The 60948-nt window shown below is 46.8% G+C and overlaps 1 protein-coding gene across 1 annotated transcript; it reads right to left on the reverse strand.

Moving 5' to 3' along the window:
- Window positions 1-13662: 13662 nt before the first annotated feature.
- Window positions 13663-50556, reverse strand: LPAR5 (lysophosphatidic acid receptor 5). Its single transcript, XM_040361196.1, has 2 exons — window positions 50282-50556; window positions 13663-15215 (listed from the first exon to the last, which is right to left on the reverse strand). The coding sequence occupies exons 1-2, from the start codon at window positions 50294-50296 to the stop codon at window positions 14073-14075; spliced, it is 1158 nt and encodes a 385-aa protein (XP_040217130.1). The 5' UTR covers window positions 50297-50556; the 3' UTR covers window positions 13663-14072.
- Window positions 50557-60948: the final 10392 nt, after the last annotated feature.

Below are 60948 nucleotides of genomic sequence, written 5' to 3' on the forward strand. Positions count from 1 at the left end.
TAGAGAGAAAAGATCCGACATTATAGAGAGAAAAGATCCGACATTATAGAGAGAAAAGATTCCACATTATAGAGAGAAAAGATTCGACATTATAGAGAGAAAAGATCCGACATTATAGAGAGAAAAGATCCGACATTATAGAGAGAAAAGATTCCACATTATAGAGAGAAAAGATCCGACATTATAGAGAGAAAAGATCCGACATAGAGAGAAAAGATTCGACATTATAGAGAGAAAAGATTCCACATTATAGAGAGGAAAGATCCGACATTATAGAGAGAAAAGATCCGACATAGAGAGAAAAGATTCGACATCATAGAGAGAAAAGATCCAACATCATAGAGAGAAAAGATTCCACATTATAGAGAGAAAAGATCCGACATTATAGAGAGAAAAGATCCGACATTATAGAGAGAAAAGATCCGACATTATAGAGAGGAAAGATTCCACATTATAGAGAGAAAAGATCCGACATTATAGAGAGAAAAGATTCCACATTATAGAGAGAAAAGATTCCACATTATAGAGAGAAAAGATCCGACATTATAGAGAGAAAAGATCCGACATTATAGAGAGAAAAGATTCCACATTATAGAGAGAAAAGATCCGACATTATAGAGAGAAAAGATCCGACATTATAGAGAGAAAAGATCCGACATTATAGAGAGAAAAGATTCCACATTATAGAGAGAAAAGATTCCACATTATAGAGAGAAAAGATCCGACATTATAGAGAGAAAAGATTCCACATTATAGAGAGAAAAGATCCGACATTATAGAGAGAAAAGATTCCACATTATAGAGAGAAAAGATCCGACATTATAGAGAGAAAAGATCCGACATTATAGAGAGAAAAGATCCGACATTATAGAGAGAAAAGATCCGACATTATAGAGAGAAAAGATCCGACATTATAGAGAGAAAAGATCCGACATTATAGAGAGAAAAGATCCGACATTATAGAGAGAAAAGATCCGACATTATAGAGAGAAAAGATCCGACATTATAGAGAGAAAAGATCCGACATTATAGAGAGAAAAGATCCGACATTATAGAGAGAAAAGATTCCACATTATAGAGAGAAAAGATCCCACATTATAGAGAGAAAAGATCCGACATTATAGAGAGAAAAGATCCGACATTATAGAGAGAAAAGATCCGACATTATAGAGAGAAAAGATTCCACATTATAGAGAGAAAAGATCCGACATTATAGAGAGAAAAGATCCGACATTATAGAGAGAAAAGATTCCACATTATAGAGAGAAAAGATCCGACATTATAGAGAGAAAAGATTCCACATTATAGAGAGAAAAGATCCGACATTATAGAGAGAAAAGATTCCACATTATAGAGAGAAAAGATCCGACATTATAGAGAGAAAAGATCCGACATTATAGAGAGAAAAGATTCCACATTATAGAGAGAAAAGATTCCACATTATAGAGAAAAGATCCGACATTATAGAGAGAAAAGATCCCACATTATAGAGAGAAAAGATCCGACATTATAGAGAGAAAAGATCCGACATTATAGAGAGAAAAGATCCGACATTATAGAGAGAAAAGATCCGACATTATAGAGAGAAAAGATCCGACATTATAGAGAGAAAAGATCCGACATTATAGAGAGAAAAGATCCGACATTATAGAGAGAAAAGATCCGACATTATAGAGAGAAAATATCCGACATTATAGAGAGAAAAGATCCGACATTATAGAGAGAAAAGATCCGACATTATAGAGAGAAAAGATCCGACATTATAGAGAGAAAAGATTCCACATTATAGAGAGAAAAGATCCGACATTATAGAGAGAAAAGATTCGACATTATAGAGAGAAAAGATCCGACATTATAGAGAGAAAAGATCCGACATTATAGAGAGAAAAGATCCGACATTATAGAGAGAAAAGATCCGACATTATAGAGAGAAAAGATTCCACATTATAGAGAGAAAAGATCCGACATTATAGAGAGAAAAGATTCGACATTATAGAGAGAAAAGATTCCACATTATAGAGAGAAAAGATCCGACATTATAGAGAGAAAAGATTCCACATTATAGAGAGAAAAGATTCCACATTATAGAGAGAAAAGATTCCACATTATAGAGAAAAGAGTCCACATTATAGAGAGAAAAGATCCGACATTATAGAGAGAAAAGATTCGACATTATAGAGAGAAAAGATTCCACATTATAGAGAGAAAAGATCCGACATTATAGAGAGAAAAGATCCGACATTATAGAGAGAAAAGATCCGACATTATAGAGAGAAAAGATCCGACATTATAGAGAGAAAAGATTCCACATTATAGAGAGAAAAGATCCGACATTATAGAGAGAAAAGATCCGACATTATAGAGAGAAAAGATCCGACATTATAGAGAGAAAAGATTCCACATTATAGAGAGAAAAGATCCGACATTATAGAGAAAAGAGTCCACATTATAGAGCAGGGGTCTCCAAACTTTTTACTTCGAGGGCCACATTCTATATTTTACACATATTCGCGGGCCGGAAAAATAATTTATAAATAAATCCACAGTAGAACAAGAATAGAATAGAATTTGACTTACTGCTGACAGCAGGACTGAATGGTGCTCCTATATTCTTTGCTGGCACCTAAACGCTGGAGCATCATGCAGCAGGGCTAAACTTCCAGCGTGCATGAGGCTTTACACCCATGTCCCCATACATCTGTGTCCCCATCAGTCTCCCCATTCATCTGTGTCCCCATCATCTGTGTCCCCATCAGTCTCCCCATCTGTGTCCCCATCAGTCTCCCCATCTGTGTCCCCATCCATCTCCCCATTCATCTGTATCCCCATTCATCTGTGTCCCCATCCATCTCCCTATTCATCAGTCTCCCCATTCATCTGTGTCCCCATCATCTGTGTCCCCATCATCTGTGTCCCCATCCATCTGTGTCCCCATCAGTCTCCCCATCTGTATCCCCACCCATCTGTGTCCCCATCCATCTGTGTCCCCATCCATCTGTGTCCCCATCAGTCTCCCCATCTGTGTCCCCATCCATCTGTGTCCCCATCAGTCTCCCCATCCATCTCCCCATTCATCTGTGTCCCCATCCATCTGTGTCCCCATCAGTCTCCCCATCTGTGTCCCCATCCATCTGTGTCCCCATCAGTCTCCCCATCCATCTCCCCATTCATCTGTGTCCCCATCCATCTGTGTCCCCATCAGTCTCCCCATTCGTCTGTGTCCCCATTCATCTGTGTCCCCATTCATCTGTGTCCCCATCATCTGTGTCCCCATCTATCTGTGTCCCCATCCATCTGTGTCCCCATCTGTGTCCCCATCCATCTGTGTCCCCATCAGTCTCCCCATCTGTGTCCCCATCCATCTCCCCATTCATCTGTGTCCCCATTCATCTGTGTCCCCATCATCTGTGTCCCCATCCATCTGTGTCCCCATCAGTCTCCCCATCTGTGTCCCCATCCATCTCCCCATTCATCTGTGTCCCCATTCATCTGTGTCCCCATCAGTCTGTTTCCCCATCCATCAGTCTCCCCATTCATCTCTGTCCCCATTCATCTGTGTCCCCATCCATCTGTGTCCCCATCAGTCTCCCCATTCATCTGTGTCCCCATTCATCTGTGTCCCCATTCATCTGTGTCCCCATCATCTGTGTCCCCATCAGTCTCCCCATCTGTGTCCCCATCCATCCCCCCATTCATCTGTGTCCCCATTCATCTGTGTCCCCATTCATCTGTGTCCCCATCATCTGTGTCCCCATCCATCTGTGTCCCCATCAGTCTGTTTCCCCATCCATCTGTGTCCCCATCAGTCTCCCCATTCATCTTTGTCCCCATCATCTGTGTCCCCATCACTCATCAGGCTATATCCCCACAAATTGGTGTCCCCATTAGAGCCCCCCCATCATTCATCCGAGTCTCCCTGCACATTTGTGTCCCCATCACAGCCCACCCCCACCTGCATATTTGTGTCCCCTTCAGAGCCATCACCTCCCCTTCCGCATATTTGTGTCACCATTAGAGCCATCAGACCCCCTCCTCACGTGTTTGTGTCCCCATAAGAGCCACCAGCACCCCCACATTTGTGTCCCCATCAGACCCCACAGATATTTGTGTCCCCATCAGAGTCATCACCCCCCCCCACATTTATGTCCCCATCACAGTCATCAGCCCCCCCCCCACATTTGTGTCCCTATCAGAGTCTCATCAGCCCCCCAAAATGTGTGTCCCCATCAGTCTACAACCCCCCCCCCCACCAGGGTGTCCCCATCAGAGTCATCAGCCCCCACATATTTGTGTCCCCATAAGAGTTATCAACCCCCCCCCCCCCCCCCCCACATTTGTGTCCCCATAAGTGTCAGCCCCCCCACATTTGTGTCCCCATAAGTGTCAGCCCCCCCACATTTGTGTCCCCATCAGAGCCATTTAACCCACCGTCACACAAGTGTATCAGCCCCCCTCCTTGCATGTGTCCAGCGCGTCTCCATCACTGGCTTTGCAGACCTGCTGCACCTCCCGACTCCCGCCCCACTTGTATTACACACTCGTTACTGGTTAACAGCGAGGCGGGAGGCGGGAGCAGGGAGGCGGCTACGGGTCTGCACTACACCTCATTGGCTGCTGGGATGCCGTGGTCCCAGCAGCCAACAACACAGTGAGACGCCGGAAGGGATTGCGGGACCTGCGCTGCTTATTGCCTGGGGCGAATATGCAGCGCAGGTTCCACAGCTAACAGGTGGATAGGATTCAAGCTGCGGGCCGGAAGAAATGGCCTGGCGGGCCGGATGTGGCCCGCGGGCCGTAGTTTGGAGACCCCTGTTATAGAGAGAAAAGATCCAACATCATAGAGAGAAAAGATTCCACATTATAGAGAGAAAAGATCCGACATTATAGAGAGAAAAGATCCGACATTATAGAGAGAAAAGATCCGACATTATAGAGAGAAAAGATCCGACATAGAGAGGAAAGATCCGACATTATAGAGAGAAAAGATTCCACATTATAGAGAGAAAAGATCCGACATTATAGAGAGAAAAGATCCGACATTATAGAGAGAAAAGATCCGACATTATAGAGAGAAAAGATTCCACATTATAGAGAGAAAAGATTCCACATTATAGAGAGAAAAGATCCGACATTATAGAGAGAAAACATTCGACATTATAGAGAGAAAAGATTCCACATTATAGAGAGAAAAGATCCGACATTATAGAGAGAAAAGATCCGACATTATAGAGAGAAAAGATCCGACATCATAGAGAGAAAAGATCCGACATTATAGAGAGAAAAGATCCGACATTATAGAGAGAAAAGATCCGACATTATAGAGAGAAAAGATTCCACATTATAGAGAGAAAAGATCCGACATTATAGAGAGAAAAGATCCGACATTATAGAGAGAAAAGATCCGACATTATAGAGAGAAAAGATCCGACATTATAGAGAGAAAAGATCCGACATTATAGAGAGAAAAGATCCGACATTATAGAGAGAAAAGATTCCACATTATAGAGAGAAAAGATCCGACATTATAGAGAGAAAAGATCCGACATTATAGAGAGAAAAGATCCGACATTATAGAGAGAAAAGATCCGACATTATAGAGAGAAAAGATCCCACATTATAGAGAGAAAAGATCCGACATTATAGAGAGAAAAGATTCCACATTATAGAGAGAAAAGATCCGACATTATAGAGAGAAAAGATCCGACATTATAGAGAGAAAAGATCCGACATTATAGAGAGAAAAGTTTCTACATTATAGAGAGAAAAGATCCGACATTATAGAGAGAAAAGATTCCACATTATAGAGAGAAAAGATCCGACATTATAGAGAGAAAAGATTCCACATTATAGAGAGAAAAGATCCGACTTTATAGAGAGAAAAGATCCGACTTTATAGAGAGAAAAGATCCGACTTTATAGAGAGAAAAGATCCGACATTATAGAGAGAAAAGATCCGACATTATAGAGAGAAAAGATCCGACATTATAGAGAGAAAAGATCCGACATTATAGAGAGAAAAGATCCGACATTATAGAGAGAAAAGATCCGACATTATAGAGAGAAAAGATCCGACAAAGAGAGAAAAGATTCCACATTATAGAGAGAAAAGATCCGACATTATAGAGAGAAAAGATCCGACATTATAGAGAGAAAAGATCCGACATTATAGAGAGAAAAGATCCGACATTATAGAGAGAAAAGATCCGACATTATAGAGAGAAAAGATCCGACATTATAGAGAGAAAAGATCCGATATTATAGAGAGAAAAGATCCGATATTATAGAGAGAAAAGATCCGACATTATAGAGAGAAAAGATCCAACATTATAGAGAGAAAAGATCCGACTTTATAGAGAGAAAAGATCCGACTTTATAGAGAGAAAAGATCCGACTTTATAGAGAGAAAAGATCCGACATTATAGAGAGAAAAGATCCGACATTATAGAGAGAAAAGATCCGACATTATAGAGAGAAAAGATCCGACATTATAGAGAGAAAAGATCCGACATTATAGAGAGAAAAGATCCGACATTATAGAGAGAAAAGATCCGACATTATAGAGAGAAAAGATCCGACATTATAGAGAGAAAAGATCCGACTTTATAGAGAGAAAAGATCCGACTTTATAGAGAGAAAAGATCCGACATTATAGAGAGAAAAGATCCGACATTATAGAGAGAAAAGATCCGACATTATAGAGAGAAAAGATCCGACATTATAGAGAGAAAAGATCCGACTTTATAGAGAGAAAAGATCCGACATTATAGAGAGAAAAGATCCGACATTATAGAGAGAAAAGATCCGACATTATAGAGAGAAAAGATCCGACATTATAGAGAGAAAAGATCCGACAAAGAGAGAAAAGATTCCACATTATAGAGAGAAAAGATCCGACATTATAGAGAGAAAAGATCCAACATTATAGAGAGAAAAGATCCGACATTATAGAGAGAAAAGATCCGACATTATAGAGAGAAAAGATTCCACATTATAGAGAGAAAAGATCCGACATTATAGAGAGAAAAGATCCGACATTATAGAGAGAAAAGATCCGACATTATAGAGAGAAAAGATCCGACATTATAGAGAGAAAAGATCCGACATTATAGAGAGAAAAGTTTCTACATTATAGAGAGAAAAGATCCGACATTATAGAGAGAAAAGATTCCACATTATAGAGAGAAAAGATCCGACATTATAGAGAGAAAAGATCCGACATTATAGAGAGAAAAGATTCCACATTATAGAGAGAAAAGATCCGACATTATAGAGAGAAAAGATCCGACTTTATAGAGAGAAAAGATCAGACATTATAGAGAGAAAAGATTCCACATTATAGAGAGAAAAGATCCCACATTATAGAGAGAAAAGATTCCACATTATAGAGAGAAAAGATTCCACATTATAGAGAGAAAAGATCCGACATCATAGAGAGAAAAGATCCGACATTATAGAGAGAAAAGATCCGACATTATAGAGAGAAAAGATCCGACATTATAGAGAGAAAAGATCCGACATTATAGAGAGAAAAGATCCGACATTATAGAGAGAAAAGATCCGACATTATAGAGAGAAAAGATCCGACATTATAGAGAGAAAAGATCCGACATTATAGAGAGAAAAGATCCGACATTATAGAGAGAAAAGATTCCACATTATAGAGAGAAAAGATCCGACATTATAGAGAGAAAAGATCCGACATTATAGAGAGAAAAGATCCGACATTATAGAGAGAAAAGATCCGACATTATAGAGAGAAAAGATTCGACAAAGAGAGAAAAGATCCGACATTATAGAGAGAAAAGATCCGACATTATAGAGAGAAAAGATTCCACATTATAGAGAGAAAAGATCCGACATTATAGAGAGAAAAGATCCGACATTATAGAGAGAAAAGATTCCACATTATAGAGAGAAAAGATCCGACATTATAGAGAGAAAAGATTCCACATTATAGAGAGAAAAGATTCCACATTATAGAGAGAAAAGATCCGACATTATAGAGAGAAAAGATCCGACATTATAGAGAGAAAAGATTCCACATTATAGAGAGAAAAGATCCGACATTATAGAGAGAAAAGATTCCACATTATAGAGAGAAAAGATCCGACATTATAGAGAGAAAAGATTCAACATTATAGAGAGAAAAGATTCCACATTATAGAGAGAAAAGATTCGACATTATAGAGAGAAAAGATCCGACATTATAGAGAGAAAAGATCCAACATCATAGAGAGAAAAGATTCCACATTATAGAGAGAAAAGATCCGACATTATAGAGAGAAAAGATTCCACATTATAGAGAGAAAAGATTCCACATTATAGAGAGAAAAGATCCGACATTATAGAGAGAAAAGATCCGACATTATAGAGAGAAAAGATCCGACATTATAGAGAGAAAAGATCCGACATTATAGAGAGAAAAGATTCCACATTATAGAGAGAAAAGATTCCACATTATAGAGAGAAAAGATTCCACATTATAGAGAGAAAAGATCCGACATTATAGAGAGAAAAGATCCCACATTATAGAGAGAAAAGATCCGACATTATAGAGAGAAAAGATCCGACATTATAGAGAGAAAAGATCCCACATTATAGAGAGAAAAGATTCCACATTATAGAGAAAAGATTCCACATTATAGAGAGAAAAGATCCGACATTATAGAGAGAAAAGATTCCACATTATAGAGAGAAAAGATTCCACATTATAGAGAGAAAAGATCCGACATTATAGAGAGAAAAGATCCCACATTATAGAGAGAAAAGATCCGACATTATAGAGAGAAAAGATCCGACATCATAGAGAGAAAAGATCCGACATTATAGAGAGAAAAGATTGGACATTATAGAGAGAAAAGATTCCACATTATAGAGAGAAAAGATCCGACATTATAGAGAGAAAAGATCCGACATTATAGAGAGAAAAGATTACACATTATAGAGAGAAAAGATCCGACATTATAGAGAGAAAAGATTCCACATTATAGAGAGAAAAGATCCGACATTATAGAGAGAAAAGATTCCACATTATAGAGAGAAAAGATCCGACATTATAGAGAGAAAAGATTCCACATTATAGAGAGAAAAGATTCCACATTATAGAGAGAAAAGATCCGACATTATAGAGAGAAAAGATCCGACATTATAGAGAGAAAAGATTCCACATTATAGAGAGAAAAGATCCGACATTATAGAGAGAAAAGATCCGACATCATAGAGAGAAAAGATCCGACATTATAGAGAGAAAAGATTCCACATTATAGAGAGAAAAGATTCCACATTATAGAGAGAAAAGATTCCACATCATAGAGAGAAAAGATCCGACATTATAGAGAGAAAACATCCGACATTATAGAGAGAAAAGATCCGACATTATAGAGAGAAAAGATCCGACATTATAGAGAGAAAAGATCCGACATTATAGAGAGAAAAGATTCCACATCATAGAGAGAAAAGATCCGACATTATAGAGAGAAAAGATTCCACATTATAGAGAGAAAAGATCCGACATTATAGAGAGAAAAGATCCGACATTATAGAGAGAAAAGATCCGACATTATAGAGAGAAAAGATCCGACATTATAGAGAGAAAAGATCCGACATTATAGAGAGAAAAGATCCGACATTATAGAGAGAAAAGATTCGACATTATAGAGAGAAAAGATCCGACATTATAGAGAGAAAAGATCCGACATTATAGAGAGAAAAGATTCCACATCATAGAGAGAAAAGATCCGACATTATAGAGAGAAAAGATCCGACATTATAGAGAGAAAAGATCCGACATTATAGAGAGAAAAGATCCGACATTATAGAGAGAAAAGATCCGACATTATAGAGAGAAAAGATCCGACATTATAGAGAGAAAAGATCCGACATTATAGAGAGAAAAGATCCGACATTATAGAGAGAAAAGATCCGACATTATAGAGAGAAAAGATTCCACATTATAGAGAGAAAAGATTCCACATTATAGAGAGAAAAGATCCGACATTATAGAGAGAAAAGATCCAACATCATAGAGAGAAAAGATTCCACATTATAGAGAGAAAAGATCCGACATTATAGAGAGAAAAGATCCGACATTATAGAGAGAAAAGATCCGACATTATAGAGAGAAAAGATCCGACATTATAGAGAGAAAAGATCCGACATTATAGAGAGAAAAGATCCGACATTATAGAGAGAAAAGATTCGACATTATAGAGAGAAAAGATTCCACATTATAGAGAGAAAAGATCCGACATTATAGAGAGAAAAGATTCCACATTATAGAGAGAAAAGATCCGACATTATAGAGAGAAAAGATCCGACATTATAGAGAGAAAAGATTCCACATTATAGAGAGAAAAGATCCGACATTATAGAGAGAAAAGATCCGACATTATAGAGAGAAAAGATCCGACATTATAGAGAGAAAAGATTCCACATTATAGAGAGAAAAGATCCGACATTATAGAGAGAAAAGATCCGACATTATAGAGAGAAAAGATCCGACATTATAGAGAGAAAAGATTCCTCATTATAGAGAGAAAAGATCCGACATTATAGAGAGAAAAGATCCGACATTATAGAGAGAAAAGATCCGACATTATAGAGAGGAAAGATCCGACATTATAGAGAGAAAAGATCCGACATTATAGGGAGAAAAGATCCGACATTATAGAGAGAAAAGATCCGACATTATAGAGAGAAAAGATCCGACATTATAGAGAGAAAAGATCCGACATTATAGAGAGAAAAGATCCGACATTATAGAGAGAAAAGATCCGACATTATAGAGAGAAAAGTTTCTACATTATAGAGAGAAAAGATCCGACATTATAGAGAGAAAAGATTCCACATTCTAGAGAGAAAAGATTCCACATTATAGAGAGAAAAGATTCCACATTATAGAGAGAAAATATCCGACATTATAGAGAGAAAAGATCCGACATTATAGAGAGAAAAGATCCAACATTATAGAGAGAAAAGATCCGACATTATAGAGAGAAAAGATCCGACAGAGAGAAAAGATCCGACATTATAGAGAGAAAAGATCCGACATTATAGAGAGAAAAGATTCCACATTATAGAGAGAAAAGATCCGACATTATAGAGAGAAAAGATTCCACATTATAGAGAGAAAAGATCCGACATTATAGAGAGAAAAGATTCCACATTATAGAGAGAAAAGATCCGACATTATAGAGAGAAAAGATCCGACATTATAGAGAGGAAAGATTTCACATTATAGAGAGAAAAGATCCGACATTATAGAGAGAAAAGATTCGACATTATAGAGAGAAAAGATCCGACATTATAGAGAGAAAAGATCCGACATTATAGAGAGAAAAGATTCGACATTATAGAGAGAAAAGATCCAACATCATAGAGAGAAAAGATTCCACATTATAGAGAGAAAAGATCCGACATTATAGAGAGAAAAGATTCGACATTATAGAGAGAAAAGATCCGACATTATAGAGAGAAAAGATTCGACATTATAGAGAGAAAAGATCCAACATCATAGAGAGAAAAGATTCCACATTATAGAGAGAAAAGATCCGACATTATAGAGAGAAAAGATTCGACATTATAGAGAGAAAAGATCCAACATCATAGAGAGAAAAGATTCCACATTATAGAGAGAAAAGATCCGACATTATAGAGAGAAAAGATCCGACATTATAGAGAGAAAAGATTCCACATTATAGAGAGAAAAGATCCGACATTATAGAGAGAAAAGATCCGACATTATAGAGAGAAAAGATTCCACATTATAGAGAGAAAAGATCCGACATTATAGAGAGAAAAGATCCGACATTATAGAGAGAAAAGATCCGACATTATAGAGAGAAAAGATCTGACGAAGCAGTTGCCGCGGGCAATCGGACATTTCTGGTCCAATGCTCCGCCCACAGGCTATAGAAGAATTCTAATGTTGGTTGACTAGTAATAATAATTAATCAATATAATTATTACTCGTCATACAACATTAGAATTCTTCTATAGCTTGTGGGCGGAGCATTCGATCAGAAATGTACCATTGCGGCGTCATACAGTTTAGCTGCTTCATGGAATCTTCTTAGAACATTCGACAGAATTAAGGTGGAATGTGTCAATTGAAGGCTTATGGACAGTGGCGGTGAGTCCATAGTGGGCAGTGCCGCCCCCTCTTTCCTCCCGCACCCATCAATCAACAATACATAGCTTCATGCATTGCATGAAGCTATGTATTGTTGCCGCTGCCGCCCACTATTCAGATGTCCGGCCCCCTGTTGAGCGCCGGCCATCTGAATAACAGCGGTGGGGGTGTTTTGGAAGTGCTTGATTAGAGCCATCGGCCTGTGGGCTCTAATCGGCTTCCAAATGGTTAAACATCGGTCACACAGGCTGGGCGTTCCCTGTTTAAACAATGCTGTGTTAGGGAATCGCTTCCCTAACACTGACCCGCCCCTCAGCCAATCAGGTGAACCGGGTCTGGTTACCGGTCACGTGATTGGCTGAAGCGACATAGAGGACGGAAGAAGACATCGAGGGAGCACGGAGGAGGACGGCGCTGACCCGAGGAAGGCAAGTGCTGGGCAAGTGGTAAGTGCTGGGCTGGGGGGAAACTGGCTGCATTTGGGGGCACAAACTGGCGGAAACTGGGGACACAAACTGGTGGCAATTGGGGGAACAAACTGGCGGCATTTGGGGGCACAAACTGATTGCATTTAGGGGCACAAACTGGTGGCAATTGGGGGCACAAACTGGCTGCATTTGGGGGCACAAACTGGCGGAAACTGGGGGCACAAACTGGCGGAAACTGGGGGCACAAACTGGCGGCAATTGGGGGCACAAACTGGCTGCATTTGGGGGCACAAACTGGCGGAAACTGGGGGCACAAACTGGCGGAAACTGGGGGCACAAACTGGCGGCAATTGGGGGCACAAACTGGCGGCAATTGGGGGGACAAACTGGCGGAAACTGGGGGCACAAACTGGCTGCATTTGGGGGCACAAATGGGCAGAAACTGGGGGCACAAACTGGCGGCAATTTGGGGCACAAACTGGCTGCATTTGGGGGCACAAACTGGCTGCATTTGGGGGCACGAACTGGCGGCAATTGGGGGAACGAACTGGCGGCAATTGGGGCACATACTGGCGGAAACTGGGGGCACAAACTGGCGGCAATTGGGGGCACAAACTGGCAGAAACTGGGGGCACAAACTGGCGGAAACTGGGGGCAGAAACTGGCAGAAACTGGGGGCACAAACTGGCTGCATTTGAGGGGTCAAACTGGCTGCGTTTAATGGGCACAGTGGCTGCAATTAATGTTTTTTCAGTTTGTTTGCCCCCCCCCAAAAAAAAAATTGAGCACCAGCCGCCACTGCTTATGGTGTCTGTTGAATGTTCTAAGAAGATTCGACGAAGCAGCTAAACTGCACAATGCCGCGATCGTACATTTCTAGTCGAATGCTCCGCCCACAAGCTATAGTAGAATTCTAATGTTGGTTGACTAGTAATAATAATTAATAAATATATCGCTGTGGCGAAAAAGTTAGGCTGCTTCATGGAATCTTCTTAGAACATCCGACAGACACCATGAAGCCTTCAATTGACAGATTCGACCTTCATTCATTCGGATTTTTCGGACAAATGCATTTTTTAACAAAACAAAATAAATAAAAACGAATTTCGGGAGTAACTAAATACATTTATTTTTCAAGCAAAACGGAAATATTTCAGTGTGCGCATGTCTAGTTTTTCTTATGGGTTGTGTCTCTGTTGGGGAGATCCACCACCTCAGTTTCTTCTAGGAACCATTGGCACCGGGAGTAAAATTGAGGGGGAAGTAAAAGTTTGGGGGTGTCGTTGGAATAGGAAGAGGGGGGGGGGGGGTAAAGTTCAAATGGGGACTCCGCTATGTAAGATTGCTTCTTAGATGACAGGAAGCAAAGAAAACTCTTCCCAAAGAGACACGGCCTACAACTTCTAAACCCTTCCCTCCCATCTCTAAAACATATGGTCCAGAAGTCCTTGTGCTACACGTTGTTCATACTTGGCTGAGGCCTTCAAGTGCGTTGAGTTCCATTCAATACTGACTCAAATCTCGGATTCCTCGATCATTCTTTTCTTCTCACTGCCGTTGGTCACACCAAACTTAACCTGAGCCATTCGCTTCTCGTTATTCTCGTAGTCTTTGCTGGAAAGAGGAGTAATCCCAAGACTTTTCACCTTATGGTCGGAGGCCACAGTGTCACCCGTAATCCTGCCGGAGGAGCTCTTCTCCTTGGAGGACTTACTGCTGCGCGCAATTTGACTTAATGTGTTTCGGAATCCCTCGGTGCTAAAGTAATAAACCAATGGGTCAAGTGCGCAGTTGGTGCTGGCTAGTAGGACGGTGATTGAGATAATTTTCTTTAAAGTCGTTTTTGAGTCCCACCAGTCGGGTACAAGTTCGGCCCGGAGAAGGCCATAGGCAACCAGAGTTGAGTTGTAAGGAACAAAACAAAAGAGGAAGATACTGAGGTTGAGGATGAGGAGCCGGATGGTTTTGCGATGCCGCTTTGCCCCTCCTTCCGCTGCCCGGCACAACTCGAAGAACACGTGGCTGGAACCGTACACTACGGCAGTAAGGGGTAAAAGAAAACCAATCACCTCCGCCACTAACAGCAGTGGGAATAAAAAGCCCCCCCAACTACTTAAACCCTCAAAACAGCGCTGAACCCTTTCAGATCCATTCCAGCAATCCTTTGAGTCGTGTACCATGGCAGCCGGCACCGAACCACCGATGATCACCAGCCAGACACATAAACAAGTCCGAAGGGCAACCTTGGGCCGCCGCAGGTGGCGGAACCGCAAAGGGTGCACAATGGCCAAGTAACGGTCCACGTTTATGCAAAAGAGGAAGAGGCAGCTGCCGTACATGTTGATGTGGAAAATGGATCCAGAGAGGCGACAGAGGACGGAGCCAAAGGGCCAATGGTTGTTGGCATAGTAGTAGATTCTCAGGGGCAGCGAGAGGGTGAAGATCAGGTCGCTGAGTGCCAGGTTACAAAGGAAGGTTCCCACCACTGAGAGAGGTCGTAGCCAACGCAGGAACACAACGAGGGACACACCGTTCAATATGACTCCGAGGGGCATCAACACGCTGTATCCAACAAGGAGTAGGGTGCGGGAAGATGGCGGGGTGTGCTGGTCGCAGAGCTCCAAAAAAGAAGATGCATTTGTAGTCTGTGCAGAAACCTGAAATACATCAATTTATAGTTCGTCAAATTGGAAGAAGAAGAAAAAACGTCCATCAAGTTCAACTAAAAGACAAGAATTAATTGCATCTTTAGAACCCTTAACCACCATTTGGCTGGTCAAAGACCAGGCCACTTTTTGCGATTCGGCACTGCGTCGCTTTAACTGACGATTGCGCGGTCGTGCGACGTGGCTCCCAAACAAAATTGGCGTACTTTTTTCCCCACAAATAGAGCTTTCTTTTGGTGGTATTTGATCACCTCTGCGGTTTTTATTTTTTGCGCTATAAACAAAAATAGAGCGACAATTTTGAAAAAATAAAATGCAATATTTTTTACTTTTTGCTGTAATAAATATCCCCCAAAAATATATAAAAAAAATGTTTATTTTCCTCAGTTTAGGCCGATACGTATTCTTCTACATATTTTTGGTAAAAAAAAAAATCGCAATAAGCGTTTATTGTTTGGTTTGCGCAAAAGTTATAGCGTCTACAAAATAGGGGGTAGTTTTATGGCATTTTTATCAATAATTTTTATCGTGACTGCGACATTATGGCGGACACATCGGACACTTTTGACACATTTATGTATTCATTATCATTTATACAGCGATCAGCACTATAAAAACGCACTGATTACTGTAAAAATTACACTGGCAGTGAAGGGGTTAACCCAAGGGTCTCCAAATTTTCTAAACAAAGGGCCAGCTTACTGTCCTTCAGACTTTAGGAGGGCCGGACTAGGGCCATTGGGAGTAAACAACACCATATCTTTGGTGTCAGTGGGAGGACTAGTGCCCCATTGTTGGTGTCAATAGAAGGAATTGTACCCTTTGGATAGTGTCAGTTGGATGAATAGTGCCCCATTGGTGGCTTCAGCAACAAGAATGATTCCCCATTGTTGGTGTCAGTGGAAGGAATAGTGCCCCAAGGGCCAGACGAAGGCAAGCAAAGGGCTGCATCTGGCCCCAGGGCCGCAGTTTGGAGACCCCTGGGTTAACCTGTAGGGGGCGCTGAAGGGGTTAAGTGTGTCCTAGGGAGTGCTTCTAACTGTTAGGGGGCGTGGCTATGAGCGGCACGTCACTGATCGCTGCTCCTGATGAGAGGGAACAGACGATCAGTGACATCTCCCCGTTCTTCAACTCCGTGACACGATCGCGGGGACACCTTATGGGAGTCATGCTTGTAACTGTCAGCCTTGCAATGCCTCATGGGACTTGTAGTTTCACACCAGTTTGAGACCCGTGCTCTATATGCCACCCCTCCTATCCAGGTGTACACAGCACAGGAGCCGCAAGCGCCCCCTGGAGCAATTGTGACCCCCTGTAGTTACGCCCCCTGTGTTTTGGCTATGAGACAGGAAGTGAAGCTGTCAAAAAAAATCAAAAACTGACGGGGTTATTACCCTCCAATGCGGTATCCAAAATAAAAAAAAAGTTTCGCATTTTAATTTTACTTTAACACAAAGTTTACCCAAAAGAAAGCAAAAAAATAAAACAATAAAGCAAAAAATAAAACAAAAAACAACTTTATAAAATGACCAAATTTGAAGAACAGAACAGAAATTCCCTTAAGACACTCCCTAGCCCCGCCTCTCCCCGCCGTGTCATTACTTCTATTAATAGCTGCTTATATTTTGTACATTTTCGGAACGCACCGCGCCTTGTTGTGAAAACCTACAGAGCCGCGTCTCCTCATTCCTGTGGAAGTCTATTCTACGTTTTCACAGCCCATTACCGTAAAGAAGCCTTTCCGTATCAGGATGTAAACCATTTCCCACCCGGGCCAATCCTGACACTTCGCTACAATGTGCGCTACATTGAAAAAAAAGACATGAAAAAATCATCAATTTTTCGAAAATTACTCAAACATTTTATATATATATATGTTTTTTTTTTTAGCAGAGACCATAGGGAATAAAATGGCGGTCATTGCAACTTTTTATGTCACACGGTATTTACACAGCAATTTTTAAAATCGCATTTATTTTGGAAAAATCACAAATTAAAAAAAAAACAGTAAAGTTAGCCCGATTTGTTTTGTAGAATGTGAAAGATGATGTTACACCGAGTAGATAGATACCTAACATGTCGCGCTTTTAAAAATTGCGCACAATCGTGGAATGGCGGCAATTATTGGTACTTAAAAATCTCCATAGGCGACGCTTTAAACAATTTTTACAGGTTACATATTTAGAGTTACAGAGGAGGTCTTGGGCGAGAATTGTTGCTCTTTCTCTAACGCACGTGGCGATACCTCACATGTGTGGTTTGAACAGCGTTTAATATGTGGGCGGGACTTACGTATGCGTTCGCTTCTGTGCACGAGCACACAGGGAATAAAAGTGATCAAAAAAATAAAAAATGTAAAAAGAAAGCGTAAAAATAAAAACATTTAAGTAAAATAAAGAATAAAAAAAAAATTTAAGTAAAAATCGATTTTTTTTTTAACTGCTTACATTTACATTGGCAGAATGGCACGGCTGGGCACATCCTCTGCTAGTGCCCAGGCGTGCGCATTGCACACATAACCTCATCAGCGCCCCCTAGTGGTTAACTCCCAAACTGCCATTGTCATTTTCACAGTAATCAGTGCATTTTTATAGCATTTTTTGCTGTGAAAATGACAATGATCCCAAAAATGTGTCAAAATTGTTCGATGTGTCCGCCATAATGTCGCAGTCACGAAAAAAATCGCTGATCGCCGCCATTAGTAGTAAAAATGCCATAAAACTATCCCCTATTTTGTAAACGCTATAAATTGTGCGCAAACCAATCGATAAACGCTTATTACGATTTTCTTTACCAAAAATATGTAGAAGAATACGTATCGGCCTAAACTGAGGAAAAAAATGGTTTTTTTTTTATATATTTTTGGGGGATATTTATTATAGCAAAAAGTAAAAAATATTGCATCTCTGAAAATTGTCGCTCTTTTTTTGTTTATAGCGCAAGAAATAAAAACCGCAGAGGTGATCAAATACCACCAAAAGAAAGCTCTATTTGTGGGAAAAAAGGACGCCGATTTAGTTTAGGAGTCACGTCGCACGACCGCGCAATTGTCAGTTAAAGCGACGCAGTGCCGAATCGCAAAAACTGCCCGGGTCCTTTACCTGCATAATGGTCCGGGTCTTGAGTGGTTAATTTACTCTAATCAGCCTTCGTTAACTCCTTATTCTCCTTCTCCTTTATTATTTTCCTGCTGATTTTTTATTTTTGTTCACTTCTATTTTATAGACTATTAATGATTATAACTTTTTTTTTTTGCTTTGTTAATTTATATTTTTTACACTTTTAACATATTTACGCGTTTCACATAAAAAAAAGCGCAAAATAAAAAAAAAATGATTTAATTTGCAAATAACTTTTCAATGCTTTGTACCATTGTTGTTTCAGGTGAGATGTTGTGTCTTATTGACCCCTCCCCCCCCCCCCCCCCCAGATCTCACTGTAAAGAGGACCTGTCATGTCATATTCCTATTATAAGGGATCTTTACAATCCTAGTAATAGGAATAAAAGTGACCCCATTGTTTTGTCAAACTAACAAAAAGAAAGTATAATTAACAATAAATATATATTTTTTAAAGCGCCCCCGTGCGCTCGCACGCAGAAGCAAACGCATACGTAAGTGACGCCCACATATGAAAACGGTGTTCATTCCACACATGTGAGGTATCGTCACGAACGTTAGAGCGAGAGCGATAATTCTAGCTCTAGACCTCCTCTGTAACTCAAAACATGTAACCAGTAAAAAAAATTAAAGTGCGTTGTCTATGGGGATTTTTAAGTACCGAAGTGTGGCGCCATTCCACGAGCGTGTGCAATTTTGAAGTGTGACATGTTAGGTATCTAATTACTCGGCGTAACTTCATCTTTCACATCTTATACAAAAACATTGGGCTAACTTTGCAAAACGTTTCCCGTTCGAAAAATTGCTGCGCAAATACAGTGCGAAAAAAAAAGTTTCAACAATCGCCATTGTATTCTCTGGGGTCTCTGCTAAAAAAAGAAACATATATAATGTTTGGGGGTTCTGTGTAATTTTCTAGAAAAAAAAAATTGCAGATTTTTACATGTAGGAGAGAAGTGTCAGATTTGGCCCGGGTGGCGAGGGGTTAATGAAGTCCTCCAAAGTTACTAAAAGGTCACCTATAAGAGGCGGTGACGTGATAATAAACATCTCCGGTGCAGGAAGGTCAGTTCATTAATCTACTGAAGAGCGAAGCAAACAGCTCCGGATCTGAGAGGTTTCCTCCTCCATGCCGGGTGTTGAATACTCAACATAAACACTTAATTTCTCATCGGTTGTTTAGATGTCACATTGCGTGCCGAAGTTCGGAAAATACTCATTTATAAAGGACGGTCAGTAAAATAAAATTTCTGGGACTATTTTAGGGCATAAAAACTCTAAATTCAGTGTAAATATTTACAGCAGTAAAAGGAAAATATGGAAGCAGGACCTCGAAATAGAACAAGTAGTGGAGTCAGGTACGGAGCCGCCGATCATTACCATTTTCCTCTGGGGGTGGGGGGGGTGAGAGTTCAGCCGAGGGGACTTAAGGATGTGTGCATTGGCGAATTGTGCATGTGTGGCAAAAAATGCGCTATTAGTGCGTGGGGCTTATCACACAGAACGCAGGGGTCAGAAATGCTTAAGACGGAGAGCGCACGGTTCAAGAGTGCAAGTTGCCTGGCATGCATGTCGTATGGTGTGCAGAGGACAGGAGTGCGTGTCGTACGGTGTACAGAGGACAGGAGTGCGTGTCGTACGGCGTACAGAGGACAGGAGTGCGTGTTGTACGGTGTGCAGAGGACAGGAGTGCGTGTTGTACGGTGTGCAGAGGACAGGAGTGCGTGTTGTACGGTGTGCAGAGAACAGGAGTGCGTGTCGTACGGTGTACAGAGGACAGGAGTGCGTGTCGTACGGCGTACAGAGGACAGGAGTGCATGTTGTATGGTGTACAGAGGACAGGAGTGCGTGTTGTACGGTGTGCAGAGGACAGGAGTGCGTGTTGTATGGTGTGCAGAGGACAGGAGTGCGTTTTGTACGGTGTGCAGAGGACAGGAGTGCGTGTCGTACGGTGTGCAGAGGACAGGAGTGCGTGTTGTATGGTGTGCAGAGGACAGGAGTGCGTGTCGTACGGTGTGCAGAGGACAGGAGTGCATGTTGTATGGTGTGCAGAGGACAGGAGTGCGTGTCGTACGGTGTGCAGAGGACAGGAGTGCATGTTGTATGGTGTGCAGAGGACAGGAGTGCGTGTCGTATGGTGTGCAGAGGACAGGAGTGCGTGTTGTATGGTGTGCAGAGGACAGGAGTGCGTGTCGTACGGTGTGCAGAGGACAGGAGTGCGTGTCGTACGGTGTGCAGAGGACAGGAGTGCGTGTCGTACGGTGTGCAGAGGACAGGAGTGCATGTTGTATGGTGTGCAGAGGACAGGAGTGCGTGCCGTATGGTGTGCAGAGGACAGGAGTGCGTGTCGTACGGTGTGCAGAGGACAGGAGTGCGTGTTGTACGGTGTGCAGAGGACAGGAGTGCATGTCGTACGGTGTGCAGAGGACAGGAGTGCGTGTTGTATGGTGTGCAGAGGACAGGAGTGCGTGTCGTATGGTGTACAGAGGACAGGAGTGCGTGTTGTACGGTGTGCAGAGGACAGGAGTGCATGTTGTATGGTGTGCAGAGGACAGGAGTGCATGCTGTACGGTGTGCAGAGGACAGGAGTGCGTGTCGTACAGTGTGCAGAGGACAGGAGTGTGTGTCGTACGGCGTACAGAGGACAGGAGTGCGTGTCGTACGGCGTACAGAGGACAGGAGTGCGTGTTGTACGGTGTGCAGAGGACAGGAGTGCATGTTGTACGGTGTGCAGAGGACAGGAGTGCATGTTGTACGGTGTGCAGAGGACAGGAGTGCATGTTGTACGGTGTGCAGAGGACAGGAGTGCGTGTCGTACGGTGTGCAGAAGACAGGAGTGCGTGTCGTACGGCGTACAGAGGACAGGAGTGCGTGTCATACGGTGTGCAGAGGACAGGAGTGCGTGTCGTACGGTGTGCAGAGGACAGCACATAAAAGCTGAATTACCATTTACACTGAAACCTCTGAGTGTCCTCACTCCTCGGGTGACAGAGCGGGGGTGGGGGAGCAGATGAGACCACAATGTAAGAATTGAGTACAGAATGAATACAGCAGGAAGTCCATACTTAGCCCGCCGCCATTTTTCAGAAGCATTGTGTACATAACGTGGCGTCACCGAGACGGGGGTGAGGAGAGTACCTTCACTGGGACGGGGGTGAGGAGAGTACCTTCACCGGGACGGGGGTGAGGAGAGTACCTTCACCGGGACGGGGGTGAGGAGAGTACCTTCACCGGGACGGGGGTGAGGAGAGTACCTTCACTGGGACGGGGGTGAGGAGAGTACCTTCACAGGGACGGGGGTGAGGAGAGTACCTTCACCGGGACTGGGGCGAGGAGAGTACCTTCACCGGGACGGGGGCGAGGAGAGTACCTTCACTGGGAGGGGGTGAGGAGAGTACCTTCATCAGGAAGGGGGCGAGGAGAGTACCTTCACTGGGACGGGGGGTGAGGAGAGTACCTTCACTGGGACGGGGGTGAGGAGAGTACCTTCACCGGGACAGGGGTGAGAAGAGTACCTTCACCGGGACGGGGGCGAGTACCATCACTGGGAGGGGGGTGAGGAGAGTACCTTCACCGGGAAGGGGGCGAGGAGAGTACCTTCACCGGGACAGGGGCGAGGAGAGTACCTTCACCGGGACAGGGGTGAGGAGAGTACCTTCACCGGGAAGGGGGCGAGGAGAGTACCTTCACTGGGACGGGGGTGAGGAGAGTACCTTCACCGGGACGGGGGTGAGGAGAGTACCTTCACCGGGACGGGGGTGAGGAGAGTACCTTCACTGGGACGGGGGTGAGGAGAGTACCTTCACCGGGAAGGGGGCGAGGAGAGTACCTTCACTGGGACGGGGGTGAGGAGAGTACCTTCACTGGGACGGGGGCGAGGAGAGTACCTTCACCGGGATGGGGGCGAGGAGAGTACCTTCACCGGGACGGGGGTGATGAGAGTACCTTCACCGGGACGGGGGCGAGTACCTTCACTGGGAGGGGGGTGAGGAGAGTACCTTCACCGGGAAGGGGGCGAGGAGAGTACCTTCACTGGGATGGGGGTGAGGAGAGTACCTTCACCGGGAAGGGGGCGAGGAGAGTACCTTCACCGGGACGGGGGTGAGGAGAGTACCTTCACTGGGACGGGGGTGAGGAGAGTACCTTCACTGGGACGGGGTGAGGAGAGTACCTTCACCGGGATGGGGGCGAGGAGAGTACCTTCACTGGGACGGGGGTGAGGAGAGTACCTTCACTGGAACGGGGGCGAGGAGAGTACCTTCACCGGGACGGGGGCGAGGAGAGTACCTTCACCGGGACAGGGGCGAGGAGAGTACCTTTACTGGGACGGGGGTGAGGAGAGTACCTTCATCGGAACGGGGGCGAGGAGAGTACCTTCACCGGGATGGGGGCGAGGAGAGTACCTTCACTGGGACGAGGGCGAGGAGAGTACCTTCACTGGGACGGGGGCGCGGAGAGTACCTTCACTGGGACGAGGGCGAGGAGAGTACCTTCACTGGGACAGGGGCGAGGAGAGTACCTTCACTGGGACGAGGGCGAGGAGAGTACCTTCACTGGGATGGGGGCGAGGAGAGTACCTTCACCGGGACGGGGGTGAGGAGAGTACCTTCACCGGGACGGGTGAACCATAAATGATTTGCACACATTGGTATTTTGTGACATTTGGGGACAGAGCTCTGCTGCCTTCTTATAGATCCTCCCAACAGATTTACATAAAAAGCTGAATTACCATTTACACTGAACCTCTGAGTGTCCTCACTCCTCGGGTGACAGAGCGGGGGTGGGGAAGCAGATGAGACCACAATGTAAGAATTGAGTACAGAATGAATACAGCAGGAAGTCCATACTTAGCCCGCCGCCGTCTGCAGAAGCATTGTGTACATAACGTAGTGTCACCGGGATGGGGGTGAGGAAAGTACCTTCACCGGGACGGGGGCGGGGAGAGTACCTTCACCGGGATGGGGAAAGTACCTTCACTGGGACGGGGGCGAGGAGAGTACCTTCACTGAGACGGGGGCGAGGAGAGTACCTTCACTGAGACGGGGGCGAGGAGAGTACCTTCACTGAGACGGGGGCGAGGAGAGTACCTTCACTGAGACGGGGGCGAGTAGAGTACCTTCACCGGGATGGGGAGAGTACCTTCACTGGGACGGGGGCGAGGAGAGTACCTTCACCGGGACGGGGGTGAGGAGAGCACCTTCACCGGGACGGGGAGAGTACCTTCACTGGGACGGGGGCGAGGAGAGTACCTTCACCGGGACGGGGGTGAGGAGAGTACCTTCACCGGGACGGGGGCGAGGAGAGTACCTTCACCGGGACGGGGGTGAGGAGAGCACCATCACCGGGATGGGGAGAGTACCTTCACCGGGACGGGGGCGAGGAGAGTACCTTCACCGGGACGGGGGTGAGGAGAGCACCTTCACCGGGACGGGGAGAGTACCTTCACAGGGACGGGGGCGAGGAGAGTACCTTCACCGGGACAGGGGGTGAGGAGAGTACCTTCACCGGGACAGGGGCGAGGAGAGTACCTTCACCGGGATGGGGAGAGTACCTTCACTGGGACGGGGGCGAGGAGAGTACCTTCACCGGGACGGGGGTGAGGAGAGCACCTTCACCGGGACGGGGAGAGTACCTTCACTGGGACGGGGGCGAGGAGAGTACCTTCACCGGGACGGGGGTGAGGAGAGTACCTTCACCGGGACGGGGGCGAGGAGAGTACCTTCACCGGGACGGGGGTGAGGAGAGCACCTTCACCGGGATGGGGGCGAGGAGAGTACCTTCACCGGGACGGGGGTGAGGAGAGCACCTTCACCGGGATGGGGAGAGTACCTTCACCGGGACGGGGGCGAGGAGAGTACCTTCACCGGGACGGGGGTGAGGAGAGCACCTTCACTGGGATGGGGAGAGTACCTTCACAGGGACGGGGGCGAGGAGAGTACCTTCACCGGGACGGGGGTGAGGAGAGTACCTTCACCGGGACAGGGGCGAGGAGAGTACCTTCACCGGGATGGGGAGAGTACCTTCACTGGGACGGGGGCGAGGAGAGTACCTTCACCGGGACGGGGTGAGGAGAGCACCTTCACCGGGACGGGGAGAGTACCTTCACTGGGACGGGGGTGAGGAGAGTCCCTTCACCGGGACGGGGGTGAGGAGAGTACCTTCACCGGGATGGGGGCGAGGAGAGTACCTTCACCGGGACGGGGGTGAGGAGAGCACCTTCACCGGGATGGGGAGAGTACCTTCACCGGGACGGGGGCGAGGAGAGTACCTTCACCGGGACGGGGGTGAGGAGAGCACCTTCACCGGGATGGGGAGAGTACCTTCACAGGGACGGGGGCGAGGAGAGTACCTTCACCGGGACGGGGGTGAGGAGAGTACCTTCACCGGGACAGGGGCGAGGAGAGTTTGTGCCACCCCCCCCCCCCCCCCCGCCTGGCACTTACCTTTCTCGTTCAGCCATCCTCGGATCCTCCTCCACGATCCCTCGATTTTAGCCGCCCTCGATGTCACTTCAGCCAATCAGGTTACCGGTAACCAGACCCGGTGAACCTGATTGGCTGAGACGCCTGTCAGTGTTAACCAGGGAACGCACACCCCCTGCATCCCCTCTTTAAAGCGGGGGTTCACCCTATTAAAAAAATAAAAAAATAAAAATTTTATTAGACCATTACATTCGGCATCGTAGCGCGAGCTACAGTATGCCGGTCTTACATTTTTTATCCCCGTACTCACTGTGCTATGGATCATTGAAGATTCCGGGGAATGGGCGTTCCTATGGTGAGAGAAGGTGATTGACGGCCGGCTCTGGCACGTCACGCTTCTCCGGAAATAGCCGAAATAGGCTTGGCTCTTCACGGCGCCTGCGCATAGCCTGTGCGCAGGCGCCGTGAAGAGCCGAGACCTACTCCGGCTGTCTTCGGGGAGCGTGACGTGCCAGAGCCGGCCGTCAATCATCCTCCCTCTCCATAGGCACACCCATTCCCCACGGGAGTCGGAATCTTCAATGATCCATAGCACAGTGAGTACGGGGATTAAAAATTTAAGACCGGCATACTGTAGCTCACGCTACGATGCCGAATTTAATGATATAATGATGTTAAGGAGGGTGAACCACCGCTTTAACTAATTGAAAGCCGATTAGAGCCCTCAGGCCGCTGGCTCTAATAGACACTTCCACAGCCAACCAGCTGCCGTTATTCATATGGCCGGCGCTCACCAGGGGGCCGGCCATCTGAATAAGTGGGCGGCAGCGGCGACAATACGTAGATTCATGCAATGCAAGAATCTATGTATTGTTTTTCAGTGGCGGCGCAGAAGAGAGAGGCGGCGGCGCTCCTGCGCCCTCTATGGATGCACCGCCACTGATCTCAGGGATAGCCAGGCTCGTCAGCAGGCGGGCAGCGAGGTACCAAAACGTAGGCAGAGCCAAAGTCAGGAGCCGAGTCAGATCAGGAACAGGTAGCCATCCAGGAATGGAACACAGAGCCAAAGTCAGGAGCCGAGTCGGATCAGGAGCCGTACAGGAATGGAACACAGAGCCAAGGTCAGGAGCCGAGTCGGATCAGGAGCCGTACAGGAATGGAACACAGAGCCAAAGTCAGGAGCCGAGTCGGATCAGGAGCCATACAGGAATGGAACACAGAGCCAAAGTCAGGAGCCGAGTCAGATCAGGAGCCATACAGGAATGGAACACAGAGCCAAAGTCAGGAGCCGAGTCGGATCAGGAGCCGTACAGGAATGGAACACAGAGCCAAAGTCAGGAGCCGAGTCGGATCAGGAGCCGTACAGGAATGGAACACAGAGCCAAAGTCAGGAGCCGAGTCGGATCAGGAGCCGTACAGGAACGGAACACAGAGCCAAGGTCAGGAGCCGAGTCGGATCAGGAGCCGTACAGGAATGGAACACAGAGCCAAAGTCAGGAGCCGAGTCGGATCAGGAGCCGTACAGGAATGGAACACAGAGCCAAAGTCAGGAGCCGAGTCGGATCAGGAGCCGTACAGGAACGGAACACAGAGCCAAGGTCAGGAGCCGAGTCGGATCAGGAGCCGTACAGGAATGGAACACAGAGCCAAGGTCAAGAGCAAGCCGGGTCATAAAGTAGGAGAGCACACATGATCAGATACAGGACACAGCTGAAGATCAGTCAGCAAAGAATAGGTCCCAAGACTCCCCTTAAACAGGCCGTCTGGCGCCAAGGGGAATTGAGCCTGTGCGATCGCGGCCTCAGCCGCGCATGTGTGCGCCTGTTCGCCGCTCTATGCGCTTGCGCACATCTATGTGCATAATGCCTCATAGGAATTCCCTGACAGTAACTCCAGGACGAAATGTCGCCGGACGGCGCTGTGTTGGGAACCGCAGTGAGGGCTTTGACCCCAGGTGAGTATTACATAATGAGCTAGTATGCATATTAGCTCATTATCATTATGACTTTGTCTTGCAGGTGTTAGTGTTTTTTTCCCTAAAGTGGGTTTATAATGACGTTAAGGGTGTGTGTGGGTTGTGTTTCATTTCCGAGAATGAGTGTAGAGAGTCACAGGAAGAGCAGAGGGAGGAGGAGCAGAGGGAGGAGGAGGACAGCTTCCAATCTTGTGGTTTTCAAGGGAAATTTGCTACCAAAACACCAATTCTTACATCTTACCTAATATGAGACGTCACACAGCAGGCCGAGAATCCGCTTCACTTTGGACTTTCAATGAATTTATTACATCACATTTCTGCTCAAAATAAGTGTAAAAAAGCCTCACCTATACCTTGAAATATAGAAGAGTGACGGCCAGTGGCGTCACTAGGGTTGGTGTCACCAGGTGAGACCCCCTCTCTCAGTACAGACCCCCCTCCCTCAGTACAGATCCCCATCACTAAGAACAGACCCCCCTCAGAACCGACCCCCTCTCTCAGTACAGACCCCCCTCATCAGTACAGACAGCCACATCAGTGTAGAATCCCCCTCTTAGTGCAGACCCCCATAAGTATAGACACCCCCTTAGTGCAGACCCCCCCATCCGTATAGACACCCCCCGTAGTACAGACTCCCCCATCAGTATAGACACCCCCCTTAGTACAGACCCCCCCATCAGTATAGACACCCCCCTTAGTACAGACCCCCCCATCAGTATAGACACCCCCCTTAGTACAGACCCCCTCCATCAGTATAGACACCCCCCTTAGTACAGACCCCCCCATCAGTATAGACACCCCCTTAGTACAGACCCCCTCCATCAGTATAGACACCCCCCTTAGTACAGACCCCCCCATCAGTATAGACATCCCCCTTAGTACAGACCCCCTCCATCAGTATAGACACCCCCCCTTAGTACAGACCCCCTCCATCAGTATAGGCACCCCCCCTTAGTACAGACCCCCTCCATCAGTATAGACACCCCCCTTAGTACAGCCCCCCTCCATCAGTATAGACACCCCCCTTAGTACAGACCCCCCCATCAGTATAGACACCCCCCTTAGTACAGACCCCCTCCATCAGTATAGACTCCCCCCTTAGTGCAGACCCCCATCAGTATAGACACCCCCTTAGTACAGACCCCCCATCAGTACAGACCCCCTCCTTAGTACAGACCCCCCCATCAGCATAGACGCCCCCTTAGTGCAGATCCCCATCAGTATAGACACCCCCTTAGTGCAAACCCCTGTAGTAAAGACACCCCCCTTAGTACAGACCCCACATTATAACACCCCCCCCTTAGTACAGACCCTCGCATTATACAACCCCCCTTAGTACAGACCCCCGCATTATACCCCCCCCCTGTACAGACCCTTGCAGTATAGACATCCCACTTGGTGCAGACCCCCCCATTAGCATAGGCACCCCTCTCCCCCGCACATGTACAGTACAGACCTCAGAACATCGTGGCCGCGGACATGTACACACAGCGGTGTGTGGCCCTCTGGCTCCTCCTCCTCACTGGATGTAAACAGAGAGGAGGAGGAGGCTTTGGCGGCTTCAGTCCCCACTGACATGAGCGAGTGAAGGGCAGCAGGTGGCGGGCGGTTTTAGCGGTGCTGCTATCCACGAGTTTCACCCCTCTGGCGGGTGTCACCCGGGTGCGGCCTTTCCCGCCCCCCACCCAGCAATGCCACTGGTGACGGCAGAAAAAGACCCCCGTGGTCCATCAAGTCTGCCGAAAAAGACCCCCGTGGTCCATCAAGTCTGCCCCTCTTTTTAATTTTTTGAGTATACAGTAGATCTGGGGGTGTTCCCAGCAAGTTCACCTGTTGATGGACTGACTACCTCTGCTGGAAATCTCGAAAACTCTTTCTATAAATAAATACGTTTTAAGGTTAGTTTTAACCATTTCCCGACCGCCGCATGTACGTCAGCAGAATGCCACGGGCAGGCAAATGGGTGTAACTGTACATCCCCTCGAATTTGCCTCCCAGCGGGCGCCCGCGTGCCTGCCACGTGCTTAGGGAGTGCGCTTGCGGGGTCCCGGGAACTCAATTTTCGCCAGCGGCCCGCAATTGCGGCCAGGAGAGGCAGAACGGGGGGATGCCTATGTAAACAAGACCTTTCCCTGTTCTGCCTAGTGACAGGCGTTGGCCAGCCAAATGGTCCGGGGCTGAAGTGGCTAGTGATATAAAGATCTATATAGAGGAATCAGGACCTCCTTCCTCCTGATGAAGACCCCTCTAGTGATATAAAGATCTATATAGAGGAATCAGGACCTCCTTCCCCCTGATGAAGACCCCTCTAGTGATATAAAGATCTATATAGAGGAATCAGGACCTCCTTCCTCCTGATGAAGACCCCTCTAGTGATATAAAGATCTATATAGAGGAATCAGAACCTCCTCCACCCTGATGAAGACCTCTCTAGTGATATAAAGATCTATATAGAGGAATCAGGACCTCCTTCCTCCCAATGAAGACCCCTCTAGTGATATAAAGATCTATATAGAGGAATCAAGACCTCCTTCCCCCTGATGAAGACCCCTCTAGTGATATAAAGATCTATATAGAGGAATCAGGACCTCCTTCCCCCTGATGAAGACCCCTCTAGTGATATAAAGATCTATATAGAGGAATCAGGACCTCCTTCCTCCTGCTGGTGACCCCTCTAGTGATATAAAGATCTATATAGAGGAATCAGGACCTCCTTCCTCCCAATGAAGACCCCTCTAGTGATATAAAGATCTATATAGAGGAATCAAGACCTCCTTCCCCCTGATGAAGACCCCTCTAGTGATATAAAGATCTATATAGAGGAATCAGGACCTCCTTCCCCCTGATGAAGACCCCTCTAGTGATATAAAGATCTATATAGAGGAATCAGGACCTCCTTCCTCCTGCTGGTGACCCCTCTAGTGATATAAAGATCTATATAGAGGAATCAGGACCTCCTTCCCCCTGCTGGTGACCCCTCTAGTGATATGAAGATCTATATAGAGGAATCAGGACCTCCTTCCCCCTGATGAAGACCCCTCTAGTGATATAAAGATCTATATAGAGGAATCAGGACCTCCTCCCTCCTGCTGGTGACCCCTCTAGTGATATAAAGATCTATATAGAGGAATCAGGACCTCCTTCCTCCTGATGAAGACCCCTCTAGTGATATAAAGATCTATATAGAGGAATCAGGACCTCCTTCCCCCTGATGAAGACCCCTCTAGTGATATAAAGATCTATATAGAGGAATCAGGACCTCCTTCCTCCTGATGAAGACCCCTCTAGTGATATAAAGATCTATATAGAGGAATCAGAACCTCCTCCCCCCTGATGAAGACCCCTCTAGTGATATAATTATCTATATAGAGGAATCAGGACCTCCTTCCTCCTGCTGGTGACCCCTCTAGTGATATAAAGATCTATATAGAGGAATCAGGACCTCCTTCCCCCTGCTGGTGACCCCTCTAGTGATATGAAGATCTATATAGAGGAATCAGGACCTCCTTCCCCCTGATGAAGACCCCTCTAGTGATATAAAGATCTATATAGAGGAATCAGGACCTCCTCCCTCCTGCTGGTGACCCCTCTAGTGATATAAAGATCAATATAGAGGAATCGGGACCTCCTTCCTCCTGCTGGTGACCCCTCTAGGGATATAAAGATCTATATAGAGGAATCAGGACCTCCTTCCTCCTGATGAAGACCCCTCTAGTGATATAAAGATCTATATAAAGGAATAAGGACCTCCTTCCTCCTGATGAAGACCCCACTAGTGATATAAAGATCTATATAGAGGAATCATGACCTCCTTCCTCCTGATGAAGACCCTTCTAGTGATATAAAGATCTATATAGAGGAATCAGGACCTCCTTCCTCCTGATGAAGACCCCTCTAGTGATATAAAGATCTATATAGAGGGATCAGGACCTCCTTCCCCCTGATGAAGACCCCTCTAGTGATATAATTATCTATATAGGGGAATCAGGACCTCCTTCCTCCTGCTGGTGACCCATCTAGTGATATAAAGATCTATATAGAGGAATCAGGACCTCCTTCCTCCTGCTGGTGACCCCTCTAGTGATATGAAGATCTATATAGAGGAATCAGGACCTCCTTCCCCCTGATGAAGACCCCTCTAGTGATATAAAGATCTATATAGAGGAATCAGGACCTCCTCCCTCCTGCTGGTGACCCCTCTAGTGATATAAAGATCTATATAGAGGAATCAGGACCTCCTTCCTCCTGATGAAGACCCCTCTAGTGATATAAAGATCTATATAAAGGAATAAGGACCTCCTTCCTCCTGATGAAGACCCCACTAGTGATATAAAGATCTATATAGAGGAATCAGGACCTCCTTCCCCCTAAAGAAGACCCCTCTAGTGATATAAAGATCTATATAGAGGAATCAGGACCTCCTTCCTCCTGATGAAGACCCTTCTAGTGATATAAAGATCTATATAGAGGAATCAGGACCTCCTTCCCCCTGATGAAGACCCCTCTAGTGATATAAAGATCTATATAGAGGAATAAGGACCTCCTTTCTCCTGATGAAGACCCCTCTAGTGATATAAAGATCTATATAGAAGAATCGGGACCTCCTTCCTCCTGATGAAGACCCCTCTAGTGATATAAAGATCTATATAGAGGAATCCGGACCTCCTTTCTCCTGATGAAGACCCCTCTAGTGATATAAAGATCTATATAGAGGAATCAGGACCTCCTTAGTTATTATAAGAGGTATTGTGAGTTGTAGGTGTCTCTGGGTGTGCTTTGTGTTGCCGTCTCTGGTAATGACCTCTGCGTGTCTCTGAGGAGAATACGGAGCAATCAGTGACTCAGCTTTTCCCGAGGGACTTTGAACACGGAGACGGTTAGAGTTCAAACTCATAATATCTGAACTACGGCCTCCTAAAGTGTAAGTTCAGCCAAAGTCCACCCTGTGGCTCTAAGGCTGCATTCACACCTAGGCGTACAAAATCACGGCATTTTGTACCGCGATTTGCGGCGACAAAACGCCGCGATTGTGAATGCAGCCTCACCCCCTCTATGGAGATGGTTCACATCTTCTATGCTGAACGCCGAAAGCCGCCTGAAAAAAAGGTCCGGGACTTTTTTTCAGGCGGCAGGCGTACGGCGTACGGCGTTCGGCATGGAGATGTGAACCATCTCCATAGAGGGCAATGTGTTTTCATCCCTCCAGCGTCTCGGGGCTGCTGCGGCGTCACACTACAGGCGACAAAACTCCTAGGTGTGAATGGGGGCTAAGAAGAGTTATCATTTCTGTCAAGCTTTGTCTGTGGCCCCTGCAGGGGAGATTTCCCTACATCCTGTGTGTTTGACCCCCCTGGACAAGAAATGGTGGCGGAAGAATGGTTGTCACTGGGCAAAAAGACCTCAATGAAGACCATTACGAGACATTCTAATCGTCACTGATTGGTCCGTATTCTCCTCTATTATAATAATAGTACGGAACAGCACTGAGGGGACATGACCTCCAAGCTAACCGCAGAAAGTATTATTATCTACAGGCAGCGAGACGGCTGACAGGAAGTGGATTGAAACGCGTAGAACTCTGTAAAGTGTATGAGGTGAACTCCTTTCTTTAAATAAAGAATGTAAAAAAAAAAAAAAAAACGCATGTACAGTACAAATATTTAGAAAAAAGTTAAATACTGTATATGAAAAAAAAAAAACATGTACAGAACAAATGTAAACCTAAACTCAGAAAAAAGTTAAATTCTATATATGAAAAAAAAAAGACAAAGTATAATAAAAATATATTAAACATAAATAAAATAATAATACAAAAAAAAATATTATCTTGGATAATGATTAATGAAAGACTTCCGTCTCCCATAAAACAATAAAATTACCGGGTTTAAAAAGAAACTTGGGACCCGCAGATCAAATCTTGGGGAATGCCTAGTGCCCTTTTGGCTTTTTTACCCCCTCGGTAGCGTGATACGGATGCACAGTCACTCCTCTTTTTCTCATGTTACACCCAAAAACATAAATGTATTTTATTGGGGTTTTATGTGAGAGACACAAAGTGTCACATAATTGTGAGGTGGAAGGAAAATGATACAAATAAATATGTGAAAAGTGTGGGGGGGAGGGGCATTTGTATGGCGCCCCCCGGAGTCAATACTTTGTAGAACCCCCTTTCTCTACAAGTCTTTTTGGGGGGGTCTCTACCAGCTTTGCACATCTAGAGAGGGACATTTTTGCCCATTCTTCTTCTCTGTAAAATATCTCTGTCTCTGTCAGATTGGATGGAGAGCGTCTGTGATCAGCAATTTTCAGGTCTTGCCACAGATTCTCAATGGGATTTAGGTCTGGACTGTGACTGGGCCATTCTAACACATGGATAGGCTTTGATCTAAACCATTCCATTGTAGCTCTGGCTGTACTTTAGGGTCGTTGTCCTGCTGGAAGGTAAACCCCCCCCCCAGTCTCAAGTCTTTTTCTTCTAAGATTGTCCCGTATTTGTCTCCATCCATCTTCCCATCAACTCTGACCAGCTTCCCTGTCCCTGCTGAAGAAAAGCATCCCCACCACATGATGCTGCCACCACCATGTTTCACGGTGGGGATGGTGTGTTCAGGGTGATGTGCAGTGTTAGTTTTCCCCACACATAGCGGAAAAGTTGAATTTTGGTGTCATGTGACCAGAGCTCCTTCTTCCACATGTTTGCTGTGTCCCCTCCCCCACATGTTTGCTGTGTCCCCTCCCCCACGTGTTTGCTGTGTCCCCTCCCCCACATGTTTGCTGTGTCCCCTCCCCCACATGTTTGCTGTGTCCCCTCCCCCACATGTTTGCTGTGTCCCCTCCCCCACATGTTTGCTGTGTCCCCCCCACATGTTTGCTGTGTCCCCTCCCCCACATGTTTGCTGTGTCCCCTCCCCCACATGTTTGCTGTGTCCCCTCCCCCACATGTTTGCTGTGTCCCCTCCCCCACATGTTTGCTGTGTCCCCTCCCCCACATGTTTGCTGTGTCCCCTCCCCCACATGTTTGCTGTGTCCCCTCCCCCACATGTTTGCTGTTTCCCCTCCCCCACATGTTTGCTGTTTCCCCTCCCCCCTCATGTTTGCTGTGTCCCCTCCCCCATATGTTTGCTGTGTCCCCTCCCCCACATGTTTGCTGTGTCCCCTCCCCCACATGTTTGCTGTGTCCCCTCCCCCACATGTTTGCTGTGTCCCCTCCCCCACATGGCTTCTCACAAACTGCAAACAGGACTTCTTATGTCTTTCTTCCTTCAATGTCTTTCTTCTTGTCACTCCTCCATAAAGGGCAGATTTGTGGAGAGACCACTAATAGTTGTCCTGTGGATAGATTCTCCCCCCTGAGCTGTGCAGCTCCTGTGCAGCTCCTCCAGAGTTACCATGGGACCTCTTGGCTGCTTCTCTGATGAACGCTCTCCTTGCCCGGCCCGGTCAGATTGGGTGGACGGCCATGTCTTGGTAGGTTTGCGGTTGTGCCATACTCTTTCCATTTTCCGATAATGGATGGAACAGAAGCTCTGTGAGATCTTCTTATAACCTCCCCCTGCTTTATACTTCTCCACAGCTTCCACTTTATTGATGGGCCCCCGAGATCTGCAGGCGGTTTCGGTAGTAAATGACGTCTTCCCCGCCTCCGTCATATGAAGGGATCGGCTTCTCCTCCATGGAATGTTATAGTTGAATTTACAAACAAAATTCCAAGAATGCAAATATTTTTGCGTCTCGGTGACGATTTTCCAGATTTTTGGCCCCAATGATCCCGAAGCTTTATTTCCTATTTCCCTTGTGTCTCCCCCTCGGATGTGTAGAAGGGTCTCCTAATCATACATGGGGGGGTGGCACAGCTGTAATAACATCTTGGAGAGAGTTTGGGAAAATAATAAACAAGCCATCGATCACAAAGACAAGATAAGCCGATCGCCGAGCGATTCCCCATGAGAGGTGTCCAGAGAAAGCCGCAAACTTCTTCACTTCATGGGATTTGTTACAAAGTATTCCTGAAAATCAAAGTCATGACTTTATGTACTAGAAGGCTCTATGTACTGCGGGAGGCCTTGGCTCCGCCCCCGACGGCGACTCCCAAAGTCACGTCATTGTCAGTGCGACTTTTACAGTCCATGCCACTCAAGTCACATCAAAAGTAGTGAAGGAACCTTTTCTGATATCTCAGCGACTTCAGAAGTAGTCATTGGAATGGCTGTTAGACAGTGGCGGGTGATGCCCAAAATGTTTGGGGGGGCACAAACATACTAAAAAAAAAAAATGCAGCCTCACTGCCCGTCAAATACAGCCATTGTGCCCATCAATTTCTGACACTGTGCCCATCAAATGCAGCTACTGTGCCCATCAATTGCTGACACTGTGCCCATCAATTGCCACTACTGTGCCATCAAATGCTAACACTGTGCCCATCAATTGCTAACACTGTGCCCATCAATTGCTAACACTGTGCCCATCAATTGCTAACACTGTGCCCATCAATTGCCACTACTGTGCCATCAATTGCTAACACTGTGCCCATCAATTGCTAACACTGTGCCCAAACGCAGATACTGTGCCCATCAAACGCAGCGAATGTGCCCATCAATTGCCGCTACTGTGCCATCAAATGCAGCTACTGTGCCCATCAATTTCTGACACTGTGCCCATCAAACACAGCCACTATGCCCATTAAATGTAGCCACTGTGCCCATCAAATGTAGCCACTGTGCCCATCAAATGTAGCCACTGTGCCCATCAAACGCAGCCACTGTGCTCATCAAACGCAGCCACTGTGCCCATCAAACGCAGCCACTGTGCTCATCAAACGCAGCCACTGTGCCCATCAAACGCAGCCACTGTGCCCATCAATTGCTGACACTGTGCCCATCAAACACAGCCACTATGCCCATCAAACGCAGCCACTGTGCCCATCAAATGTAGCCACTGTACCCATCAAATGTAGCCACTGTGCCCATCAATTGTTGCCAGTGTGACCATCATTTGCTGACACTGTGCCCATCAAATGCTGCCAGTGTGCATCCCCCGTCTGACCGGCACTTACCCTGTCTAGGTGGGGCAGGGAGTCACGGCGGCGATGTCCTCTACGCTCCTCGATGTCTTCTCCCGTCCTCTGCTCTGATTAGACGCCTGATAGGCGGCGTCGAATCACAGCGCCTGATGTTTCAGCCAATCAGGTGACAGGTAATAGACCTGAGCACCTGATTAGCTGAGAGGCGTTTCAGTGTTAGGAAAGCGATTCAATTGCATTTTATAAACAACGCTGAATGAACAGCGAGCGCCCAGCATGGCGCATGGATAAGTCCAAGCGATCCCCATCCCTCGAAGTGATTCGAAGCATGCGTGGAGGTATTTACCTTCCAGGGTCGCGCACGTCGCCGTGTCATCGTCGCGTCGACGGCGCGGCCACGTCACTGCATATGTTTTCCGCAGGGATTTTGATCTGATGGTGTGTACAAGCCATCAGATCAAAATCCGGAGCAGAAATGTCCGCTGGAAACGGTCCGGCGGACCGTTTCCAACGGATATCCTCTCGTGTGTACAGGGCCTTAGAGGAGCCTCTCTTCTCTTTTATAACCTGTAACAAAAAATGCTTTGATATACAAGCGCTTTGGATTACAAGCGTGTTTCTGGAACGCATTATCCTCGCAGTCCGAGGTTTTCCTGTATAATGTTTGGGGTTTTTTTCAAGTTATTTTCTAGAAAAAAAATATACAGATTTTAAGTTTGTAAGAAACAAGTTTTGTCTTGAAGGGGTTAAACTTCTCTCATTTACAGACAGAAGTTCATCCCTTTGATCTAAGAAGGAAAAGTTACAAATGTTTATAGGACAATGTTATGAAAATCTTGTGTTTTTTATTTATTTTTGGACAGCTGAGTGAGCCGAGAACTCTCTACATTTGTTAAATTAATAAATCAGGAAATTCTGCGTAGAGATCATGAGGGGGGGAGGGGTTTGAATCGAGATTGCGATTTTTTTAACGATTAATTGTGCAGCTCTAGCCAACAGTTTGCACAGCGCTTTACAAACTGAAGGGCGACAGTAGAGTTACAATATAATAACATACAAGATCCCTGGGCATAAGAGCTTACAATCTAATAGGGAGGGGCAGGTGGTACAAAAGGCTGTGGGGGAGGAGATTTATGGAAGAGATAAAAGATTAGTTGGCGTGGGATCGGCTTCCCTGAGGGGATGAGTTTTCAGGGATCGCTTAAACATTCTGCCCCCCCCCCCTCCTCCCCTCTCCATCAGCCCATCCCCCACAGCTATTACCTTTTGTATCACTTGATCCTCCCTCCTAGATTGTAAGCTCTTGGGGTCAGGGTCCCTCCCTGTATGGAATTGTATTGTAACTGTACTGTCTGCCCTCACGTTGTAAAGCGCTGTGAAAACTGTCGCCATATTAGACTCCATTCACACCAATGCGTTTTAAGTATTAGTATCAGGTTAGGATTTAGGGGTGACGGGTCGGGGTTAAGTATTAGTGTCAGGTTAGGATTTAGGGGTGATGGGTCGGGGTTAAGTATTAGTGTCAGGTTATGATTTAGGGGTGATGGGTCGGGGTTAAGTATTAGTGTCAGGTTAGGATTTAGGGGTGATGGATCGGGGTTAAGTATTAGTGTCGGGTTAGGATTTAGGGGTGATGGGTCGGGGTTAAGTATTAGTGTCAGGTTAGGATTTAGGGGTGATGGATCGGGGTTAAGTATTAGTGTCAGGTTAGGATTTAGGGGTGGTGGGTCGGGGTTAAGTATTAGTGTCAGGTTAGGATTTAGGGGTGATGGGTCGGGGTTACGTATTAGTGTCAGGATAGGATTTAGGGGTGATGGGTCGGGGTTAAGTATTAGTGTCAGGTTAGGATTTAGGGGTGATGGGTCGGGGTTAAGTATAAGTGTCGGGTTAGGATTTAGGGGTGATGGGTCGGGGTTAAGTATTAGTGTCAGGTTAGGATTTAGGGGTGATGGGTCGGGGTTAAGTATTAGTGTCAGGTTAGGATTTAGAGGCGATGGGTCGGGGTTAAGTACTAGTGTCAGGTTAGGATTTAGGGGTGATGGGTCGGGGTTAAGTATAAGTGTCGGGTTAGGATTTAGGGGTGACGGGTCGGGGTTAAGTATTAGTGTCAGGTTAGGATTTAGGGGTGGTGGGTTGGGGTTAAGTATTAGTGTCAGGTTAGGATTTAGGGGTGATGGGTCGGGGTTAAGTATTAGTGTCAGGTTAGGATTTAGGGGTGATGGGTCGGGGTGAAGTATTAGTGTCAGGTTAGGATTTAGGGGTGATAGGTCGGGGTTAAGTATAAGTGTCGGGTTAGGATTTAGGGGTGATGGGTCGGGGTTAAGTATTAGTGTCAGGTTATGATTTAGGGGTGATGGGTCGGGGTTAAGTATTAGTGTCAGGTTAGGATTTAGGGGTGATGGGTCGGGGTTAAGTATTAGTGTCAGGTTAGGATTTAGGGGTGATGGGTCGGGGTTAAGTATTAGTGTCAGGTTAGGATTTAGGGGTGATGGGTCGGGGTTAAGTATTAGTGTCAGGTTAGGATTTAGGGGTGATGGGTTGGGTTAAGTATTAGTGTCAGGTTAGGATTTAGGGGTGATGGGTCGGGGTTAAGTATTAGTGTAAGGTTAGGATTTAGGGGTGATGGGTCGGGGTTAAGTACTAGTGTCAGGTTAGGATTTAGGGGCGATGGGTCGGGGGTTATGTATTAGTGTCAGGTTAGGATTTAGGGGTGATGGGTCGGGGTTAAGTATTAGTGTCAGGTTAGGATTTAGGGGTGATGGGTCGGGGTTAAGTATTAGTGTCAGGTTAGGATTTAGGGGTGATGGGTCGGGGTGAAGTATTAGTGTCAGGTTAGGATTTAGGGGTGATGGGTCGGGGTTAAGTATTAGTGTAAGGTTAGGATTTAGGGGTGATGGGTCGGGGTTAAGTACTAGTGTCAGGTTAGGATTTAGGGGCGATGGGTCGGGGGTTATGTATTAGTGTCAGGTTAGGATTTAGGGGTGATGGGTCGGGGTTAAGTATTAGTGTCAGGTTAGGATTTAGGGGTGATGGGTCGGGGTTAAGTATTAGTGTCAGGTTAGGATTTAGGGGTGATGGGTCGGGGTGAAGTATTAGTGTCAGGTTAGGATTTAGGGGTGATGGGTCGGGGTTAAGTATTAGTGTCAGGTTAGGATTTAGGGGTGATGGGTCGGGGTTAAGTATTAGTGTCAGGTTAGGATTTAGGGGTGACGGGTCGGGGTTAAGTATTAGTGTCAGGTTAGGATTTAGGGGTGATGGGTCGGGATTAAGTATTAGTATCAGGTTAGGATTTAGGGGTGATGGGTCGGGGTTAAGTGTTAGTGTCAGGTTAGGATTTAGGGGTGATGGGTCGGGGTTAAGTATTAGTGTCAGGTTAGGATTTAGGGGTGGTGGGTTGGGGTTAAGTATTAGTGTCAGGTTATGATTTAGGGGTGATGGGTCGGGGTTAAGTATTAGTGTCAGGTTATGATTTAGGGGTGATGGGTCGGGGTTAAGTATTAGTGTCAGGTTATGATTTAGGGGTGCTGGGTCGGGGTTAAGTATTAGTGTCAGGTTAGGATTTAGGGGTGATGGGTCGGGGTTAAGTATTAGTGTCAGGTTAGGATTTAGGGGTGGTGGGTCGGGGTTAAGTATTAGTGTCAGGTTAGGATTTAGGGGTGATGGGTCGGGGTTACGTATTAGTGTCAGGATAGGATTTAGGGGTGGTGGGTTGGGGTTAAGTATTAGTGTCAGGTTAGGATTTAGGGGTGGTGGGTTGGGGTTAAGTATTAGTGTCAGGTTATGATTTAGGGGTGATGGGTCGGGGTTAAGTATTAGTGTCAGGTTATGATTTAGGGGTGATGGGTCGGGGTTAAGTATTAGTGTCAGGTTAGGATTTAGGGGTGGTGGGTTGGGGTTAAGTATTAGTGTCAGGTTATGATTTAGGGGTGATGGGTCGGGGTTAAGTATTAGTGTCAGGTTATGATTTAGGGGTGATGGGTCGGGGTTAAGTATTAGTGTCAGGTTATGATTTAGGGGTGCTGGGTCGGGGTTAAGTATTAGTGTCAGGTTAGGATTTAGGGGTGATGGGTCGGGGTTAAGTATTAGTGTCAGGTTAGGATTTAGGGGTGGTGGGTCGGGGTTAAGTATTAGTGTCAGGTTATGATTTAGGGGTGACGGGTCGGGGTTACGTATTAGTGTCAGGATAGGATTTAGAGGCGATGGGTCGGGGTTAAGTATTAGTGTCAGGTTAGGATTTAGGGGTGGTGGGTCGGGGTTAAGTATTAGTGTCGGGTTAGGATTTAGGGGTGATGGGTCGGGGTTAAGTATTAGTGTCAGGTTAGGATTTAGGGGTGATGGGTCGGGGTTAAGTATTAGTGTCAGGTTAGGATTTAGGGGTGATGGGTCGGGGTTAAGTATTAGTGTCAGGTTAGGATTTAGGGGTGATGGGTCGGGGTTAAGTATTAGTGTCAGGTTAGGATTTAGGGGTGATGGGTCGGGGTTAAGTATTAGTGTCAGGTTAGGATTTAGGGGTGATGGGTAGGGGTTAAGTATTAGTGTCAGGTTAGGATTTAGGGGTGATGGGTCGGGGTTAAGTATTAGTGTCAGGTTAGGATTTAGGGGCGATGGGTCGGGGTTAAGTATTAGTGTCAGGTTAGGATTTAGGGGTGATGGGTCGGGGTTAAGTATTAGTGTCAGGTTAGGATTTAGGGGTGATAGGTCGGGGTTAAGTATTAGTGTCAGGTTATGATTTAGGGGTGATGGGTCGGGGTTAAGTATTAGTGTCGGGTTAGGATTTAGGGGTGATGGGTCGGGGTTAAGTATTAGTGTCAGGTTAGGATTTAGGGGTGATGGATCGGGGTTAAGTATTAGTGTCAGGTTATGATTTAGGGGTGATGGGTCGGGGTTAAGTATTAGTGTCGGGTTAGGATTTAGGGGTGATGGGTCGGGGTTAAGTATTAGTGTCGGGTTAGGATTTAGGGGTGATGGGTCGGGGTTAAGTATTAGTGTCAGGTTAGGATTTAGGGGTGATGGGTAGGGGTTAAGTATTAGTGTCAGGTTAGGATTTAGGGGTGATGGGTCGGGGTTAAGTATTAGTGTCAGGTTATGATTTAGGGGTGATGGGTCGGGGTTAAGTATTAGTGTCAGGTTAGGATTTAGGGGTGATGGGTCGGGGTTAAGTATTAGTGTCAGGTTAGGATTTAGGGGTGATGGGTCGGGGTGAAGTATTAGTGTCAGGTTAGGATTTAGGGGTGATGGATCGGGGTTAAGTATTAGTGTCAGGTTATGATTTAGGGGTGATGGGTCAGGGTTAAGTATTAGTGTCAGGTTAGGATTTAGGGGTGATGGGTCGGGGTTAAGTATTAGTGTCAGGTTAGGATTTAGGGGCGATGGGTCGGGGTTAAGTATTAGTGTCAGGTTAGGATTTAGGGGTGATGGGTCGGGGTTAAGTATTAGTGTCAGGTTAGGATTTAGGGGTGATGGGTCGGGGTTAAGTATTAGTGTCAGGTTAGGATTTAGGGGTGATGGGTCGGGGTTAAGTATTGGTGTCAGGTTAGGATTTAGGGGTGATGGGTCGGGGTTAAGTATTAGTGTCAGGTTAGGATTTAGGGGTGATGGGTCGGGGTTAAGTATTGGTGTCAGGTTAGGATTTAAGGGTGATGGGTCGGGGTTAAGTATTAGTGTCAGGTTAAGATTTAGGGGTGATTAGGAGCTCTGCATTGTGTAGCCGCAAGCGATGCTCTCCAGGTGAAGGCCTCATCTGCTACAAAATGTAAATTCACCTACCAGTCTCGGATCTCTCCCGGGGAGGCCGGTGGTAGGATCTCTCCCGGGGAGGCTGGTGGTAGGATATCTCCCGGGGAGGCCGGTGGTAGGATCTCTCCCGGGGAGGCCAGTGGTAGGATCTCTCCCGGGGAGGATGGTGGTAGGATCTCTCCCGGGGAGGCCGGTGGTAGGATATCTCCTGGGGAGGCCGGTGGTAAGATCTCTCCCGGGGAGGCCGGTGGTAGGATCTCTCCCGGGGAGGCCGGTGGTAGGATCTCTCCCGGGGAGGACGGTGGTAGGATCTCTCCCGGGGAGGCCGGTGGTGGGATCTCTCCCGGGGAGGCCGGTGGTAGGATCTCTCCCGGGGAGGCCGGTGGTAGGATCTCTCCCGGGGAGGCCGGTGGTAGGATCTCTCCCGGGGAGGCCGGTGGTGGGATCTCTCCCGGGGAGGCCAGTGGTAGGATCTCTCCCGGGGAGGCCGGTGGTGGGATCTCTCCCGGGGAGGCCAGTGGTAGGATCTCTCCCGGGGAGGCCGGTGGTAAGATCTCTCTGGTGGAATTCCCAGATCTGCACACCCGCCAAGGCCATTGTGAGGATTTCTCAGCGTTTCCCGCAGGACTGTAAATTAATTATGAACTATAACAAATGGAACTGGAAAAGTGGAAACAGTAGAAGGTGGGTGGGCACACCGAGAACTCTAAGGTGGGCAGGAAGACGGATGTGGTCCTCGTGTCATATTGGACAGATGCTACTTTCCGACTCTTATATCAGAAGGTCCCACCTGTTGGCACTCACTGCTGTTTCCTGTAGGAAATGAGAAGATTTAATTACTGGGTTCTAGGTAGCATTTATGTAATAAATACATGCCGGGCTTCTAAAAAAAAATTGCGGGCCCCGTACAGACTACCTGACAGGGCCCCCCCCTTAAGAAAATATTAAAGCTATATTTCGATAAAAATAGAATATTATCATTATTAGGTGAACATGAGAAAAGGGAGCACTCCAAAGGGAACATGGGAAAATGAAGCACTCCAAAGGGGACATGGGAAAAGGAAGCACTCCAAAGGGGACATGGGAAAAGGGAGCACTCCAAAGGGGACATGGGAAAAATATATAAATATTTTTTTCTTTTTTGTAGCTAATATTTGCCTTATTGCTCCTGAAGTCCTGAAGAAGCATTATAGTGAAACACGTAGAGTCAAAACCATCATTTTATATAGCGACATTTAGCGGTAATTGCTGATCATTGTAATATTGTGATTATTTTATATGTAAATTTATATCTCAAGAGTTAATCTTGTTTACTCTTTTTTTTTTATATTTTGATAGCAAATAAAAACTATTTTTATAGAATTTTTCATTCTCTGTATGTGGCACCACAAAATTCCCGGTCCCAGTCCCTTCTATACGGGATACGCACACAGAGATACACAACGGCTAGAACTGGCCTTGTGAAAATGTGAATTCCTATGAAGGCAACATGCGGGAACACGCCGGGCATCGCGCACAGAGATTCTTCTACAGGAAGTTGTGTGATTGATGGTGACAGGTCCTCCCATTCACAACCAAGTAGCAGAGAGACAGATCAACACGCCAACCGCGGTCTGCGAATTACCAAAAACGCAGCGGAAACCATTAGAAGAAGTGGAAGAAAAAAGAAAACTGACATAAAAGTTCACTGCAGGAACTTTGTAGGTCCATTTTAAAATAATTTCCGGATATTTGGCCTCCAGCACACAACGCCGTCCTATAAGAACCCTGATACCTTGCGCCCACCGATCGTTTACTCCGCTCCCACGAGGGGAAAAACGTGCCTAAGGCTTGGTTCACACTAGTGCGATTTTAAATCACGCAATTTCCAGTGTGACTTAACCACTTGCCGACCCGCTCACGCACTTATACGTCGACAGAATGGCTCGTGTGGGCAAAGCGACGTACCCGTATGTTGCTTTGAAAAATCCTTCGCGCGGGCGCTGCGGCCGCTGCAAGCTTCATGACTGTGCCCGCGGGACCCGCGGATTTGGGGGTAGATTAATGTAGCTTTTACGGCGGCGTATCTCCAGATACACCGCTGTAATTTCAAATCTGCGCCGGCGTATCGTTGCGCCGATTTTCAAAGGCAGATACGCAAAACAAATAGGCTTCCTCCACCGACGTAACTTGAATGCGGCGGCGTAGAATTGTGTGCAATATTACGTTGGCCGCTAGGGGCGCTTCCGTTGTTTTCGGCGTAGAATATGCAAATTACCTAGATACGCCGATTCACAAACGTACGGCCGGCGCAATTTATTTACGTTGTTTACGTTAGGCTTTTTCGGCGTAACGTTGCTCCTGCTATTAGGAGGCGCAGGCAATGTTAAGTATGGACGTCGTTCCCGCTTCGAAGTTAATTTTTTTTTACGTCGTTTGCGTAAGTCGTTCGCGAATAGGGCTGGACGTAATTTACGTTCACGTCGAAACCAATACGCCGTTGCGGCGTACTTGGGAGCAATGCACACTGGGATATGTACACGGACGGCGCATGCGTCGTTCGTAAAACACGTCAATCACGTCAGGTCATCACACATTAGCATAAAACACGCCCCCCCCTTCCACATTTGAATTACGCGGGCTTACGCCGGCCCCATTTACGCTACGCCGCCGCAACTTACGGAGCAAGTACTTTGTGAATACTGCACTTGCTCCTGTAAGTTACGGCGGCGTAGCGTAAATACGATACGCTGCGCCGCCGTAAGAAGAAGCGCAGGTACATGAATCTAGCCCATGATGTCCGCCGGTGTCCCGTGATCGTGACACGGAGAGGCAGAACCGGGGGGATGCCTTTGTAAACAAGGCATCTCCCTGTTCTTCCTAGTGACAGGACACTGATCTACTGTTCCCTGTCATTGGAAGCAGCGATCAGAGATGTGTTACTAATAGCCACGCCCCCACACAATTAGAATCACTCCCTAGGACACACTTAACCCCTTCCTCGCCCCCCAGTGTTTAACCCCCTTCCCTGTCAGTGTTACTTACACAGTAATCAGAGCATTTTTATCGCACTGCTCGCTGTATAAATGACAATAAAACCAAAATAGCATCAAAAGTGTCCGATGTGTCCGCCGTAATGTCGCAGTCATGATAAAAATCACCATTATTAGTAAAAATAATAATAATAAAAATGCCATAAAACTATCCCCTATTTTATAGACGCTATAACTTTTGTACAAACCAATCAATAAACGCTTATTGCGATTTTTTTTTACCAAAAATAGGTAGAAGAATACGTATCGGCCTAAACTGAGGAAAAAAAATGTTTTTTTAAATATTTTTGGGGGATATTTATTATAGCAAAAAGTAAAAAATATTCTTTGATCAAACACCACCAAAATAAAGTTCTATTTGTGGGGAAAAATAGGACGCCAATTTTGTTTGGGAGCCACGTCGCACGACCGCGCAATTGTCAGTTAAAGAGACGCAGTGCCGAATCGCAAAAAGGGGCAAGGTCATTGGGCAGCCAAATCCTCGGGGGGCTGAAGAGGTTTATGTGACTTATTACACTCAAGTCGTAAGAACGTCACATCAGAGTAGTGCAGTAACCTTTTTTTTTTTTAAGAAGCTGCGCCTTCAGTCCCATAGATTGGAACGGAACAGTGGCTCAGGCTCTCAGTGGCTCAGGCTCTCAGTAGCTCAGGCTCTCAGTGGCTCAGGCTCTCAGTGGCTCAGGCTCTCAGTGGCTCAGGCTCTCAGTAGCTCAGGCTCTCAGTAGCTCAGGCTCTCAGTAGCTCAGGCTCTCAGTGGCTCAGGCTCTCAGTAGCTCAGGCTCTCAGTGACTCAGGATCTCAGTGACTCAGGATCTCAGTGACTCAGGCTCTCAGTGGCTCAGGCTCTCAGTAGCTCAGGCTCTCAGTAGCTCAGGCTCTCAGTGGCTCAGGCTCTCAGTGGCTCAGGCTCTCAGTAGCTCAGGCTCTCAGTAGCTCAGGCTCTCAGTGGCTCAGGCTCTCAGTGGCTCAGGCTCTCAGTAGCTCAGGCTCTCAGTGGCTCAGGCACTCAGTGGCTCAGGCTCTCAGTGGCTCAGGCTCTCAGTGGCTCAGGCTCTCAGTGGCTCAGGCTCTCAGTAGCTCAGGCTCTCAGTAGCTCAGGCTCTCAGTGGCTCAGGCTCTCAGTGGCTCAGGCTCTCAGTGGCTCATCCTCTCAGTCACTCACTGAGAGGATGAGCCAGGTGCCGGTCCAGGGTTCTAGGTGGATCCTGACTATATAGTTTCAATTCTTCCCAAGTCTGGACCGGCTCCGTGGCTCCAGCCCGCTGTCTGCTGAAAGTGGCTCTGAGGAATGCAAAATGTACTGCACCATCCATAGGAAAAGTTCAGTCAAAACAGCTTTCCATCAATGGGAAACCTTCGGTTGGCCACAAATGCGGTAATTTGATAAAACAATTGAACGTTCAAATTTATTTGATGTCAAACTAGCTACCGTTTTTCCCCAAAAATAAGCCCGGGTCTTATATTAATTATGCCAACAAATGACACAGTAGGGCTTATTTTCGGGTAGGTCTTACCATATAATGTGCTGTCTTCTCTCCCCCTCTCCCTCCCTGCCTGTCAGGAATCCCCAGTGTAAACTGAGTTAAAATGCTTGTAAAATCCTATAATCCACTCTATTACAGTATTATATAATGTACAATGTGTGCGTTTCTGTAATATAATTGTGCCAAATACCTTTGTTATAGAGCCGCTCTGTGCTTCTGTGACCCGCCAGAGCTCTCTTCCCCCCAATTATATTACAGAAACGCACACATTGTACATTATATACTACTGTAATAGAGTGGATTATAGGATTTTACAAGCATTTTTAACTAGGTCTTATTTTCAGGGTAGGTCTTATTTTTGGGGAAACAGGGTAGATAGCAATAGAGAACATAAAACAATGGGTCAGTTGACAACATGGAGATGGGATCAGAGGTGTCTTGGTCAAACCCAACCGCAAAAATCTGACCACATTAGAAGACATTGGCGCCGTGATTTTTTCTGTTTTAGATTACGTTTTTACAAATGACCAAATCCTGGAGGCTGGTTGGACTCTTCAGGTGGTTGATTACTTAGTTGCTGGCGATTCACTTGCAATATTCAGTGGAAGGAAAGTGGTTGAAATAGACAGAAAATTGCCACGTGGTCAACTATAAGCGGGACGTTCATGGCTCACACATTAACCAATTCTTACCAAATTGTCTGAAATTTGAGTTGTGGGCAGAACGGTTGGAGCCACTCAACACCAATACAAGGGGGTCCTTCTCCCACTCAACACCAATACAAGGGGGTCCTTCTCCCACTCAACACCGATACAAAGGGGTTCTTCTCCCACTCAACACCAATACAAGGGGGTCCTTCTCCCACTCAACACCAATACAAGGGGGTCCTTCTCCCACTCAACACCAATACAAGGGGGTTCTTCTCCCACTCAACACCAATACAAGGGGGTCCTTCTCCCACTCAACACCAATACAAGGGGGTCCTTCTCCCACTCAACACCGATACAAAGGGGTTCTTCTCCCACTCAACACCAATACAAGGGGGTCCTTCTCCCACTCAACACCAATACAAGGGGGTCCTTCTCCCACTCAACACCAATACAAGGGGGTTCTTCTCCCACTCAACACCAATACAAGGGGGTCCTTCTCCCACTCAACACCAATACAAGGGGATCCTTCTCCCACTCAACACCAGAACAAGGGGGTCCTTCTCCCACTCAACACCAATACAAGGGGGTTCTTCTCCCACTCAACACCAATACAAGGGGGTCCTTCTCCCACTCAACACCAATACAAGGGGGTCCTTCTCCCACTCAACACCAATACAAGGGGGTCCTTCTCCCACTCAACACCAATACAAGGGGGTCCTTCTCCCACTCAACACCAATACAAAGAGGTCCTTCTCCCACTCAACACCAATACAAGGAGATCCTTCTCCCACTCAACACCAATACAAGGGGGTCCTTCTCCCACTCAACACCAATACAAGGGGGTTCTTCTCCCACTCAACACCAATACAAGGGGGTTCTTCTCCCACTCAACACCAATACAAGGAGATCCTTCTACTCAACACCAATACAAGGAGGTCCTTCTCCCACTCAACACCAATACAAGGGGGTCCTTCTCCCACTCAACACCAATACAAGGGGGTTCTTCTCCCACTCAACACCAATACAAGGGGGTTCTTCTCCCACTCAACACCAATACAAGGAGGTCCTTCTCCCACTCAACACCAATACAAGGGGGTTCTTCTCCCACTCAACACCAATACAAGGGGGTCCTTCTCCCACTCAACACCAATACAAGGGGGTCCTTCTCCCACTCAACACCAATACAAGGAGGTCCTTCTCCCACTCAACACCAATACAAGGAGGTCCTTCTCCCACTCAACACCAATACAAGGGGGTTCTTCTCCCACTCAACACCAATACAAGGGGGTTCTTCTCCCACTCAACACCAATACAAGGGGGTCCTTCTCCCACTTAACACCAATACAAGGGGGTCCTTCTCCCACTCAACACCAATACAAGGGGGTCCTTCTCCCACTCAACACCAATACAAGGGGGTTCTTCTCCCACTCAACACCAATACAAGGAGGTCCTTCTCCCACTCAACACCAATACAAGGGGGTCCTTCTCCCACTCAACACCAATACAATGAGGTCCTTCTCCCACTCAACACCAATACAAGGAGGTCCTTCTCCCACTCAACACCAATACAAGAGGGTCCTTCTCCCACTCAACACCAATACAAGGGGGTCCTTCTCCCACTCAACACCAATACAAGAGGGTTCTTCTCCCACTCAACACCAATACAAGGGGTCCTTCTCCTACTCAACACCAATACAAGGGGGTCCTTCTCCCACTCAACACCAATACAAGGGGTCCTTCTCCTACTCAACACCAATACAAGGGGTCCTTCTCCTACTCAACACCAATACAAGGGGGTTATTCTCCCACTCAACACCAATACAAGAGGGTCCTTCTCCCACTCAACACCAATACAAGGGGGTCCTTCTCCCACTCAACACCAATACAAGAGGGTTCTTCTCCCACTCAACACCAATACAAGGGGTCCTTCTCCCACTCAACACCAATACAAGGGGGTCCTTCTCCCACTCAACACCAATACAAGGGGTCCTTCTCCTACTCAACACCAATACAAGGGGGTTATTCTCCCACTCAACACCAATACAAGGGGGTTCTTCTCCCACTCAACACCAATACAAGGGGGTCCTTCTCCCACTCAACACCAATACAAGGGGGTCCTTCTCCCACTCAACACCAATACAAGGGGGTTATTTTCCCACTCAACACCAATACAAGGGGGTTCTTCTCCCACTCAACACAAATACAAGGGGGTTCTTCTCCCACTCAACACCAATACAAGGGGGTCCTTCTCCCACTCAACACCAATACAAGGGGGCCCTTCTCCCACTCAACACCAATACAAGGGGGTCCTTCTCCCACTCAACACCAATACAAGGGGGTCCTTCTCCCACTCAACACCAATACAAGGGGGTCCTTCTTCCACTCAACACCAATACAAGGGGGTTCTTCTCCCACTCAACACCAATACAAGGGGGTCCTTCTCCCACTCAACACCAATACAAGGGGGTCCTTCTCCCACTCAACACCAATACAAGGAGGTCCTTCTCCCACTCAACACCAATACAAGGGGTCCTTCTCCTACTCAACACCAATACAAGGGGGTCCTTCTCCCACTCAACACCAATACAAGGGGGCCCTTCTCCCACTCAACACCAATACAAGGGGGTTCTTCTCCCACTCAACACCAATACAAGGGGGTTCTTCTCCCACTCAACACCAATACAAGGGGGTCTTTCTCCCACTCAACACCAATACAAGGGGGTCCTTCTCCCACTCAACACCAATACAAGGGGTCCTTCTCCTACTCAACACCAATACAAGGGGTCCTTCTCCTACTCAACACCAATACAAGGGGGTTCTTCTCCCACTCAACACCAATACAAGGGGGTCTTTCTCCCACTCAACACCAATACAAGGGGGTCCTTCTCCCACTCAACACCAATACAAGGGGTCCTTCTCCTACTCAACACCAATACAAGGGGTCCTTCTCCTACTCAACACCAATACAAGGGGGTTATTCTCCCACTCAACACCAATACAAGGGGGTCCTTCTCCCACTCAACACCAATACAAGGAGGTCCTTCTCCCACTCAACACCAATACAAGGAGGTCCTTCTCCCACTCAACACCAATACAAGGGGGTTCTTCTCCCACTCAACACCAATACAAGGGGGTTCTTCTCCCACTCAACACCAATACAAGGAGGTCCCAATGTAATAGAGTGGCACACTGACCACCAATGTAATTGACAACCAATGCAAAAATGCATTTCTCTTCTGACCACCAATGTGACTCTGCTAAACTGACCACCAGTGTAAGGAGACTCTTCTCCACTGACCAGCTATGCAGGGACCAGTGTAGGGGGGTCACTTCTCCACAGACCACCAATGTTAAAGGACACCCCAATTTTTCCTGTCTGCCTTTCTTTCCTGCAAGAATGTTACATAAAAATGATTTTGTAGGAAGTCGGTAACAAAATTACTTTTCCTACAATAAATAAACGGCGCGTCTTATTCTGATAAAGTGGTCCCCCGGTCTTCAGGTACAATTCTTTAACGCGGGGGGTCCCCGAGTCCTGGAAATTATTTGAAGAATCTCTCAGGGGGGTGAAAATAAAAGCTGATCTATCACAGAAGAAGTAGTCAGAGAGGGGCACTTACCTGCACTGTAGTCATGATAAGATCCCTGCAGCTACATTGATGTGTTGTGGCCCCCGATGTGGCGGCGGAGCCGGGCCGTCCGGTGTCAGGGCGTGACGCTCCGCACACACGTGTGTCACTCACTCACGACTCTCTCTCTCTGTGTATGTGAGTCTCACTCCTCCCTCGGTCACATTCTCGCTCTCATTCCTCTGCAGTGGAAAGTCACCTCCCAGTCTCACCCACTTTCTGATCTTTGTCCTCTGAAGAGTGATCTGCCAGGTGATTGTCAGCGCAGGGAGTGGCCGAGTGATTGGAGAGGCTGCACAGGTAAGAGATTGCAGCAGGGAGGAGCCATGGAGGGGGGAAAGGGGGGGAGCTTTTGTTTTGTAAACAGAAAGAGATGTTTTGTAACAATGTAACACTTCCAGCAAGCAGCTACAACGTTGTATCATGTATGGAGGGGGAGGGGGCTGTATTACCCCCCAAATGATTCATGACTTTCTTCAAAGTGATTGTAAAGGTTTTTTTATTTTAAAGCGGAGCTCCGCCTAAAAAAAAAAAAAATTAAAAGCCAAACGCTACAAATACGGCAGCGGCTGACTTTTAATTAATGGACACTTACCTGTCCAGGGCGCCCGCCATGTCGGCAGCCGAAGACGATCAGTCGCTCAGCTGCCCCCGCCGCCATTCTCGGTGAGGGAATCAGGAAGTGAAGCGTTGCGAGTTCTCTTCCCGCTTCTCTACTGCGCATGCGCGAGTCGTGCTGCACGTCCTCACTGGTCCCCGCTGTCTTCTGGGACCTGTGTATTTCCCAGAAGACAGCGGAGGAGGGGGGTGCAGGAAGTGGCGTAGATACCCACAGATCCTGTGTCTATCTATGCCCGGAAGTGGGTGCAAATACCTGTATTAGACAGGTATCTCCACCCCCATCCCCCCTGAAAGGTGCCAAATGTGACACCGGAGGGGGGGAGGGTTTCCGAAAAGTTCCAGTTCGTTTTGCACAGAGTGGCCCCCGAATGCCGTCTTCTGGGGTCCCCCGGCGGCTCTCGCAGCTCCTCCACGCATCAGATAACCCCCTAGGAGAAGTTCTCTCCGAGGGGGTGTTTCCCTGCGGGCGAGCACCCCAGCCAAGCATTTGGCGCCCATAGCTGCCGAATGCAGGACTTGGCTCCGCCCCCCGGCGCCCACGTCATTGGATTTGATTGACAGCAGTGTGAGCCAATGGCTGTGCTGCTATCAGTCTATCCAATCAAGAGCCGAGAGCCCCAGGAAGAGAGACAGCGCTTTCTCACCTTGGGACATTCCAGGGTTCAGGTGAGTAAAACGGGGGGGGGGGGGGCTGGGGGGCCGGGGGGCCGGTGACTGACAGAAGATTTTTCATAGGATGCATAAGGTGAAAAAAACAACCCCTTTAAGATAAAAAAAAGCCTTCTGCACCCCCCCCCCCCAATAGAAAGACGGTTGGGGGGGGGGATTATAACGATGCCAACAAGAAATAATTGAGACAAGGAGTAATTAAAACATCACATTTATTGTAGACGTGATTAAAATACGATCAGGTAAAAATCAATCATTGTTCATCTCAATCGAACGAGTGAGATTCCGGTTATATGGTGGCTAAGGGTTCATGTGTTATCCCGACGTGTTTCGCCAGTGTTGGCTTCCTCGGGGGATTTGAGAACCACCAGAAAACATGTAAAATAATAACGTTCAGAAGGTCGCCCTCAATCCCCTGAGGAAGCCAACACTGGCGAAACACGTCGGGATAACACATGAACCCTTAACCACCACATAACCGGAATCTCACTCGTTCGACCACCAAAATGGAGATGTACAATGATTAACCGCTTGCCCACCGCCGCACAACTTTTTTAAAAGTCGACAGAATGGCACGGCTGCGCAAATGGGCGTATATTTACGTCACTTTTAATTTGGTCGTCCGCGATCGGGTCACAGAGCTGAAGAACGGGGGAGAGGTCAGTGTAAACACAATGGGCCGGATTCAGATAGGTTACGCGGATCTAAAGATCCGCTAACCTATCTGATTTACGATCCGCCGCCGCTATTTTTTGAGGCAAGTGCTAAATTCAGAAAGCACTTACCTCAAAACTTGCGGCGGCGTATCGTAATTCCCCCGGCGGAATTCAATTTCCGCGGCTAGGGGGCGTATAGTATTCAAATCAGGCGCGTATCCGCGCCGATCGAACAGCGCATGCGCCGTTCGCAAATTTACCCGGCGTGCATTTCTCCAAATGACGTCGCAAGGACGTCATTGGTTTCGATGTTAACGTAAATTACGTGTGGCCGTATTCGCGAACGACTTACGCAAACGACGTAAAAAATTCAAAACTCGGCGCGAGAACGACGGCCATACTTAATAGGATACGCGGGACTTACCCCTGCTATAGCAAGGGTAATTTTCCGCCGGAAAAAGCCGAACGCAAACGACGTAAAAAAAAAGTGCCGGGCGATCGTTTGTTTCTGAATCTGCGTAAATGCTCATTTGCATATCCGACGCGTAAAAGATGTGGAAGCGCCACCTAGCGGCCGGCCTGGAATTGCAGCCTAAGATACGATGGTGTAAGTCACTTATACCTGGCGGATCTTATGGAGATCTATGCGGAACCTGATTCTCTGAATTCTATGAATCACTCCCTAGGACACACTTAACCCCTTCATCGCCCCCCCTAGTGTTTAACCCCTTCCCTGCCAGTGTCATTTATACAGAAATCAGAGCATTTTTATAGCACTGATCGCTGTATAAATGACAATGGTCCCAAAATAGTGTCCAAAGTGTCCAATGTCGCAGTCATGATAAAAATCGCAGATCGCCGCCATTACTAGAAAAAAAAAATTGCCATAAATCTATTCCCTATTTTGTAAACGCTATAACTTTTGCGCAAACCAATCAATAAACGCTTAGTGCGATTTTTTTTTACCAAAAATATGTAGAAGAATACGTTTCGGCCTAAACTGAGGAAAAAAACATTTTTTTGGGATATTTATTACAGAAAAAAGTAAAAAATATTGTTTTTTTTTCAAAATTGTCGCTCTATTTTTGTTTATAGCGCAAAAAATAAAAACCGCAGAGGTGATCAAATACCACCAAAAGAAAGCTCTATTTGTGGGGGAAAAAGGACGCCAATTTTGTTTTGGAGCCACGTCGCACGACCGCGCAATTGTCACTTTAAGCGACGAGGTGCCGCCACCCAGTGGCCAAATATGGTATTTTTTATGTTTAAATCAAGGAGAAAAAAAGTCAACCAGTGAAAGAAATATTCTAATAACATTTGTTTTGTCCCCCTCCCCCCATTTGCACAGAATGGATCCCGGATTACTTCCACCACAGATTGGACACATTGCAGATGCAGTTTTTAAACACCCCAATGAATAAAAATACAAATTACAATACAGTAAAACCTTGGATTCAGAGTAACTTGGTTTGAGAGCGTTTTGCAAGACAAGTAAAATGTTTCTAATAAATTTTGCCTTGATATACAAGCGATGTCTCGATATACAAGCGATGTCTCGATATACAAGCGATGTCTTGATATACAAGCGATGTCTTGATATACAAGCGATGTCTTGATATACAAGCGATGTCTTGATATAAGAGCAGCGTCATGTCACACCTGAGTATAAAAGAGAAGAGAGGCTCCTCCTCTAAGTGTAGTAATATGGTTACATGTAATGAAGGGACAACATTTATCACCTTATTGCTACACTTAGAGGCGCCTCTCTTCTCTTCTATACTCTGTAACAAAAAATGCTTTGATATACAAGCGCTTTGGATTACAAGCGTGTTTCTGGAACGCATTATCCTCGCAATCCGAGGTTTTACTGTGTATAGAAGTCCTGGAGTAATAAATCCTGATAGTAAAACTGCCTTTCTGTTTTTTATGTTACCAATACTTACATTTTGATGCTTTTTTTTTAGTGCGTCTATTGCAGGAAAGTAGGGTCAGTGTCGCTGTGCATGTTCAGTGAGGGCAGCTGTCTTTCTGAGATCTGGCGCATGCGCAGTAGGGCCACCCAAAGCCTATGTCCCCAAACCCCCCCCCCCCCCCAGCCTATGTCCTCAGTCGCCACACCCCCCCCCCCCCCACATCCCACCATGCTTGCAAATCTGATCACAGCACAAGCAACTGTGGCCAGGGCACCCCCACCCCCACCCTGCAACTACACGGACACAATGGGCTGCGGATGCTGATGACATCATTGATCTGATGATAGGGCCATGTGCTCATATTAGGGGAATGATGTCACAAGCATACCCCCGGCCTATTGGGTATTGTGTAACTTATGGAGCGGGGGGGGGGGGGAATGCCCTGGCCACAGTTGATTGGGCAGCAGTGGGAGGGAGAAAAAGCTTCCTTCTGAGTTCCGTTTTAAAGAAAAAATTTCCTGTGTTGGGGTCACTGAAGGAAGAAGGGTGAAAGGACATTTTTTGGGGACCAGTGACACTACCGGTGACCCGCGATCGGGTCACAGAGCTGAAGAACAGGGAGATCTCAGTGTAAACACAACATCTCCCCGTCCTTCCTAGTGACAGGGCAGCACAGTGGTGTAGTGGTTAGCACAGTGGTGTAGTGGTTAGCACTTTCATCTAGAAGCAAAAGGGTCGCTGGTTCGAATCCCGAACACGACACCATCTGCTTGGAGTTTGCATGTTCTCCCTGTGCCTGCGTGGGTTTCCTCCGGGACGTGTGGCATCTCCTTATCCGTGAGGTCCTAAACCGTATGGTTTTCCCATAACGGACGGTGATTGTATTGTGGCTACCAGTGGCGGTTCGTCCGTAGAGGGCGCTGGAGCGCCGCCCCCTCTGGCTCTCACTGCCACTGAGTCTAATAACATAGATTCATGCATTGCACTAATCTATGTTATTATCGCCGCTGCCGCTGTTATTCAGATGGTCGGCGCTCAATGTCCGGCCATCTGAATAACGCCAGCTGGTTGGCTGTAGGGAAATGTCTATCAAAGCCAACGGCTCTGATAGGCTTTCCCAATACAGCCCCCGGGTCCCGGAAGCTTATTCTCGGAGCGCACAGACTGTACGCCCCTTGAATAAAATGACAGGCGCCTCAGCCAATCAGGTTGGCCGGTTCTGGCTACCAGTAACCTGATTGGCTGAGACGCCTGTCAGTCATCGAGGGCGGAAGAAGACATCGTGGGACGTGGATGCCTAAAACCAGTAAAGGTAAGTGCCGGGCGGAGGGGGAAGAAAGCAATTTACAGGGCACAGTGGGGATAATTGGCACAGCGGCGACCATTAAAGGGCACAGTGGTGACAATGTATGGCACAGTGACTGCGTTTAATGGCATGGCACAGTGGTGACAATGCATGGCACAGTGGTGACAATGGATGGCACAGTGGCTGCGTTTAATGGCATGGCACAGTGGTGACAATGTATGGCACAGTGGCTGCGTTTAATGGCATGGCACAGTGGTGACAATGTATGGCACAGTGGCTGCATTTGATGGCATGGCACAGTGGTGACAATGGATGGCACAGTGACTGCGTTTAATGGCATGGCACAGTGGTGACAATGTATGGCACAGTGGCTGCATTTGATGGCATGGCACAGTGGTGACAATGGATGGCACAGTGACTGCGTTTAATGGCATGGCACAGTGGTGACAATGTATGGCACAGTGGCTGCGTTTAATGGCATGGCACAGTGGTGCAAATTGATGGCACAGTGACTGCATTCGATGGCATGGCACAGTGACTGCATTCGATGGCATGGCACAGTGGTGCGAATTGATGGCACAGTGGCTGCATTTGATGGCATGGCACAGTGGCTGCATTTGATGGCATGGCACAGTGGTGCAAATTGATGGCACAGTGGCTGCGTTTGATGGCATGTAACAGTGGCTGCGTTTGGGCACAGTGAGACTGCAATTTTTTTTTCCTTTGCGCCCCCCCAAAATTTTTGAGCACCAGCCGCCACTGGTGGCTACCCAACCTGGATGTAATTCCCATTGTGGTTTCGCCCCCCGTTGATTTTTTACTTTTTTGATGCTCTGGCTACTTGCTAGATTTATTTTTCATCAACGGATCAAACGTGATTCTGATGTCACTTAGAGGAACTCCTCTACGCCTGGTTGTACAAGCCTCCTTCTTATAAGCTACGTATAAATGATTGATGGTACACCTGCGATTCCAAGCGTCCGTGGTACATTTGGACGGCTGACAAGAATTCCGATAAATGAAATACTTAATGTCCTACTGCCAAAATTCCCCTACCTCGTCCTGAGGAAGCCAAAAGGCGAAACGAGTAGACAAGAGGATTTTTTGCAATCGAATGTATACTCTATATGTTTTTATGTATCTTATTGTACCCTTTGTAATTAAATATATATTTTTCTAAATCCTTTGTTCCCGTCTTGCCTTTAAAGTCCGCCCTGTCACTGCCCTCTAGTATAAGGTGACCAGATTTTTAAAATGAAATCCGGGGACATTTTTTTTTTTACTAGTAATGGCGGCAATCAGTGACTCTCTGCCCGTCGCCGCCGCCACCCGCCTCACAGCCGGTCAACTCTTACTTTCCAGACCCCGGCTACTACTGGATGGGGTGCGGAGGACGATCACTCTGCCAGGGAAGGCAAGGAGATGAGCAGGCAGACGTGAGCCAAGGCAGAAGAATGGGCACCCGAAACTGAAGAAATATTCCCTCCACTCCAACCAGCACATGATCATCAGAAAGGGGCACAGATAATGGGGAAAAAAATACACCCCCTAAACTAGTAGGAGCGGGGGATGTGTAATTTAGATTTTTTTTATTTTTTTTATTCTGCACTGACTCTCTTTGAAATTACCCCAGCCCCTGTTCAAATCCAATCCGGGGACAAAACCGGGGACAGACTTGGTCTGGGGACAGTGTCCTCAATCCGGGGACTGTCCCCAGAAATCAGGGATGTCTGGTCACCCTACTCTAGTAGTAACTTTTTTCCTGTCCCAAAAATGTGTCAAAAGTGTCCAAAGTGTCCGCCATAATATCGCAGTCACAAAAAAATCGCTGATTGCCGCCATTACTAGTAAAGAAAAATGATTAATAAAAATGCCATAAAACTATCCCCTATTTTGTAACAAAAATACGTAGAAGAATACGTATCGGCCTAAACTGAGGAAATTTTGTTTTTTATATTTTTTTGGGGGATATTTATTATAGCAAAAAGTAAAAAATATTGCATTTTTTTTTCAAAATTCTCGCTCTTTTTTTGTTTTTTAGCGCAAAAAATAAAAACCGCAGAGGTGATCAAATACCACCAAAAGAAATCTCTATTTGTGGGGAAAAAAGGACGTCAATTTTGTTTGGGAGCCACGTCGCACGACCGCGCAATTGTCAGTTAAAGCGACGCAGCGCCGAATCGCAAAAAGCTGCCCCCGGTCATTGACCAGCAAAATGGTCCGGGGGTGAAGTGGTTAAAGTACAACTTTTAGTTTTGAATAGAGTGGAGAGGGATTAGAACCCCTGTCAGGGTTTTTTTATTTCTGTCTGTGCCCCCCCCCCCCCCCCCGTTAGGGAGATTTATTCTCTCTGTTTGTCCTCTTTATTGTTAGTATTGAAAGTGAAAAAAACAGAACAGGAATGAAGGGGAAATATTCCAGTGGGGACACTTGTTCTGGTGACAACTTTGTAGGGATTTCCTCTCACTTCCTGTTCTGGATATGGGACTGGAATTGAAGGGAAATCTCTCCCATGAGACACAGATTGCAAACAATTAAAACGGGCAAAGGTTATATTCCTCTCTTCTGCTATTCAAAATGGAGGCGCCGACAGAAATGACGACAGGAAGCGAGGGAGGTGATGAAGAAGGCAGATTTTGTGGGACCGCATAGCAACAGTTATTTAAAAGTGAGTAAAAAAAAAATCCTAAAGTTGTTTTTTAATTTATTATTTGCACATTAATGGCAGATTTTATTTATGTTTTTGATGGGAACTCCACTTTAAGAATATTACTATTTTTGTTAACCTAAAGTACATTCCTTTCTTATTGCTGCTTGAATTTGTCCTTTATCTACCTCCCCTTCTCTTGGTTAAAGTGGGAGTTCACCCATTTATTTATTTTTTGATCTTTTCCCCTTAGATTCCTGCTCGTTTTGTCTAGGGGAATCGGCTAGTTGTTTTAAAATATGATCCGTACTTACCGTTTACGAGATGCATCTTCTCCGTCGCTTCTGGGTATGGGTCTTCGGGAATGGGCGTTCCTTCTTGATTGACAGTCTTCCGAGAGGCTTCCGACGGTCGCATCCATCGCGTCACTCGTAGCCGAAAGAAGCCGAACGTCGGTGCGGCTCTATACTGCGCCTGCGCACCGACGTTCGGCTTCTTTCGGAAAATCGTGACGCGATGGATGCGACCGTCGGAAGCCTCTCGGAAGACTGTCAATCAAGAAGGAACGCCCGCTCCTGAAGACCCATACCCGGAAGCGGCGGAGAAGATGCATCTCGTAAACGGGTAAGTACGGATCATATTTTAAAACAACTAGCCGATTCCCCTAGACAAAACGAGCAGGAATCTAAGGGGGAAAAGTCATATATACGGGTGAACCTCCGCTTTAATAAAAAAAAAAAGAGAAAAGAAAAAAATATATAATAATAATAAAAAAAAAAATTAAGAGAAAAATAGAAAAAAAAAACGCTCCCCCGGCCCCATCCCCTCTGGGTTGCGAAGGAGAGAAAAAAATAAAATAAAAATATCTTACTTAAAAATGTACACAGATGCCCCCCCCCCCCAGGGGCAGCCCCCCCCCCCCCCCGCACTCAAAATGATTGTAAGCAAAGTGGAAAAGTAATCATATTAAAGTGTACAAATAAAAGGTGGTCCATGGCCGCCAGGTTTCTGTACATCTCTCCTCTCTACCATAGAATAAGTATCATGAAAAACAATGTTTCACGGGTGATATGGTGCTGGATTTCCATAGGTCTGGAATGCAGTATTTAAAAAAATAAATAAAAATAGGAAGTTACCCAAAACCAAAGTTGGTGCTGATGGTCGATGATAAACGATGAACAGATAATCATATCACACAAAATACGGAGAGGTTTGTTGAGTGACTATTTGTCACATTCCTACAGGAAAGTTCTTATACATAGACCCTTTTTTTCCCCTATCACGGGCTGGCAAATAGGAATGTAAATGAGGAAGGGTGGGATGGACGTGCTTGAACACTACCAGAACGTTTTGGAGCCTTGCCCAATCAGAATGGCCAGGGATGCGGGCGCGGCGGCAGTGACTGCAGGCTGCTGCATGTTTGTGTCTGGTCATGTTAGTGGCAGAGAAGATCTCAGATACACACCTCTCCTGCTTCCATTGACTCACTACAGGACAGGCGGTACCGCTGCAGGACAGGCGGCATCGCTACAGGACAGGCGGCATTGCTACAGGACAGGCGGCATTGCTACAGGACAGGCGGCATCACTACAGGACAGGCGGCATTGCTACAGGACAGGCGGCATCACTACAGGACAGGCGGCATCGCTACAGGACAGGCGGCGTCGCTACAGGACAAGCAGCATTACTACAGGACAGGCGGCATCACTACAGGACAGGCGGCATCACTACAGGACAGGCGGCATCACTACAGGACAGGCGGCATTGCTACAGGACAGGCGGCGTCGCTACAGGACAGGCGGCGTCGCTACAGGACAAGCAGCATTACTACAGGACAGGCGGCATCGCTACAGGACAGGCGGCGTCGCTACAGGACAAGCGGCATTACTACAGGACAGGCGGCATCGCTACAGGACAGGCGGCGTCGCTACAGGACAGGCGGCATTACTACAGGACAGGTGGCATCACTACAGGACAGGCGGCATCACTACAGGGCAGGCGGCATTACTACAGGACAGGCGGCATCACTACAGGACAGGCGGCATTACTACAGGACAGGCGGCATTACTACAGGACAGGCGGCATCACTACAGGACAGGCGACATCGCTACAGGACAGGAGGCATCGCTACAGGACAGGCGGCATCGCTACAGGACAGGCGGCATCATTACAGGACAGGCGACATCGCTACAGGACAGGTGGCATCATTACAGGACAGGCGGCATTACTACAGGACAGGCGGCATCACTACAGGACAGGAGGCATCGCTACAGGACAGGCGGCATTACTACAGGACAGGCGGCATTACTACAGGACAGGCGGCATCACTACAGGACAGGCGACATCGCTACAGGACAGGAGGCATCGCTACAGGACAGGCGGCATCATTACAGGACAGGCGACATCGCTACAGGACAGGAGGCATCGCTACAGGACAGGCGGCATTGCTACAGGACAGGCGGCATCGCTACAGGACAGGCGGCATCGCTACAGGACAGGCGGCATCACTACAGGACAGGCGGCATCGCTACAGGACAGGCGGCATTGTTACAGAACAGGCGGCATCACTACAGGACAGGCGGCATAACTACAGGACAGGCGGCATCGCTACAGGACAGGCGGCGTCGCTACAGGACAAGCGGCATTACTACAGGACAGGCGGCATCGCTACAGGACAGGCGGCGTCGCTACAGGACAGGTGGCATCGCTACAGGACAGGCGGCATCACTACAGGACAGGCGGCATCGCTACAGGACAGGCGGCATTACTACAGGACAGGCGGCATCACTACAGGACAGGCGGCGTCGCTACAGGACAAGCAGCATTACTACAGGACAGGCGGCATC

This window comes from Rana temporaria, chromosome 8 (genome assembly GCF_905171775.1).
Source record: "Rana temporaria chromosome 8, aRanTem1.1, whole genome shotgun sequence".
NCBI lineage: Eukaryota > Metazoa > Chordata > Amphibia > Anura > Ranidae > Rana > Rana temporaria.